This window comes from Cynocephalus volans, chromosome 3 (assembly GCF_027409185.1).
Source record: "Cynocephalus volans isolate mCynVol1 chromosome 3, mCynVol1.pri, whole genome shotgun sequence".
In the NCBI taxonomy this organism is placed as follows: domain Eukaryota; kingdom Metazoa; phylum Chordata; class Mammalia; order Dermoptera; family Cynocephalidae; genus Cynocephalus; species Cynocephalus volans.
Window position 1 is genome coordinate 27,826,603 of NC_084462.1, and position 69,595 is coordinate 27,896,197.

General features: G+C 53.7%; 3 protein-coding genes across 3 annotated transcripts; 2 read left to right on the plus strand and 1 right to left on the minus strand.

Moving 5' to 3' along the window:
• The first annotated feature begins 21,114 nt into the window (after positions 1 to 21,114).
• Positions 21,115 to 22,891, plus strand: CLDN4 (claudin 4). Its single transcript, XM_063091224.1, has one exon. It carries the CDS (start codon positions 21,323 to 21,325, stop codon positions 21,950 to 21,952), a length of 630 nt encoding a protein of 209 aa, XP_062947294.1. The 5' UTR covers positions 21,115 to 21,322; the 3' UTR covers positions 21,953 to 22,891.
• A 1,501-nt stretch (positions 22,892 to 24,392) lies between these two features.
• On the minus strand, positions 24,393 to 28,317 carry METTL27 (methyltransferase like 27). Its single transcript, XM_063091940.1, is given in 7 exon segments — positions 24,393 to 24,605; positions 24,607 to 24,727; positions 26,424 to 26,516; positions 26,837 to 26,972; positions 27,192 to 27,320; positions 27,886 to 28,012; positions 28,294 to 28,317. Coding segments are annotated over 6 exon segments (729 nt in total). The 5' UTR covers positions 28,009 to 28,012; positions 28,294 to 28,317; the 3' UTR covers positions 24,393 to 24,478.
• Positions 28,318 to 39,638: 11,321 nt separating this feature from the next.
• TMEM270 (transmembrane protein 270) lies at positions 39,639 to 42,111 on the plus strand. The gene is made up of 3 exons (XM_063088417.1): positions 39,639 to 39,710; positions 41,235 to 41,669; positions 41,827 to 42,111. The coding sequence occupies exons 1-3, from the start codon at positions 39,639 to 39,641 to the stop codon at positions 42,109 to 42,111; spliced, it is 792 nt and encodes a 263-aa protein (XP_062944487.1).
• Positions 42,112 to 69,595: the final 27,484 nt, after the last annotated feature.

Genomic DNA, 69,595 nt, shown 5'->3' on the forward strand with positions numbered 1-69,595 from the left:
TTTTCTACCTCTGATGATATTACCAAACTAAAATACTCAAATTGGCTTAGGGAATAAATAAGTGCTCAAACAAATTAAGTATTCACAAACTTCTCAGAAAAATAGAAACTGAGCCAAATGTTTTCTTAAGTGTACACGTTCTGATATAGTATAATTTTTGGTAAATAAAAGCTAGTTTTAAAATGGTTAGTGGGCCAAGCCCGTGGTGCACTCGGTAGAGTGCTGCGCTGGCAGCGCGGCGACGCTCCCGCCGCGGGTTCGGATCCTATATAGGACTGACCGGTGCACTCACTGGCTGAGTGCCGGTCACGAAAAAACGACAAAAAAAAAAAAATGGTTAGTAATTGGGCCAGCCCGTGGCTCACTTGGGAGAGTGTGGTGGTGATAACACCAAGTCAAGGGTTAAGATCCCCTTACTGGTCATCTTTTTAAAAAAAATAAAAATAAAAATAAAATGGTTGGTAAAATAAAAATAGGAATGTGTTCAGAATTGTTAGCATTAAATATAATATAGATATACATTTTTGCCTGTGTTTGCTGGTCAGACACATTTGTGTCGTCTCTGCTAGACGTTTAAGGCCACAAAGCTATAAATCTAGCTTAAGAATACACAGTAAAAAATGAATTGCTTAATGGCGGCTGCATGTCAGTCATGGAAGTAAAACAAGACAGACAAAAGAGAGAGAGAGAGAGAGAGAGAGAGAATCATGTTTAACTTTTTAGTTTCTTTGATTTTGTGTTTTGGTTTTTTTTGCCAGTATGGGGATCCAAACCCTTGACCTTGGTGATACAACACTGCACACTAACCAACTGAGCTAACCGGACAGCCTAACTCTGTGATATTTTTGATGCTTTTAAAATAGTGGCTATCTTTGTTTAATGTCTCATGGAATTTTTCATGAACGTTTCAGACATCATTGTTGAGAATGAATGAATTAGGTAAATGTAAGTTAGAATAAGAGTTTATAAGTGAACTTTTCAAAAATAATTATGCTTTATATTATGTCTACTTAAAAATAGTTTCATAACCCAATTAAAAAATGGGCAAAGCAGCTGAATAGACATTTCTCGAAGGAAGATACAGAAATGGCCAACAGACATATGAGAAAATGCTCAACATCACTCAGCATCAGGGAAACGCAAATCAAAACCATGTTGAGATATCATCTCACCCCAGTTAGAATGGCCATGATCAAAAAGACAGAATAACAAATGCTGGCAAGGATGTGGAGAAAGGGGAACCTTCCTACACTGTTGGGGGGACTGTAAATTAGTGCAGACACTATGGAAAACAGTATGGAGGTTCCTCAAACAACTGTAGATAGAACCACCATACAATCCAGCAATCCCACTGCTGGGTATATACCCAAAGGAATGGAAATCATCATGTCATGGGATATCTGCACTCCCATGTTTATCACAGCTCTATTTACAACAGCCACGTGTTGGAAGCAACCTAAATGTCCATTGTCAGATGACTGGATAAGGAAAATGTGGTATGTATACAAAATGGAATACTACTCAGGTATAAAAAAAGAATGAAATTCTGCCATTTGCAGCAACCTGGATGAGCTTGGAGAAAGTATAAGTGAAATAAGCCAGGCACCCAAATAGAAATACTGCACATCCTCATTCATAAGTGGGAGCTAAAAAAATCACAAACAAATAAATAAAAAGAAAGAAAGGAAGAAAGAAACAACAATCACAATAATATGCTGAACTTTCAAAAGGAGAGAACAGAACTGCGGTTATAGAGGTGGGAAAGGGGATTGTGGAGGGGGTGTTAATGAGAAATTGGTAAAGGGTCACAAAGAATGATTATGTGTTGTAATGACGAATAGGCTAATTATCCTGATTTCATCATCACATATTGCACATAGTTGTCGATATTCAACTCTGTACCCCACAAGTATGCATAATCAATTATGTTTCGTTAAAAAAATTTTCAAAACTTTTTGCAACCTTAAAGTTGTGCTAAGTTAAATGAAATAGTAAATATTTATTAAAAATCTCTGATAACACCAAGGTCAAGTGTTTGGATCCCCTTATTAGCCAGGCGCCCCCCCCACCAAAAAAATCTAGACCCAACCATGGAAAAGGAATCTTATTTTGTGTGGCAAAGCTGGCTAAGATTGGATGGGTTTATTCATAAAGCTTTTTTTTTTTTTTTTTTTTTTTTTTTAAAGATGACCGGTAAGGGGATCTTAACCCTTGATTTGGTGTTGTTAGCACCACACTCACCCAGTGAGCTAACCGGCCATCCCTATATGGGATCTGAACCCGGGGCCTTGGTGTTATCAGCACCACACTCTCCCGAGTGAGCCACAGGCCGGCCCCAGTAAGGGGATCTTAACCCTTGATTTGGTGTTGTCAGCACCTCATTCTTCCACGTGAGCTAACCGGCCATCCCTATATAGGGATCCGAACCCGTGGCCTTGGTGTTATCAGCAGCACACTCTCCCAAGTGAGCCATGGGTTGGCCCCTATTTATAAAGTTTTATTAAAAATTAATTTTAGTAGTATTTTGATGCAAAAGTAGGATTTGGTCTTCTCTGTTAAAATAACAAAGTTTTCTTGAAGTACTGGTCAGAGAACGTGAAGGGTTTTTCTTCCCTTTGAAGTAATTTTCCTAGGGAATGAAGATTTTGTGTTTTATCAAGATAATCTCTTGTGCTTGATGTTGTCTTTTTTTAGGTCTTTGATTACTTAATAAAACCGAGTCTTCTCAATATTAAAAGAGCTAAGTTTTTGTTCACAACTACTATGTAACCTTTTGTATTTGTCTTTTGAATCTTTTATTGTCACTTTGATTTGATGGCCATTTTAAGTTGTTGTCATCCACTGACAGTTGTTGTTTTACTTTAATTCTTCTCTAAAAACATTTGCAATCTTCTACAGCTCAAAACTGCTTCTTCATCAAGGAGATTCATAAGAGTCTGACCACTACCCTGGAATGTCGGTTTCTGAGAACTTTAATATCATACCATTGGACTGGGTAAGAATTTCCAGAACTCTAATAAAACCGATGAGTTCATAAAACTACTACTCCAAGATCAAGCAGAACAAGAATTAATTACATGGGACTGAATGAACTCATGAGGATAATTTTTTAATGACTTTTTGTTTGAAGCATTGCTGGTTCTTTAATGTTTTATTTTCCAGATTTAAGGAAATTTTTTTCCTTTTAAACTATCTATAGGTTACAGCAACTTGGTGAAGTTTACTTTTGTGAACAAAAATTGAAACATTTACTTTTTCTCTCTACCTGATCCCTCCAGAATTCAGAAACTATTCATGAGTATTCTCATTTTTATGGGAACATAATTAATTTCATAAGTTCAATAAGAATCTTGTTGTCTATGTAACAAGACACAATTAGAAACACTGGTTATAGTACCAAGGGTTTGACTGGAATGTCATATTTTCAGATATGATCAGACGGCTTTAAGGAACTAAAGTTGACTTTATGGAGCCAATAAAGCTACCCTTGGAAAAACTGGCTTGGTTCCTTGAATACATGGTTCATGGTTGCTTTACAAGCAAGTAAAGAATGTCACTTGCTGATAGACCCAGGGGATCTTTAGAAGAGAGGAATTCATGTAAACTACAGGTACTGCAGGCAAAATTTTTTTGGTTTTTTTTTGGTTTTTTCTTTTTGGTGGCTGGCAGGTATGGAGATCTGAACCATTGACCTTGAGGTTATAACACTGTGCTCTAACCAACTGAACTAACCGGCCAGCCCTGCAGGCAAAGTTTTATAGTGAGTTTTTGGGTTGGATTCCTAACCTCAAGAGGCTTTTAAAAGTTGACTCAGATTCCTTATCAATGAGAGCAGCCTTATAACACCAAGGTCAAAGGTTTGGACACCAGTACTGGCCAGCAGGAAAAAAAAAAAAAAGAAAAGAAAAAGAAAAGTTTCAGCAAAGCAAAATTTAAAAAGCCTATATGGTCAATCACTATTCTTGCTGCGTTTATGTAAATAATCAAGCCAAATTAATGAGACTAAACTTACTTTGCACACAAATCAGTATTACATTGGTTATCTTTGTTAGAAATGGAGGTGACTGGGCTGGCCCCGTGGTGCACTCGGGAGAGTGCGGCGCTTGGGTGCGCAGCGGTTCCTGCCGCGGGTTCGGATCCTATATAGGGATGGCTGGTGCGTTCACTGGCTGAGAGCGGTGCGGACGACACCAAGCCAAGGGTTGCAATCCCCTTACTGGTCACGAAAAAGACAAAAAATAAATAAAAAATAAAAAATAAATGGAGGTGACTGTAGAGAGAAAAATTACATTTCAGAAGAAACCTATAGTGGACCCAATATTAGATTCTAGCCCTGTTTGTTTTCTTTGAGGTTTTATTATCTAATTGCAATCTGAACTGGATCCTGAATTCTTCTAGTTTCCTCCAATATCTAGCTATGACTCTTCAAACTAGTATTTCCAATTTTCTCCTGCCATTCTGGCTTGGAATCACTCAAATTAAAGCTACTTTTTCCTGAAGCCCTGCAAACCGAAACTGGGCAACTTGATATAAACGTCAGAGGAACCACTACAGTAGCTTATGTACGGACAACTTTGACTGCAAACCAGGAAAATCTGTTGGATTGCCATTTCCTGTTCTCAGGCTCAGCACCTAGAAGTCTTCTTGACTGGCTGCTCTGGGGACCCAGAAACTAAGTTCATAGTTAGCTCCAACTGTTCGACCCTTGTGAGGGGAGACAGGCCCTGCCCTGGGACGCCTTTCCCTGAGGGGCAAAGGAGCTGCAGTCCCATGCACAGGTGTAAGCTGCGCTGACAGAAGTGGCCATTGTGGTCAGGTGCTGTGGTTTCCAGAGACTTCTTGGAGAGGTGATTTTCCAGTAGGCTTTTATTACACAGACATCTGGGCTGGGCCGTGTCTGTGAGCAGGTCTCTGTGCTTCTTGGCAGCTGTCCTTTGTGGATAGGACATGGAGGGGCTGTGTGGGCTGTGTGCCTGCGTCTGTCTGTGGAGGGGGTGGGCATGTTTGGCTTGAGGCATGCTTGTGTGAGAAGGTGTGTGTTTCTGGTCCTGGTTCCGGGCGTGGCCTGTTCCTCTTCGTGGGTGACAGTGCGAAGGTGTGAGGTGAGATTGCCCAGGGTGGGGTGGAACTGTTCTCTGTAGGTCTGGCCTGGTTGGCTCCTTCTGGGTAATTCCCAGGCTCTTAGGTGTCACAGAGCAGGGAAGGGAGGAGTGAGTCACTCTCTTCTCCCCACAGCCCTGCCTGGAGAAACTTCTCTCTGTCCCCAGGGCTCAGTTTCGCCGGGAGCCATAAAAAAGCCCTGCCCAAGCTCTGTTCCTTCCGTTTTCAGCCAGGTCTGCTGAAACCGAGCCTGGGGGTAGCCTGGAAGCTGTGCCAAGGGCGCTGCCCAGATGGGGCCCAGCAGATGGGCCCCAGCCCCCACCGGGCCAGGCAGCTGAGCCCGTGTCTCCAGCTTTCCTCGTTTCATCTGTTCTATGTGCTGAGCCCCTCTGTTCACCCCGAACCCCTTTCCCTCCAGGACCTCTCTCCCCTCCCAAACCTCTTCTCCTCTTCCAGACGCCCTCCCCTTCCAGGCCCTCCTTTGCTCCCTGGGCCCCATCGCCTCCTGAACCCCCCTTTTGAATCCCCTTCCACCCCGTGTTGTGCCTTCACGAGGCGCTCTCTCTCCTGGGGGGCTGTGAAAGGGCGGGCGCGGGTGGGAGTGGAGACGCAGGGGCTTAGTGCGGAGGCTAAGAGGGGCCAGGGCTCAGTGTCCGGGGAACAGCCAGCGTGCCGTGGCCTGGCTGGTCTCCGTTCCATCCTGAGCTCGCGGGCCGGGGTTCTGTGAATGAGGGGACGACGCAGGGGGAGGCGGACGGGCTCCGAACAGCTCCCGCCTCTCCCCTCTTTCGCCCCCTCACACGAGCGCACACTCATGCTCCGCCCTCCGGGCCCGGGGGACGGACGCTCCCTCACTCCGGGCTCCGGGCTGCGGGCTCCGGGATCCGGGCTGCGGGCTGCGGGCCCCGGGGGCGGGCTTTTCTCGAGGGAGGGTCGGCCGACGGCTGCAGTGTCGCTCGCCTCCACTGGGGGGCGCCCTACTCCCGGGGCCGCAGCTGTCCCCGCGGGGGTGGGCTCCCCTCTTCACAGCTCACCTTCCAGGGACCTCGCAGCCTGCCCCAGGGTGGCCACCTCCTCGGCCTCTACGTCAGGGTCTCGGCCACACTTGCTGTGCCCTCCGCAGACACCGGAGGGGGCACCACACCCAGCCCTGGGTCCAGGCAGTCACTGAGCCTGCCCCGCCGGACCTGGTGGGGGGAGGATGGACCCACAGCCTCAGCTTTTACTTTGCATCACGATGAACAATTTGTCAAAAGAATTGTAAATCCTACCTACGGTTCATCATTTAAACGGTTAATTTGGGGGTACTTTTGGCAGTCTGTTACAACCCTCCCTCCCCGCCCCTCCACCTGCCATTGGCGCAGGAGCGATTTTCAAAATTTCTCCCAACCCGTGTGGGACACGTCAGAGGCTGCAGTTCCACAAGCAACCAGGCGAGGGCGACTCCAGGGAGCGCCACCGCGGGCCGCGGGGCTGGACCGGCCCTGGGCAGGATGTGGGCACCCATCATTCGCCGGCAACGCTGCCGGGGACTCTGCTTCCTGGCTGGGCGATCCAGCTCCGCCTGGACAGGAGTCGCGGCTGGGGAAGGGGCACTGCCTAGGATAGGAGCCATTTGCCATTCAGGATTAACAGAGTGTGGGGGGCCTGCCTGGCACTTGATAAGCATTTGAGAAGTGCTGATTATTATTATTTTTGAAGCAGCTTTATTGAGATGTAATTCATATATCATACAATTCTCCCATTTCAAGTGCATAATTCAGTGGCTTATACTATATTCACAGAGTTATGCAACCACAGTCAATTTTAGAACACATTCATCACTACAAAGAGAAACCTGTAACCTTCACTCCCACTCCCATAGCACACATCTCTTATGCTCATAAACCACTCATCTACTTTTTTTTTTTAATTTTAAGATGACCGATGAGCGGATCTTAACCTTTGACTTGGTGTTGTCAGCACCACGCTCATCCAGTGAGCTAACCGGCCATCCCTATATAGGATCCGAACCTGTGGCCTTGGTGTTATCAGCACCGCACTCCCCTGAGTGAGCCATGGACCGGCCCCACTCATCTACTTTTTGTCTCTACAAATTTGCCTTTTCCTCACATTTCAAAGAAATGGCAGTACATGGTGTTTTATTTCTGACTTCTTTCACTGAGCATGATGTTTTCAAGGTTCCTTCATGTGGCAGCGTGTATCAGCACTTTGTCCCTTGTGATGGCTGAATACTATTCCATCATATGAATATAGCACATTCTGTTTATCCATTCATCAGCTGATGGACATTTGGGTTGTTTCCACTTTTGGCTATTGTGAGAGTGGTGCTGCTGTGAACATTCAGGTAGTTATTAGTATTAATGTTCCAGCCTTGTCCTCCAAGGTAAGGAGGCCTGAGCTCCCCAGTCCATCCGGAACAGAGAGAAGAGAAAGAGTCGGGAGGGTCGTTTTGTACCAGACTCACCCAAAGTGGGGCTTCAGGCCCCAGAGTTAGATGGGACAGGAAGAGCCATTTCTCCACAAGCAGGGAAGCCCAGATTTCTGGGTACTGCGTCAGATGCTGGCGAGAGACCAGAGAATGGAGGCTTCCGTAGTCACGGGGCTGGGGATGTGGGAGCCAGGAGAGCCCCTGTGTGTGTCTTTTGGGAGGTAGTATCCACGTGATCCAGCCTTTGGGTGGCTCTGGGGCCTGAGCAGGGACAGGCTGGCTTGCAGGGTGGTGGGATGGGCTGGATGAGGAAGCCAGGTCAGAGGAGCTTCGCTGATCATCTGCTGTCTGCTGCTATCCCTAGGCCGGCTCGGTTGCACCTCAGCTCTCCTCAGCTTCTCACCTGGAGGATTCCAGCCTCTCTGGCCCTTACACCTGGGCTTGCCCACTCTCCCCTTCTCCCCGCCCCTCCTGCCTTCCCCATGCCTCAGGTCCTTTGCACATGTGGTTTCTCCACCTGGAAGGAAGCTTCCTCCTACCCACTCACCTGACTGGTCTCTTCTTAATTTTTCTCTCAACTTTTTATTTTGAAAAAATCTAAAACCTACAGAAAAGTTGCAGTAATAGTCCAATGAACATTCAGAGACCCTTCATCCAGATTCAGCAACTGTTAGTGAAACAGAGTAAGGCTAAGCCTGTGAACCAAACCGACTCCATTTTCCCTGCAGAGGACACTTTGTTACTTTTCCACTCCTCAGTCATGAGACCCCTCAGGGCAAATGATTACCCCAAGGGCTGCCCAGACAGAACAGACTGAGATAAGACAGGAGACAGATATTTACTGAGTTGCAAAACCCCTCTCCAAGGCTTGTTTACTGTAATTGTAAAAGTTACAGATTAACCTTAAGACCCCTTTAGGAATTTCCACCCGCACACAAAGCATCAAGGTGACTGCTACAATGACCCTCCTGGGGTGACAATGATGAATACTACTGTCCACTGAGCATGTGCCCATGATGCAACCGGGAAGAACAGAATGGACCACCTCCAGTGACGCTGGCCTGCCACCCCTTAACTCCTTTCCCTATAAAAGACCCTGAACAGCTCCCCTGGGGGGGGAGGGCCAGCCTTACTGTTGCTACCCCCCTTATGCATCAGTCTATCTCCTCTTTTAATAAAGTGTTGCTTGCTTTACTGTTGGGTACATTGTTCATTTCCACGACTTTGGAATCCGAGAGCTTAACTTAATCACTGGCAAAAAATTGCAAAACTTTGGGCACCGGAGAGGACTCTAGCTGCAAGAGACAAGTGGCCACTGGGACTGTTTTGCTCCCATGTCTCTGCTGCTGGTAGATCTCTCCTGGAGTCCCTGGCCCAACTTCTGACAAGGCAATGCTTTATTCTCTTTACCTTTCTCTGATTTTCTGAGCCCTCTTCTGTTTGGTTGGATTGTATCCACTTCTGTATAGGTGCACCCTGGAGAGCTCCTGGCTACGCTTTGTTTTTCTGATTTTAATCTAGTTGATACTTTTCTTCTTTATGCTGAAAACAGTGGGGAGAACTGCTTTTTATCAATTACTGTTAATGGAATAGTTTGGCCCCACCGATTAGGACTAGGCTAAAATGGACCCCACGGCTCCTCCTTTCACTTTGTTTGTTTGCTTGGTTAGACATTTAGTTGAGTACTGGTAATCTGAATAAACCTTCCAATCCTCGCATCAACTGTTGGACTTTCAGGTCATTTGTTTAAGGCGAGAGGGCAAGCTGAGCCTGACCTGTCGGTAACATTAGCATCCTGTCATGCTTGTATTCTCTCTCCTCCTCCCTACACACACGCTTTGATTTTTCCTGAACCACTTGAGGGTTAGACGAATACTCCACGGCAATTGAGTGCTCAGTACTTCAGCATGCATCTCCTAAAAACAGGAAATTCTCCCTCAGAGGTTCTGGAACTTGAGCAGGGCTGAGTACTGAGCCCAGCCTGCTGGCCCCCTCAACACCCTTCACTGCCCCAGCAGGAACCAGGAAGGCTCCCCGGAGGAGGTGGCGCTTGGGCTCGGCTTTCTTGCTTTCTTTCTTTTTAAAATAGACTTTATTTTTAAGAACAGTTTTAGATTTACAGAAAAATTGAGAAGATAGTACAAAGAGTTGCCATATATCCCCCACAATCTCTTTCCTCCTATTAACATCTTACTTAGTATGGCATATTTGATTTAATGAATAAACCAGTGTATGCTGATACATTTTTATTAACCACAGTTCACACTTTATATTGATTGGGCTGGCTGGCCAGCTCAGTTGGTTAGAGCACAACCTTAAAACACCAAGTTCACCGGTTCGGATCCCAAAACAAAAGAAACAAAGACATACTTTATTTATTTATTTATTTATTTAAAAAGATGAGCGGTAAAGGGATCTTAACCCTTGACTTGGTGTTGTCAGCACCACGCTCAACTAGTGAGCTGACCAGCCATCCCTACAGAGGATCTGAACCCGGGGCCTCGGTGTTCTCAGCACCACACTCTCCCAAGTGAGCCACAGTCCGGCACTCAAAGACATACTTTATACTGGATTGGGCTGGCCGGTTGCTGATAACACCAAGATCAAGGGTTCGAATCCCCTTACCGGCCAGCTGCCAAAAAAAAAAAAAAAAATTGATTTCCACAGTTTTTACCTAATGGCCTGTTTCTAACCCAGGATCCCATCCAGGATACCATATTACATTTAGCTGTCATTTGTCCTTGGGCTCCTGTTGGCTGCAAGTTTCTCAGACTTCCCTTGTTTTTGACGATCTTCATGCTCTTGAGGAATACCGGGCAGGTGTGTTGTAACGTGCTCCTCTGTTGGGATCTGTCTGATGTTTTTCTCATAGTTAGACTGGGATTATGGGTTTGGGGGAGGAAGACCATATGTAAAGTGCCATTTTCTTCGCATGACGTCAAAGGTACAGATTATCAACATGATTTATGATGACAGATGGTGACCTTGACCACCTGGCTGAGGCCGTGTGTGTCAGGTTTCTTCACTATAAAATCATGCCCTTCTCTTTGGAAAGAGATTGCTCTGTGCAGCCCACACGTCAGGCGTGGGGGGTCATGCTTCGCCTCGGTAAGGGTGGGCTATCTATGTACATTATTTGAATTTCCGCTTGGGAGATGTATCTCTTCTCCTCCATTTATTTATTTATTCAGGCATTTATTTGTATCAACATCGGCTTTCTTTTTTACTCTTGTTCAGTCATAGTAATAATAATTCAGAAAACCAAATTCAATAGTTAGTCATTGATGAGTGTTCTATGACCCTCACAGGCTGTTCATGGGGGAGTCAGAGAAAAATGAATGGCTGATCCTGCCTAGAGGAACCTGCAGCCTTGTTGGGGGTGGAGCAGCCACGTCTACACACTGTGTGACAAGAGCGCTGAGAGGGGTGATCACGGGCATTTGGAGAGGCCAGACGCAGCGCCTGAACGACCTTGGAGCTGGGCTGGGAGAAGGGGAAGGGGCTTGCGTGCGGCAGAATGATGGAGGGCATGGCGGCGGGTGTGGAGGCTGGGGGCTCTGAGAGTGTGGTGTGTTCAGAGCCTGGAGATCAGGGACGAGAGACTGAGGCCATGGTGTCCAGGCAGCAGAGAGGAAGGCAGGGCCAGGCTAGGGCAGAGGTCAGTGTCCATGCCTGGGGGTCACTTAGGGGCACCCGAGGGGACCTCTGTGGGTGAGGGGGATGGTTGGATGTCACTGTGGCCTGGGTGTGTAGGGGGATTGGCAGGTGGGGCTGAGGAAACCCTGGCTGGTGTTGTGGGAGGTTCTCATCTTACCTGCACTGGGCCCCAACAGACCAGAGGAAAAACCAAAATGGAGTCGCCCCTGCTAAGTTTCACGTCATTTAAGTTGTGATTTGACCTTCCCAGAAGTCAAGAGAAAGCGATAACAGCCAATTTCCCAAACAGGCCAGTTTAAGTCTTTGATAGGTATGTATGATAATGAAGTCCTGCTGCTTTAATCCTTGCACAGAAGAGATGGCCTGCAGTAACCTGATGTTAACTGATCAGCTCTTTTTCTGTCGTTCTGTCTCCTGTCCCCACCTTACAAGGAAAGTAACTTTGAAATGACCAATCTGCTTTTTGTTCTTTGTTTCTACTTCCTTCAGCCTTTTCTGTCTATAAAGCCTTCGCTATTTATTTATTTTTTTTGGTGGCTGGCCATATGGGGATGGGACCCCGGACCTGGGTGTTATCAGCACCATGCTCTAACCAGCTGAGCTCACTCAACCAGCCCTTAAAACCTTTGTCATTTGGAATAAACTTTGGAGTGCTTCTGACTCCTGGGTGGTATTTCCCGGGTCGATATTCACATTTGGCTCCCAGTAAACTTTACACAGTTATTTCTGCTTCCACAGTGTTTGCTCTGTCCTCTTTCCCCGGGTCGAGCAGGTTGGGCCAGGCCTTGTGCTGGGTGCGGCTGGAAGGTAGGGAGGCCTGGGGGAAAAGCTTTCCCCGAGCTAGGCCCTGAGGTAAAGGCCGAGTCCAGGAGGAGCCAGGGTTGGTGCTCCTGAGCGGGTACGGAGAGGAAGGATGCGGGGGAGATTCCACCACTGGGGAGGGAATGACCTGGGAACTGTGGGTCACTCGGGCGTATGGGGTGGCAGAGAAAGCTCCTACTATGTGCTCCTACTATGGCCAGACACTACACTCATAAAACAAAGGTTCCTGCCCTGCTGAAACTGACGTCCTGGCAAGGGAAGACGCACAGCAAGAGTTGATGAATGACTACGTAAATTACGGAGTGTTTAGGTGGCAAATATCTTTTTATTTTATTGAAACATAATTGATAATACATACTTGTGGGGTACACAGATGACTATCAGTACTTGTGTATAATATGTGATGATCAAATCAGGATAATTAGCATATTCATCACTAAATACGTAATCATTCTTCGTGTCCATTAACCAGTTTCTCTCGCTGACCCCCCACCACCTCCCCCTTTCCCACCTTCAGTAACCACAGTTCTGTTCTCTCCTTCTGAATGTTCAGCGTATTACTGTGATTGTTTTTCTTTCTTTCTTTCCTTCCTTCCTTTCTTTCTTCCTTCCTTTCTTTCTTTCTTTTCTTGCCTCCCACTTATGAGTGAGGACATGGGGTATTTCTCTTTCTGTGCCTGGCTTATTTCACTCACAATTTTCTCCAGGCTCATCCATGTTGCTGCAAATGGTGGAAATTAATTCTTTTTTATGGCTGAGTAGTATTCCATTATGTATATACACCACATTTTCCTTATCCAGTTGTCTGACGATGGACATTTATGTTGGTTCCACATCTTGGCTACTGTAAACAGAGCTGCAATAAGTGGTGATATCTTTTAGCTGATGTATGGGCAGGGCTGATTTCTGATCCTGTAGTGTGGCTACAAGGCCACTGAGCCCCAGGCCCTGAAGGGGCCACGTGGACTGGGGCCTGGAAGTGTCTGTGGCAGCCATGGCTTGGCAATGGACCAGGGAGGGACTTCCTGATGTCCTGGGGCCTCGTGTATTCCTGGTCAGAGAGGGAGCTGCAGGAAGGCCTGAGGTGGAGTTCCCTGACAGGCTGCTGAGATGGCAAAGAACAGGAACGAAGTTGCTGGAAAGGAGATGAGGAGACAAGGTGATGGAGGGAGCAGGACTAAAGCCATGTTGGGACCTGTATTAGTCCATTTCTATTGCTTATAACAAAATACATGGAACTGGATACTTTATAAAGAAAACAAAATTTATTGCTTATAGTTTCTGAGGCTGGGAAGTCCAAAGTCCAGGGAACACATCTGGAGGTGGCAGCAGTGACCTAGGTGTCTCACATTGCAAGACAGTGGCAGCAGAGAGAGTAGAGAGAGGCCAACTCTCCTCTTCTTTTATTTTATTTATTTTTTGTCTTTTTCGTGACCGGCATTCAGCCAGTGAGTGCACCGGCCATTCCTATATAGGATCTGAACCCGCGGCTGGAGCGTCGCTGCGCTCCCAGCGCCGCACTCTCCCGAGTGCGCCACGGGGTCGGCCCTCTCCTCTTCTTTGAAAGCCCCCAGAACCATGCCCCTGGCCACCACTCACTATTAATCCACTCACTACTGCACAGTCCTGCAATCCAATCACCTCTTCAAGGCCCCACCTTTAATTACCATAATAGGATTTCTCACCCTCTTAACAGTCACAGTGGGGGCTAAGTTTCTAACACATAAAACTTGGGGGACACAATTCAAGCTTCAATGAGTTTTGGGGGGACATAATTCCATCCGCTACAGGACGTAACACCACATGGGCTCTAAAAGATTTTAAAAGGACACAGTTTTTTTTCTTGGCATGCATTTCTCTGAGTTCCCTCTTTTCCCATGGTTATTAGATATTTTGAACCTTGGTTATGGGGCAAGATGACCGTATTTACATGAATGTAAAGTTGTTTTCCAGCCAGCCTGGAGCTGCAGACTTGCACGTACTACCCAGACCGTGGGAACCAAAGGAAGACATCAATAAAGCTCTGCTGACCCCACCCCTCCGGCAGGACCTGAAACAACACTAAGGACAGGAACAGAAACTGGATGGAGCCCTGGAGAGACCTTGCACTAGGCTGCTTGCGTGGAGCCTCCACAGCTCATCTCTCCCTCCCTCCTGCTTTTCATTTCCCATGTTCCATTCCCTCATCCCCCTCTTTAAAAACCCCTCAGTAAAACTGAGCTTCAAGATGGCTTTAGTCTGGCCAGTCTCCTTCAGGTTTACCAGAGAGACGGGTAAGCCTAACATCTCTCCTCAGGTCACCTGGTATTCCTGAATAAAAGCTGACTTCCATTCCACCATTTGACTTTGGAGTGGTTTGCTTTTGAAAGGGAGCAGGCAGCTACACCTGGGTTAGGTAACAAGATTTTGGCGAGCCTCAGCCAGGAGCTGAATGCCCTGGGGTAACAGATCTTGGCGAGTCAAGCCAGGGTTTTTGTTTGGGGCAGGCAGTGGGCCCTGTAACACTGGGGGACTTGCTGCACACCCATGTGTGTGTCGGGAGGCCCAACCTGGGTGGGGCTGTGTGGATGGAAGAATGCAGAGCGATGCCGGGGGTAGTGACACCAACTGGTGGCAGCTGGTGTGTCCCTGGGCATCTGCACACCCCGGCCCAGCTGGAGAGAAGCACAGGGGTGTGGGAAGGGAGGAGGGACGGAGGACGGCATAATGGGGCACTGCAGGCACGCTCAACACACTTCAAAAGTTCCAGCCTCGTAGGTTAAGCTTGGGTACAAAAAGAGCATTGAAAAATTAAAAAGTTCAAACCTAACCACAAGCGTGGCTGCTCCTGGCCCTGCCCCACCTCCTGCTCCCCAAGGGACAGGGTGGTTAAGAGCAGGCCGGCCTTTTCTTGGATCTGCTGGACAGACTGGGTCAGTAGGTGCACCTGGGAACAGGTCAAGGCTCTGCAGCGGGACTTGCTGGGCCCTGAGGAAGCAAGAGACCAAGATTCACGTGCGTCAGGAGAAGGTGTGGCTGGTGTGCACCCCATCCCTGCTGGGAGACGTGGGAGAGATGGGGGGCTGGTTGTGGAGTGGATCAAAGAGAGGCTGGGTCTGGGGCCCATGCACAAGAGGGAGGGTAATGTGATCTCTGACTCATCTGGGGCTGGGGGGATGGTTTTTATGATCCCAGGACTCCTGGGATTTGTCCCTGCCCTTGTCACCGCTGACTCACTGGCTGCCTACCTACCTGGGAGTCCCCAGGTCTGCCTGCTGGTTTCTCTCAGCCTCTCGGTGTGTCACAGAAGCAGACAGCTTCTCTGTAAAGAGTCGTCATCAGGTGTGTGCCCTGCCCAAGGTGCTGGGTTCCAGCATCCTCCAGCCTTCTAAGAGGAAGCAGGATGGGATGACCCCGGCCCTTGCCCCACCCACTGAGGACAAGGACTGTCCTGGCTCAGGGCCAGGGGGCTGCTCTGGGTGGCCCTGGGTTGGGGACCTCCCCATAAAGCGACCTCCCTGTTCCATGCGGCCCTCATTGCCCACCCAGAACAAGGCCACCGTTCTGACTCTCCCCCTCCAATTAACCTGCCATGCTGGCCCAGTTACCTCCCCACAAATCACAGCTGGCCAGGCCACGCCCTTGTTCAAACTCCTCCCCAGCTCCTCTGTGTCCCCGAGCTGCTGGGCCCTTGCCGTCCTTTCTGATGTGTCCAACTTGCTTTCCAACCCTAGCCCCTTCACCTGCCCAGACTCCTCATGCCCACTTTCCCCCAGATACCCCCACCCTGTTGCTCTCCTTTTGGAGAACTCTCTCTCCTTCGTGGGCCTCTGGTCTACCCCCCACCTGCCACCTCCTCCAGGAAGCCTGCATTGTGCCCCAGGTGGAATTGATCATTCCCTCCCCAGAGTTCACACAGAGCTGGCTTCTCTGTATAGGGAGTTGTCTATTTTAGATTGGGGGGCTTGGAGGGCAGGTGCCGGCCTGATTTGTTGCTAAGCTCCATTCCCCGTGCAGGTGCTCAGAATATCCTTCGTGAAAGAATGAAAGAATAAATAAATGAAGAGTAATGTGTGAGAGGGTGGGGGCAGAGGATGAGCCCCAGAATCAGACATCAGGCTGGGTGGGAATCCCAGTCTTGTCATTCTTCTCGTGGCCCTGGAATGTCACAGCAGCTCCTGGAGCCCTAGTTTACTCATCTCTAAAATGGGACTGATAATTAATGCCCCTGCACTGTTTTGTAGTGAGATAAAATGATTTCCTGTTGTACAAAGGCACCCAGTCTAGTGCCTGACCTGTAGCAGGTGCTGCAAAACTGCTGACTAACTCACTGAGAGGCCAGCGGAGGAGGGGGCTGGTGCAGGAGGCTTCCTTGGCTGGGGACGGTGCAGGGCCGGGCAGGGTTGACAGCTTCATCAGATTAGAGGGTCTTCAGGGATCTCACGGCCTTTAGGTCTCTCCCTCCACCGCCTCTGGAAAGCTGAAGTGAAGACACAATCAGCACAGATGGGACAGCCCTGATGGAGGTCGGGGGGGGGGAGGTCTCACATCTGGGGCCTGGGACGGGCCTCTCTGTGCAGTTGGGGAGTGGTCTGTGAAGTGCTGGACAGCTGGGTTGGATGGTGGGAATGGCCAAGGTCATTGATAAATATGGGAGTTTTTGAAAGTGACAGACAGAAGCTGAAATCAGATGCACTAATTTGGTGGAAAGCAACTGAACGGCTGTCCTCTCAGTTCCATCCTCTCCTGCACACAGCCCTTCCCCTCTAAGCTCACTCACTGAGCCTGCCATCCCCTCACTCGGCCCCTCCCCCATCCCTGCCCCCGGAAGTGCCCTGTGCGCTGGACCCTGGGACTCCAGCCAGGAGGCAGCAGTGTGGCCTTTATTCTCTTCTTTGGAGGCACCCCCCACGTGGCCACCCCCCTCCACCCCCTGAGCCCACGTGGGGCCCGTCTTGGGGGCAGCACCTGCTCGGCCAGTCTGGCCAGGCTGGGCAGCCAGGCCTGTCATTACCCAGCCCAGGCCAAGGTGGGGTGGAAGGCCCAAGGTGAGGGCTCCCCACTCAGCCTGGGGCCATTTCTGAGCTCCATTTCTGAGCTCAGGGGCTTAAAAAGAAACAGGGTCCTAACTTTTTTCTATGGGCTGGGGGGCGGGGGCGGGTATTCATGGGCTGAGCATTTAGCGAATAATTCTTGCAAAAATAAATAGTTCTGGATCAACTTCCAAGCTAAACAAAAAAAATTTTTTGGCTGGCTGGTAAGGGGATCTGAACCCTTGACCTTTGTCTTATCAACACCATGCTCTAATCGACTGAACTAACCAGGCATCCCCAAGCTAAATGAATTTTTGAGCTGAAAGTGAAGCTGCTTCCTTTTTTCTTCAAAAAAGCTGCTTGGTTTTATAAGGATCAAGATGGTTATGTTTGGTGGGGAGGAATAATTTTAGTCAACACCAGCTCACCTGGCTTCAGTCTTCCTGTTCCCAGAGCTGTGGAGTGAAGGCCCTGGAGCTGGACTTGCTCAGCCCCTGAGATGCTTCTGGCCTGGCTCTGGCCCTGGGCTCAGGAGGCAGTGGGATGGCTCAGGGTTAGAAGGAAGACTTCATCTTTGCCCCTCTCCTTGGGATTCCCAGGGAGCTGGTGTATGTGTGTGTGATGTGATCAGGAACTTGGCTGAGCTCCTGGGACTCTGGGGACAGGGGTCGTAGGAGTCGTATCTCCTGCCTGGTGAGAACCAGGCCGGATCTGAGCAGCGACTGCTTTGTGCCAGGAACTTTACTTCCTCTTCTGGGTACTACACTTCTCAGCTCACAAAATGTTTTCACGTCTGTCTTAGATCAGGGTTGTGTGCTAATGGTCTCGTCTTACAAAAGAGGAAGTTGAGGCTCAGAGATGGAACTGGCTTCCCCAAGGTCACAAGGCTGGTAGGATGGTTTACAGATACTAAATTTTCCAGCTTTAGTCCTAACTTTTTGTGTCACAAAGCATTTTGATAACCTCATCTCATTTCACATTAAAACAAGGGGAGGGGGTGTTAATGTCCCCATATTACAAAGGATAACGTGGCTCAGAGATGGTCACAGAGCTGGTTAGATGGTTGGTTTAGGGGGTAGGTGGGGATGGGTGAGCTGAGCTGATTGGGGAGGGGGCTGCCCTTGATAAAAACCAGCACATATGGTAGACTGTATTGGCATGAAATTCAGAGCATATGTTGTGAAAAAGAGAAAGAAAATAAATAACGCCAGCCCTGCACTCCCTGACCCCAATCGAAGTTGGTGAATGGCAGACACATTAAGGTGTCCCAGTAGGACATTGCCTAAGCTTTTGGGAGAGGGCCAGGTGCAGGGCTGGAGGTGAATTTCCTTGTCTTACCCCTTAGGGCTCAGGGAGCCAGAGTGGACCGCAGGAAAGACTCCTGGCTCTGCTGGTGTTTTTCCTGCAGCAGCTGGGTGGGGCTGAGCCAACGTCTCTTGGCAGAAATCAAGCATCAACAAGTATCTCTCCAGCATCACACGTGTGCTGAGCTACTCCTGCTCCCCAGGACACCCCTCCTCCCCTCCTTCACCCCTGGGACCCCCGGCCCCACCTGAGCTCCCTTTTGACCTCCCCTGCCCCCCATCCCCCATCTCCCATCCCCTCCCACTCTCTGTTCCTGATGTGGTTGGCTGGGCTTCTTAGTCACTTCTGTTGGGCCACAGGTGGAAAGCTCTGGGGCTTGCGTGTTCCCCTCCCCCACTCCTGCTTCTCCAAGTGCCAGCTGGCTCTGTCCCAGCAGAGCAAGAGCTGGAAGTGTGTGGGGCGGTCTGGCCTTCTGGCCTACTCGCTTCTGTACTCAGAAAGCTTGCTGCAGGGCTGCCCAGGCTGGGATGACAGATGAGGGGCACCTGAATGAGGAGGCCCCCGTGTTGGAGTGCCCACCTGTCCTGGGCAAGCCCCTCGCCCTCTCTGGGCCTTAGTTTACTAATTTGCACCAAGCAGTAAGAGTCCCTGCCCTGCTTACTGACAAGGACACTGTGATGAGGTCATGGCAGGAAAGCACCTCCCGTCCCTCACGGGCAATCACAAAGGTGGTTATCTCTGTGGTTCATCCCACAGGCCTCGCATGTGGTTCCTTAGAGCCTTGTAAGGAAAGCCCCGGGGAGGTGCGGTGCAGGCAGAAACCGCCCCTGTTTGTGTGAAGTTGTGGGAGGGTGGGTGGAAACCTTCTTTGTTCCAGCATCCAGTGTTTCTCGAAGCACCTACTAAGTGGCAAGCCCTGTGCTGGGCACCAAGGTTGAATACGGCATTCTCTGTCCTCCAGGAGTCCCCAGCCGAGTAGGGGAGAAGATGTGTTTACAGTTAACCACAACACAACTTAACTGCAACTTCCCCATCTGCAATGGTGGTGATCATGCTACACCGTCCCAGCCAGCCCCGTGGTCCATTAGGTGGTCAACAGACCCATCTCAAGCTCCTCCCACGTGCAGAACACACACATACAGCTTCCACCCAAATCATGGCCCAGATCATGATGATTCTCCCACAGGAAGCTCAAGGACCATGCATCTGTCTGGGCCAGAATAGGACACATGGCCACCCCAGGGCACCAGCTGTGGTGCTAGACAATGGTGGGGGCTCAGGGAGGTATTGGAACCCTGGCCCCTGAGGAGCTCCCCCAGCATGGGGGAAAGAGAGACACAAAGTGACCATGTAGAGGGTGGGGGGCTCCCCTGATCCAGCTGTGACGGGCCCCAGCCACCGTTGCTCACCCCCACCATGACACCTTCCTCTAGGTCCCCTCCGGCTCCTCCCCTGAACCCAGCCCTTCCTGATCCTGGGGTCCCTGCCCTGCCTCCACCTCCTGCCTGTTTCCAGAGATGCCTTTCTGGAGGTGGTGACCCCTTTTGGCCTGGCATCCAGTGCCTTGGATCATCTCTGAGCCTCTGAGCACAGATGCCTGACCCTTTCCTTCACTCTAGACCCTGTCCACCAGCCATCTCTTGTCAGACTGGATTCCTTGCTGTTCTGGAAAGAGCTGCATTTCCACACCTTGGCACCTTGCTGTCCCCTCACCCCACTGTCCACCTTTACCTAGTCCTTGCCCTGCTGCCTTGTACAGCTCCCTGCGGACCTGCTCATGGTGATTTCTGTGTTATTTGGTGCTCTCTGTGGCATACCCTGAGAACACAGCACCCCCTAGAGTAGTGCCATATAGTGCCCCGTCACTGTCATGCTCCCCCAGTGCCTAAACTCCACCCCAGCCTGAGTTCTCCCTTCTCTTTGAAGGCCCATGGGACTTCGCCCCTGTCCTGGCTTTATCGGATGGCTCTGTGTGTCTTTACAGAGTAAACACCATTTGCTGGGCTGATGATATCTCCAGGGTCTTTACTCACAGCTTGCTCTCAGTGACCTCCTCCGCCCAGTTTTGGTCAGGCAGGCTCAGCCCAGGCAGGAGCAGAGCCCACTGGCCTAAACTTCCCTGGACAGGGATGGGCCTCTGTCTCGATTTGGCCAGAAGTGCATCACCTCCAAAGCCCCTCCTGTGGTCGCGGGGAGGGACGCTGTGTGCAAGAGACGAGGGAGAGAGGGTGATGGACCCAGGAGGCTTGGCCTCCCAGCTCCTCATCCCCCCAACCTCAACATCAATCTCATCTGGCGAAGGCCAAGATTGCTGGTGAAGCCAAATGCATGGGTGATAATGATAATAACAGCAGCAGTGATACAGGTGATGAAAGTGATAAGGACAAGGAGGAGTTTCTTGTTCATGTTCCCGGGACTTCATCCACCCAAGGCTGGAATGAGGGAGCACCAGGGTGTGGGGACACTGGTCTCATGCACCAAACCTGGCTGGGCCTGGCTGCCTCCTGCCCCATGAACATCCAGGTGCTGTTAGTCAGTGTCTGTCTCCAGGCTGACCTCAGCATGGGCCTGCGGGGAGGGGAGAGGGCAGTTTCCTCTGAGACTGGAGAGTGATTCAGGGGCCCAGGGCTGGGCCTGAGAGTGCCTGTGTTGGCCATGGCTCAGGAATCCAGAGAAACTGGTCACGGGGAGGCCCCAGTGACTGAAAGCCCTCCCTCTGCCCCCGCCCCTCCACCAGAGCCGTATAACTGCTTCAACCTGTAGTCTGAGAGCGCTGTGGCAGCTGTCGGCAGGAAGGAACTGGTCTGGCCACACTTGCTAGGCTCCCGTATCTGATTCTCTGGATCGGATCAGCGTCTGGCTTTGTTTCCTGACTCCCAGGGAAAGACTTCCCCTGCAAGTGCCGTCGAGTCCATCCTCAGAGCTTGGACTCCTACAGCCCGTAGAGCCGGATCCCTACAGTGTTCCAGGTCCCGACTCTAGCAGACACTGAGCGATGGCCTCTATGGGGCTACAGGTGATGGGCATCGCGCTGGCCGTGCTGGGCTGGCTGGGCGCCATGCTGAGCTGTGCGCTGCCCATGTGGCGGGTGACAGCCTTCATCGGCAGCAACATCGTCACATCGCAGACCATCTGGGAGGGCCTGTGGATGAACTGCGTGGTGCAGAGCACCGGCCAGATGCAGTGCAAGGTGTACGACTCGCTGCTGGCGCTGCCGCAGGACCTGCAGGCGGCCCGCGCTCTCATCGTCATCTGCATTATCGTGGCTGCGCTGGGTGTGCTGCTGTCCGTGGTGGGGGGCAAATGCACCAACTGCGTGGAGGACGAGAGTGCCAAGGCCAAGACCATGATCGTGGCGGGTGTGGTGTTCCTGCTGGCTGGCCTGCTGGTGTTGGTGCCCGTGTCCTGGACGGCCAACACCATCATCCGTGACTTCTACAACCCGCTGGTGGCTTCTGGGCAGAAGCGCGAGATGGGTGCCTCCCTCTACGTCGGCTGGGCCGCCTCAGGCCTGCTGCTGCTTGGGGGAGCCCTGCTGTGCTGCAACTGCCCACCCCGCACCGACAAGCCCTACTCGGCCAAGTATTCTGCTGCCCGCTCTGCTGCAGCCAGCAACTATGTGTAAGGCGCGGCTGCTTCGCTCTGTCCCTTTTGTCTTTGTCTTTCCCTGGACTGAGCTCAGCGCTGCCTGTGACCCCAGGACAACTCTGCCATGGGCTGCTGGGGGCTGGGCAAGCCCTCAGCCCCTTCTGCCCACTCAGACTCCTTACCAAGGCCTCTCCTCACTAACGAGGATGGACGGAAAGAGACTCCCGTGCCACACTCCTCCGAATTCTCCGTGGGTAGAGGGGAGGGGGCGGAAGCAGCAGGGTGTGGTGGTGGAGTGGGGAGCTGGCTCCTGCTGGCCAGGACAGCTCAGCCCTGATGTTGGCCTTGGCCTCTGAGTAGGTGCCCAGCCCACACCACTGTTGGCCACTGTCCTTTTTTTGATCCTCCCCACTCCCTCTGCCCGCCTCTTCTGGGGCTCCAGCTCTTCTCTTGCCACTGTCTCCCCCTGTTCTCAGGCACTCCTGGCTCTGCCTAGGCCTTGGTGTGATGGCAGGTGACTTGGGTGGGCCAGTGACTTGCCCTTGGGTTGTGCCTCGTCCATGGAAACCTGTGGCCATGAGGATGTCTCCGGACTCGCCCACCCACCCACCTGCTCATGGAGCAGAGTGGACAGACAGGTTTGGAGGGGAGGGGTGAAGGTGATACAAACTGGTTTGGGTGGTAGTGGAGGAGGGGGCCAGAGAGGCAGTTCAGCTGTCCCCGTGCCTTCCTGCCCCTGCTCTGCTGCCACAGGACTTTCTGTCTCACCCACCTCAACAAAAGGACCCCTGGCTCCCTCTGAATCCTCCAACTCTGCCAAGGACACTGGCTAAACTGGGGAGCGGGGGACAGCCTCACCCCAGGAAGTCCTGGGGTTTTTCCCTGTCTTCTATGTGGTTTCTGTTTTGTAATTTAAGAAGATCTATTCATCGCTGTTATTATTATTATTTTCTACAATAAACGGGACCTGTGCACAGGAAGACTCTGTATTGTCTCTGATTTCAGCCGTGGGTGAGGTGGGCGGGGCAGGCCTAGAGGTCTGGGCAGGGGGTCAGTGAGGGGCAGGACCACTGTTTTGTGGCCAGGGCCTGAGAATTTGAAAACCTGGTGTCAGGGAATTGCAAACAGTTAAAACCAGCCCTGACCTTTGGAATCACCTTGTTTGAGCCCTTTATTTGTTAGATGGGAACCCCTTATACAGCAAACAGTGTGTGCCCAGGACTCTGGTGAAGGGTTGGGGACCCCTGAGGGAGGACAGATGGGAACACCCAGCCCTGCCCCCTTGTCCCCCCCCATCCCAGCTCTGTCTCAGCAGCCAGGTTGGTCTGCTCATCTCCCTGGGTGACCTACAGGTCCCATCTGGCCTTTGCTCAGGCTGTCTCTGCCTTTAGCCTGGAATGTCCTTTCTCCACCTCTGGGAATCCTGCTTGTCCTGAAGGCCCAGCTCTGAGCCTCTCCCTCATGAAACCTTCCCACACCCCTGGATGGAAAACCATCACCATTTCATGTTCACATCCCCAAAGTGCTGATGGTCACCAAAGCCCTTTCACCTGCCCCAGCTCAGGGGCGTCTCCAAGCCATGTGACCTGAGCTCAGCATTCCTATCCCTTTACAGATGAGTAAACTGAGACTGGATGAGGGAAAGTGGGTGGCACAGGCCCAGACCTACAGCTTGAGACCTCTGGCTCAGAAACTGGAGGCTGTCCAGGACAGGGCCTGGGCTCTGCAGCCACTTAGTCTTGGATTTGACCCCTGTTCTGCCACTGTTGAGCAGCAGGAACGAGTTCCGATGTTGTCCAGCCTCAGTTTCCTAACCCGTGACTTAGAGGTGAGAGGGCCCAGCACTCTGGGAGGAGCTGTTGGGGCTCAGAGGTCATTACCTCAAAATATGGTGCTTTGATATGCTGAAATAAAGCAGCAGCCTCAAGGTCTCTCTGATCTTCCCCCTCCTGTCTCTCAATTCTCTGTCACTCTCCAAAGCACAAGATGAAGCTGGTCCCTTATCTGCCTGAAGTCTAAACCCGCCAAAAAAGACAATTACTTCCCTGTGGCCTCCACAATTAAGTTTTCATTAACTTAACTTGTGTCACAAGAAGAGAAACTGAAGTCTGTCAACATCCCTGGACAGACTTTTGTCACAGACCATTGTCTTCTTTTTCAGTCCCATTCACTATTTTGGAGAGAATCATTTCCCAGTCATTGTCTGCTCTGTGGGCCAAATAGACTTTGTCCCAGGTCATTGTATGTTCTCCAAGTCCATTGTACCCCCTAAGAATCATTTACTCCTACACCCCCATCTTCCCTTTCTCTATGAAGAGGGCTCTCTGTCACTTCTTGCTTTTTGAACCCACAGGGACAGCTGTCACTCTTTCCTGGGGTGAGAGAACTGCGGAGCCATGAGTCCTTCTGTCCCTTTTGGGAACTCATTTAATAGGCAGAGCGTACCTGAGGGGCGGGGTTGGTGCAGCGGCCCCATTTTACAGATGAAGCAGGGGCCCAGCAGACGGGCCTGGCTGAGGCCACATGGAGGGTCAGAGGCCAGCCGGGGGCTGGGGACTAGGCCTCAGTCCCTTAACCTGAGCCACCTCCTGCTTTTGGTACAAGTAGACGATACCAGAGATGAAGCCATCCTTGGCAGAGGTGCCGGGCACCACCTCGAGCTCGGAGGTGGCCAGCTCCCAGTGGTCCACAGGCCAGGCCACCAGGCGTTCCCACATCCCGGCCTGCTCCAGCCTGTCCAGGGTGGCCTCCAGTGCTTCCTTGTATTGAAGGTTGGACGGGTTGGTCCTGGTGGTCAGACACACCAGCCCACCTGGGGAGTTGGAGGGGCGGGTGACCTGGGTGAGGGGCAGGAGCGTTGTCCCTCCCTACTCATGTGTTCAAGGTTACAAATCCTTCCAGCTTTGTCCTCAGGCCAGCATTTTCCCATCTCCAGCGATTTGGTGCTCATGGTCCCCTCCCCCAGGAATCCCCTTCTGTCTTCTCTGCTTAACAGCCTCCTATGCACCCCGCAAGGCCCAAGTGTCCTTGACACTCTTGACTTACTCTCGTGGGCTGAGGGGCAGCCTCCTCACCACTCACCCAGCCCCTCTGCTGGAGGATTTGACCATGTCTGGATGCACAGGAAGGAAGCATGTGGGCGCTGGACCTTGGTCAAGTCCCTTCACCTCACTGAGCCTCGGTTTCCCAGCTGGCAGAGAGTGGATGATTATCCTGTCTCATAAGAAGGCTGGTGTGTGTGTGTGTGTGTGTAAAATGCCCAGCATAGTCAGTAAGAGGGCTGGCTGAATGGATGAATGGCCTTGTCCCTTCAGGTCCAGGCACCTACAGTGTGCCCAGTGTATCCTCACATGCACTTGGGAGGAGAGGAGGGGAAGACTCAATGACTGGTCTGGAAAGGCTTCCTGGAGGAAGGGATGAGGGGGAGCTGGGTGCTGCTGGGGGCGGGGGAGCCTGCCACCCAGGGGCATGCAGACAGGGCTGTGGCTGGCATAGTGCCTAGCAGGCACAGGCTGGGCTGGAAGGTCTGGTCCTTGCTGGTTCATGCAGTGGGAATTTCCTGTCCTCCTGAGCCCAGCCTCCTCCTCTCCTGCTGACCCCACAGATGTCCCTGCATCTGTCGGCCTCTGGGGCTCCCTGATGCCAAAGCCTTCCCAGACCTGCCTAGGCTTAGCCATGGCCCTGCTGAGCCTGGAAGCGGGGATGAGCGGGGGAGGAAGCAGTTTCACCTCCCCGACTTCCCTATCCTGTCCTGCAGCCAGCCAGGGCCTCCTGATCCTCATGCTCAGCCTGTCTTTCTGCCTTGTGACTTCGCTTAGGCTGCGCTCCTGTGCGGACTCCTCGTCTGAATTCTCTGGCCCTGTACTATCTGGCTCCTTTCTCGGCTCAGTGGGTTGGTGCCCGGAGGGTAGTCTGTGTCTTCTGCCCAGAGCAGAGGCAGGTGCAGGGCATGTACATTGTAGGAGCTCAGGAAACACAACTGTCTGCATGTCACACAATGTGCAGTTTTTACAAGGGCTTACAACTATCACCTCACCTGAACAGCCCCATTTCACAGATGAGGAAACTGAGACCAGGGAACACAAAGAGACCACTTAAGGGCAGACCATGAGTTAGTGAGGAAGCTGGAAGATGAGGGAACCAAAATGAGCCCTTACTAGGTGCTAGGACTGAAGCAAAGGCCTCAGAGACATGATTTCACTCCATTCTCACTGCCATACTATGGGGAAGGGATCAGAGCAGTTATGCCATCCTGCTTGCAGGCGAGGAAACAGGCCAGAGAGGAGTGGAGGTGCTCTGGTTGCCCATGGGTAAGAGGCAAACTGGCCACCAGTCTGCCCTGCCTGTTTGCCTGGGTCTGTTGATGGCAGCTGAGCCCCAGCCCTGGGCTGGCAGCTGGTGGCTGGAGCACTAGGCTAGGCTCGCTTAGCCTCAGGGATTCTGAGGCCTGTGTCTGTGGTGTGCAGAGGGGAGGGTTTGTGTCGGGGGTTGGCTGGGCTGCTCCTCACCTGGCTTGGTGACCCGCAGGAGCTCAGGTATTGCACTGCAGGGCACCTGGCCATCACTGAGGGCACCCACCATCAGCACTGCATCAAAAGTCCCTGCGGAGGTGGTGGTGAGGGGATGTGGTATGAGGCTTTGTCTATGGTGTACTCTCAGACCACCCTAGAGGACAGTACCCCATGGGGCTTGGGAAGGGACAAGGCCTGCCACCTGTGTCTACAGGACCCAGATCCCATGGAGGATATAGTAGGTATGGTCCAGTCCTAGGCTGAGCTCAGATCACGGAGCAGAGGCCTCAGTGTGGGAAGGGGCTCATGGAGGGCACAGCATGGGGGATGGAGGCTTGGCAACAGAAGGATGCTCCATGAAGGTGGGTAAGGTGGGGGCCTTGGGGGTTTAGGGGTAGGAGGGGAAGTACCTTCGGGGCTGGGCAGAGGCTCCTGGCCCAGGATGCAGAGGCTGAGGCGCTGGTAGAGGCTGCGGTTCCGGGCCTGCTCCAGCATCCCTGGGCTCCCATCCACTCCATGCAGCTGGAGGAAGCCCCGAGCCTGTAGCTGGGGTAGGGGCGAGGGGACTTGGTCACGGTTCACACCCTGCCATTCCTGGTCGGGTCCCTGTACCTTGGGGAAGGCAATGGGCCCTGCAGTGGATGTGGCCTATGGGGTTTGGGGCAGTGAGTCTGAGGCAGGGAGGAGTTCTGGGGTCAGGGGTGGTAGGAAATTTGAGCAAGTTGGGGACTGAGGAGAGGGTAGGGGATCTGGGGGAAGCCTCACCTCGGCAGCCACCAGGCCAGTGCCACAGGCCACGTCCAGGATCAGGGCAGTGTGGGGTGGGCCTGGAAGGGCTTGGGTGAGACAGTCCACTGCAAGGCGGGGGGCATGGTACTGTAGAGCAGCCACGTCCTGGGGATAGACACCAGTGCCGCAGTGTTTGGGGAACCTTCTGTGTGGGGTTGTCTAGGAGTCCAACAGGCTAAGTGATGTGTGTGTTGGGGGCTCCAGCTCTGCTAGGGCTACAATGTAAGGAGACCCAGTCATGAAGTGTTTTCCACTGTCAAGGGGCCAGGACTGGAGTTAGCCCCCAGCCGCGTGCTCGCGCGCGCGTGTGTCTGCGTCTGCATGTGTCTGTGTGTGTGTGTGTGTCTGTGTGTGTCTGTGTCTTGCCTCAGCCTCCCAGGGGCTTTCTCTGATGGTCAAGGCAGCTCTCTCTGCTTAGTCCACAGTGACCCTTCCATGGCACCTGCTCCAGGCAGCCCCTCCATCTGGGCTGCAGTCCCAGGGTGGGGAGGTCTTGGCTGCTGCCAGGGGCTGCAGTGGGTGGGGAGAGGAGAGGCTGGTCCCTGAAGGGGCAGGACTTCATTTTCACAGACACCCTAGGAGGCAAAGCTAAGTACTCCCGCCTTACAGGTAGAAATATTGAGGCTGGAGGAGCAGACGGAAGCACAGGTGAGGACCCCGACGTGTTTACCTGGTCGTAGTCAGGAGCCCAGCGGTCATAGAAGTGGAGCTTGCGGGCCAGGTCCGCGATGCCATGAGAGGCCCCGACCCGCGCCCGCACCTCGAACAGGCTCCTAACCTCCTCCTGAGCCATCCTCCTGTGGGGACACGGCCTCCCTGTCCCCAGGCCCTCCTCAACCTCCCATCCTCCCTCGACCTCCCCCCACCGCTCCCCCGCCCAGCAGAGGAGGCTGTCAGGCCACCACATCACAGGCGGGGACACGGAGCAGGGAGGGAGGACTGGACATCACCCTGGGACTGGAGGCTGTGGGGAGGGGTGTTCCCCGCGACGGGAGGCAGGACCCGCCCTACCCCTCGCCCTGCGACCAGGTGGCATCCAGAGCGGCAGGTCTCTAAGGACGCAGGGGTCAGAACTCACCGCCAGCCTCACGCCGGAACTCGGGGCGGGGTCTGTACGGAGAGCCTGGCCACGCCCCACCACCCTCATGATCGGAAAACACCCAATCAAAGGAAAGCGCTGGCGCCCGGCCCCTGCCACCAGCCAATGAGCTCGAGGCTCTCGGCCCCCCTCCTGCCTGGGAAGACGCCAAGCTCCTCCTCGGATCAGGACTCATGTTCAGAAGCTCGCCAGGGTCTGTGCAGCGCTGTCCCGTAGAACTTTGTGCGATGGTGGAAATGTTCTATAACCCGCGCTGTTCAATAGGCTAGCCACGTGTGGCCACTGAGCACTTGAAATGTGGCTAGTGCAACGATGGAACTGACTTTCGAATTTGATTTTGCTTTAATAATTTAAATAGCCACGCTGGTGGCTGATGGCTACCGTATTGAACAGCGCGGGAGGTCTTACCACTCAAAGTACAAACCACACACTTGCAGCAGCAGTCTCGGCAGCAGCTTGGGTTCCTCCAGGAGAGTCCCTTAGGGGGGCTCGTTAGAAATGCAAATTATCAGTTCTGCCCCAGACCTTCTGAATTAGAATTAGATTGCTGGGGATGGGACCCCAAAATTCTGTGCTTTAACAAACTGTCCAGGTGGTTCTAGGCAGCTAAAGTCTCAGGAGCACTGGCCTAGAGGACCATGTAGTGATCAAGGTTTGGGCAGGCAGAGTTTGGGAGGCTGTCGCTGTCCATGCAGGAGGGGATGGTAGCGTGAACTCGGGTAGAGGTCATGACTGGGGAGTGGGGTGGATGAGTTTCAGAGACTTTTAAGTGTAGAAAGAAGCACAGGGCTTTGATGATTGAGAGAAGGAAGATGTTGGGAATGGTGCCCAGGTTTCTGCCTGAGCCCTTGGGTTGATGGTGGTGCCACTCACAGCAAGGGAAGCCCTGGAGGAGGAGCAAGTTTCAGGGAAAGAGGATATTAACAGTTTTTGGATATGAGTTTGAGGTGTCTGTGACCCGTCTAGGTGAAGAAGTCTAGGAGGAAGATACCCATTAAGACTCTTTGATGCCAGAGTCTTGAGCTCAGAAAAGAGGTCAGGCTGGAGACGGTTCAGGGTCAAGAGTATAATTGTGGTGATTGAGGCAGCTGGTAAAGGTGAGATTGTGCAGGGTGAGAAGAGAGGGACATGAGGAGAGGAGGCAGGATCCAGCTCGAGGACCCCAACACTTCAGGGCAGGTAGAGGAAGAGGAGTGGCTAGGAGTGATGGAGAGAACCCAGAGAAAGGAGGAGGGATGCCAACACCAGTGCTTCAAGAAGATGGGAGATGGCCAACATTGTCCAGTGTTGCTGAGAGGTGGTACAAAATGAAGATTAAGAAGTAGGGCTGGCCGGTTAGCTGATTTGGTTAGAGCGCAGCCTTGTGACACCAAGGTCAAGTGTTCAGATCCCCGTACCAGCCAGCTGCCAAAAAAAAAAAGAAGAAGCACTGGTTTTAAGGATATGGAGGTTTCCCTTGAATGTAGGTGTGGCCATGTGGCTGACTCCTGGCCAATGGAATGTGAGTGGAATTCTCCATTTCCAGACCTGGACCATAGAAAATATAATCCTCTCTGGAGAGGGGCTACAAGACAAAGGCACCAGGAACCCTAAATGCTTTTGAGGAGCAGGACCACCCTTACCAACCTGCGTGGGACTAACATGAGCAAGAAATAAACTTCCATTGTGTTAAGCTGCTGAGACTTCGGGATTTGTCTAATATGACAGCTACCATCATTTACCTCAATTAACACAGTGACGTTGAGGAGAACAGTTTTGAGGAGAGTGGAGGTAGTGGGGGAAACCCAGATTTCAGATGCCATCAGCCAAGACCCAAACCCAGATCTGTCCCAGTCCAAAGGTGTATGATGAGCATGTTGAAAACCCCAGTGTGTTCAGCTGCAAATCACAGAACACCTGCATAGCAGTGGCTTAAACAGAGAGGGATTTACAGGTCTAATATAAGAAGCTGAGACTGGGTAATGTGGCCTGGGGGCCCAATTATGCCATCAGGGACCCAGGCTATTGTCATCCTTCCTCTCTGCATGCAGGCCTTTTGCATGCAGGCCTTTGTCCTCATTCTATCACTTTATCATGGCTGTGACACCTCTGGACAGGAAGAAGGGGAAAGAGCAAAGGCAAGGCCAGCTGAGTTTTTTCCTTTTTAAAAAGCTTTATCGGAAGCTTCACCCTGTGACTTCTGCTTCATCCCGTTGGTCAAACTGAGTCACATGGTCACCCCTGGTTAGTCACTGGACGTGAGTGGGGAGGAGGAGACCATGGAGCAAGATCGTCTCAGCCAGCCGACAGTGTGGGCCCCATCTCTGTGGCCTCATTGCTTAGGGCAATAAATATTTATCATGCACCTGCTGCTTGCCAGGCCCTGGGCAGGGCACTTGAGTCACAGAGATGAATCGGAGATAGCCCCCACCCCATTCTAGTCGGGGAGATGGGGGAGGGTGTTTCTCCCTGCCCAGGCTCTGTTCACTATTTCTTCAATAGAGATGTGCAGGCTTTTTCCTCTAAGCCTCCTCCCACCCAGGGTGTCCGGGATCACTCGTTTGTCTGAGGGGGAGGGAGTCTATGATGCTGAGAGATGTCATGGGCAGTGACCCTTCAAGTGAGGTAGATGGCTCCAAGTAAAGGTTGTCCTGCGAGACCAGCAGAAGGTGGCTCGGGTTGCTCCAGGAGAGGCACTTGGGGGACCACATTCCTGCCCAGGTAGCCCCTCAGTGCCTCCCTGCAGTGGTGTGCCCTTCACTGACCAGAGGCTGCACAGTTTGTGGGCACCAGCACGGCTCCTACAGGGGTGGCCCCTGGGCCCTCGTGGAGGATGGGACTTGCCACAGGGGACACTGGTGGAGGCTGTGGCTTTGGGACACTGTTCTGCCCCACCGACTTCTTTCCCCGCTAACCCAGGAACCTGCTCTAGCCTTGGGGTGGAGGGCTTCCTCTATCAGGATTTTTTTTCCCCTCTAATCCTTCAATCCCCTCAAGTCTTAAGCATTGGAGCCCCAAAGGCTTTTCTATGTCTTTTGCTGAAAATGATCCTCCCCTGGGGCAGTGGATACCCCCCAGTTCAGCAGCTGTCAAAGAGAGTGGAAGGGTTGGGCAAGAGAAACTAGTTTGAGGGCGGGAAGTGGTATTAAAAGCATGAGTTCACCTTTCAAACTTATTATCCCACCACACAGATGTATGATCCAAAGGTCAAGAGCTGCAGGTGGCCTTGAAGGTGAGGTGGGGGTCGTCCTGTGGCCAGAGTGAGTGGATGGAGGTAAAGGCATGTCAGGCTGAGGTGGCAGCATGGGCAAGAATGGGGGGGGGCACAGGGAGTGAGTTTTGGGGGAAAGGCAGGACTTTCAGGGCCAGGAATGTGAGAGTGAGGGTGTGTGCATGTGAGAGGCGGGATCGGTTGGGATGCTTCTGTACGCCAGTGTCAGAAATCCCCGTCCCAGGGGGTTTGAATAGGAGGGGCTCAGGCTAGTTGGTTAGCTCACTTGGTTAGAGCGTGGTGCTGGTAACACCAAAGTCAGGGGTTCAGATCCCAGCACTGGCCAGCCACCAAAAAATAAAAATAAAAAAAAGTCTAGCGGGGCTTGCTGTTTCCTCTTACAGCAGGAAGGCCAGTGGTCAGCAGCAGCAGGCCGGCCAGTGGCCCAGGGATTTCACAAGGACCCAGGCTCCATCCTCTCGTTCTCACACATGCCGTGCTTTTGCACCGCAGGCTCCTTCTGGTCACGCGACAGTGGCACGGCTTAGGCGTCCTCACGTCCTCACATATAAAGCCCCAGGGCAGGCTAGGAACGGGCAGGGGCTTGTCCTTATCTTTTCCTTGAGGAGGAGGATATTTTGCAGAAGCCGCAGCCTGGCATTTCCTGGGGTGGGTGTGGGGTGCCAGCGCTGCCTCCAGGAAGGAGGGGCTCCAGCCCTGCCCCCCTCGGGGCGGGCCAGCCACGTGCTTCCTTGTGCATCTGTGTCCCATGGCAGGCAGTGGCCACCAGACTAGCTGCTGATCTCACAGGACCCAGGCCACGGGGAGCACAGTCCCCAGGCTGTGGACTCGCTTTCTAACCCCGAATGAGCTATGGGGAGTGGTGGCGTCAGGCTTGCATTTAAGCAGATGGCTCCAGCGGGCGGTATGGAGAATGGACTGGGTGCACTGCAGGTTCTGAGGCTGCTGCAATGATTTAGGCAAAAGCCGGAGTCAGGAACAGAGTCAGGCAATCTTGGTGCTGATCTGTTGTGGGGTTGCTGGGGATGAAACAGCAAGGGAAGCTTCCTTTGGGTTTTCCTCCTTTCCTGCCTCCTTGGCTGCCTCCTCCTCCTCTCCTCACCCCACCTCTAAACTTAGGGGGATCCCTGGGCTCAGTCCTGAGCCTCCTTTCTTCTCTAAGTGATCTCATCTAGTCCCATGGTTTTAAATACTATTTATCTGCTGGTGACTCCTAAATTGGTGACTCCTAGCGCTGACTTTCCTCTGAACTCTGGACTTGCCTCTCCAACTGCACCTGGCATCTTCCCCTTGGAGGCCACAGGACTCTCCTGGCAAAAGGCCCAGCCTGACTCGCTGTTTTTCCTGCTCCCAAATCTGCTCTTGCTCGGCCTCCCCGTCTCAGCAAACATCCCCAAACTACCTCGCACCTGGGGGCTCAGCCAGAGCCATTTTTCTCCCATCCTGCATTCTGTACGTCAGCAAGTCCCACAGACTCAAAATATGCCTTCTCTCCTCACTGCCCCTGCCATGCCAGTCCCATCTACCTCCCCTCTGGCCCAGACCCCCACAGTCACCTCCTCATCATCCTCCCTGACTCCTCCTTTGCCTCCATATATAGTCCAATGACCTCATAGCAGCCAGGGGTTTACTCCCCTGTTTAAAACGTAAAATCCAGATTTCTCACCATCCTCCTCTCTCTCCTGTCTCCTTGCTCTGCCAGCCTGGCCGCTGCTCTTCCTGGAGCGTGCCAGGGCTGCCCCAGGGCCTTTGCACTGCTGCTTTCTGGCCTGGATCACTCTTCCTTCAATCTTTGTTTGACTGACTTATTTCAACTTTCAGGCAGCCACCCCCCAGAATGAACAAATGTTAGCATTGTCATTACTGCTTCATAACGTTTGAATGTAGAAAAGGAGCTTCCTTTCCTCTTCCTCTCTCCTTCATCTGCTGTCCTAGGGAACCGGCTGCCGCCTTAATGGGGGGGGGGACCTTCTAGGTCTTGTTTTTATCTTTTTCCACATATATTAGGTGTCCAGAACAACATACACTAATCCATAATGGGTATGAAAAAAATTTATATAAATGCTATCATGCTGTAACTATCACTCCATAACTTTCCTTTTTCACTGAATGTTATGTTTTTAAAATCTTTCCACATTGATGCATATAGATCTCATTCGTTTTGAATTCTGCTTAGTCATCCCTGGAACACATTCACCCAGTTTATTTACTCATTTCCCTATTGGTGGAGGAAAATGTTGCTACAGCTGTTACATATCTCATCGCTCACAAGTGAATGTTTCTGGAAGGAGTGCTTTTCAAATTGGGGTTTGCAACCCGTTGGAGGGTGGGGAAAACAAATCAAGCCAGTCATGAAACAGAATAAGTAGAACATAGATGAGCACATTGCACGTGGTAAGGGTAATTACTGTTTTGTTAATTTCTTGTTTCAGTTTCATATGTGTGTTTAATGGGTGGCCTGTCCAATAACTTTCTTACCGCGGGTGACACTCAGAGACTGAAAACCACCATGGGACTGCTGGGCCAGGGCACGGGCAGTGTCTGAGGCTCTGGTTGTCCCACACACTCATCAAGGCACTGTGTACCGTCCGACGTTTTTGTTTTTGCAAATGAGTGTGAGATAGTATCTCATGCGGTTTTAATTTGCATTCCTCCTGGATTAGTAATGAGAGTGAACATCTCTTCATAACTTTATTGGCTCCTTGAGTTTCCTCTTCTGTGAATTGCCTTTGCCCTTGTGTTCCCTTGGGTCATTTTTTTTTTTTTCTTTGTTTTTTAACTGACAAGTTAAAAACAGTATATATTTATGGTGTACAACACGATGTTTTGACATATGTATGCATGTGAAATGGCTAAGTCAAGCTATCTAACATATGCATTATTTCTCATACTTGTTTATTTGTGGTAAGAACACTTAAAATCTACTCTCTGACCAATTTTCAGGTATACAATATATTGTTATTAACGAGAGTCACCATGATGTGCAACAGATCTCGTCTAACTGAAATTTTGTGTGGGTCATTTGCTTTTGCCTTATTGATTTGCAGGAGTTCCATGGGTATTCTGTAGATTCTGGAAACTGATCCTTGGACTGTTTTGTGGGTTGCCAACATTTCTCCCAGCCATCGCTGCTTTGTAGCTTTGTTCATGGTTCAAATTCAACAACAAAGAGTTTATCTGTGCCTCAGACCAGGGCAGTGGCGCTGGGGAGGTGAGGACTACATGGCTGGTGGCTCCAGGGGGCCATGAAGTGGCTGCGGGACTTCTTTCAACAACACGGTAAAATGGAGAGATGAGGGGGCCCTGGAGGAACATTTTCATTAGGACATGAGAGGCCTTATAGAGAAAAGAGCAAGTAGACAGGCAGTGATTGAAATGAGGTAGGTGTGGAAGAATGAACCTGAGAAAGGTCTAGGAGAGCTGGTCATGCTAAAAGCACTGGTTCTGAACAAACTGATCGATAAATAAATTGGTGAAAATTATGCGTATTTCCCATTGCTGTTTTTCATGTGAATGATTTTTGTACCTCACAGGTATGACTTGGAATCTGTTCCTTGCATTTTATTTAGGGACAAATAATGTTTTTGAACAATAGATGGTTTGACAACTTTATATCCCTTTAAAGAACATTGATAAAATATTTTCATCCATTTTTATGTTAAAAATTTTGAAATAATTTTAAGGTAGCAGTGATCCTTCTTCACATTTGGCAGTGTTTTTGGTTTTGTTTTTTCTTTTTCTTTTTTAAATTTCAAAATCATATTGTGCCCTAAGTGAATTGCCTAAAAGCAGTTTGGTTAAAATGATTATTTCCACATGTTGGTTCATGAGTTAATAAAATTTGTGCACCTCAGGTGATTTCTTTTTACAAGTTTGCATATATATTAAAGCAATTTTGTCCACTTTGTAGCTTATTGTTTTAAAAAGTTCTTGAATTCTTTTTCATCCACTATTAGAGGCACTACTCACAAGCCTCTAATCAGTGTCCAAAAGCACATCACAGACCCTATTTCATGGACTTCTCCCTCTAACTCCCCTAGTAGGTTCTACTAAGTATATCTCAATTTTACAAATAAAGAAACTTGGGGTGGGAGCTTGTCCAGGGTCACAGACTTGTAAATAAATGGCAGAGGTCAGTTCAAACCCAAATCTGTCCAACTGAAACCTTTTCCCTTAGCCAGGATATGGTCCCTCCTATTTTCATGATTTTTAAAATTATAATATTTGCATTTAAGTGGCTTGGATAAAGCCATCTTTAGAAAAAAAATTACAAGTTTCAATAAGTATGAAGACATATCTATCATTTATGTGTGCTTCTGAAAAAAAGAGTAAAGATTAGAAATAAAATGAAGTTTTCACACTGGAATGTGGAATAAAGAGGAAGAATATGGTTCCGATCAATTCTCGGTGGTTTTGCTTCCAGCAACCCAGGCATGACTAGACCTGCACAGGCCGAGCTCGTTGGGGTGACGCGACGTTGACGTTGTTGTCGCAGGGAAACCGGCCTCGCAGGCTGAGGGGACAAAACAAACAATTGGAAACTTGTCACCAACTCGCCCCAAGCGCCCGGTGTCTGCTGCCCCCACGCGGCCGCCCGCCGCCCCGCGCCCGCCGGGGAGCGCGCCCGAGAGCCCCGGGTGCGGCGGCGGGAAGTCGGACGCGGCTGGGGACTGAGCCTCCACCGAGCGGGGCAGGGACCCGGGAATGGCGTCCCCTCGCGTTGTGCAAGGCAGCGGCCACTGATAACTGGGCTCTCGCACCCAGCCCGCCCTGTTACCCTGCAAGGCGTAACAGTGCGCCGGTGGCCTTGAACCTAGTGCGGAGTAGGAAAGAGAAGGGGTGGGTGGAGGGCTCCCAGCTGAAGGATCTCAATTGAGGGCCCCTCCTGTAGCTCCTGCTGCTCGCCCCCCCCCCGTGTCCAACGTGACAGGTAGGGCCATTATTCATTTGTTCCTTAATTCATCACATACATATAGAGCGCCTTCTATGCAGCACTGTTCCAGGCACGGACACGGTAGTGAGCAAGATTCCTGGTCCTTGCCTTCAGAGGTGGCTTGGCAGGAAGGCGAGAAAGGAAGGTGACAGAGTGACATGGGTTTCTGGCTCGTGGGACTGCGTGGTTGGGACTACTCTTCCAAGCTGGCCTAGGGGGAGGTCCAGATTTGGTTTCACACTCCAGGGGAAGCCCCTGACTTCTGTCACTCCATGTCCAGGCTTTGTGGTTCCCTCTGTGTCCCTCCCTTCCTGTGGTCTGGGCAGCCATAGAGCCACAGAGGGGCCTTGCTGAAATTGAGCTTGGAGACCAAGATGAGGGCTCTAATGTGGGTATGTTTTGAGAGGGAGGGCAGGTGACTAGAGCTGAGAGTGAGACCTGGGCCTGGCATCCTAGTGGGGCCACCTTTAGGGGCAGTGGGGCAGCTCTTGCCTTGGCTACATGCCTTGGCTACATGCAGTTCGGTCACAACTCAGCCTTAGTGACAGTGGGATTCTGGGAATGGTGATGCTGGCTGCACGTGGGGGGCCAAGCCAAAGAGGATAGATAGAGGGGAGAAACCAGATGCAAGTTTCAGCCACCACCATCTGACTCCCAGCAATCTTTCCCCCCAGACCTGCTCCTCCTCTCCCCTGCCCCCATCTCGGTGGGCAGCACCCCCATCCACCCTTCACCCAAGCCTTGTGACGGGGACCCCTGCCCTCTGCCTCACTTTTCCTTTTCCTATTCGTTCCTCTGTTGGGACACAATTCTGCATGCCTCGGGAGTGAAGCGTTTGTGATTGTCCTTTGTCCTGGACTTTCTTTTGAAGGATGTCTGTATGTCAAACAACCTTGGAACACAGAGTGACTCCCTGTGGGGCAGAGGACAGGTCTGCTTGCTGCCCATTATAAAATATTCGGGCTCTTCAGCTCAGCATTCTTCTGCTGTCACCCGCCCACTGGGTGTACTGCCAGGCATCATCTGGCCCTCTTCACGCCACCCTGGGGGGTTTGGGACTCAAGGAATGAATGCAAAGTGCTTATATGGTAGTCACTACGATTGCTGTGAGTAATAAATTGTCCTTCATCTCTGACCCAGGAGACTTGTGCCTTCTCCCAGCATCCACGGGACTCTGGCCGGCTAACTTGTTGACATCCTCCAATTCTGTCAGTTCTGTCTTCTACAGATTTCTGGCGTCTGTCCTCTTCTCTTCACTACCGGGACCACAACCCTGGTGCACCTCCCATCATCTCATGCCTGGAAGATTTATTTTTCTGGATTCCTTTCTGGCTCCCTCCCCCAGTCTCCTCCTCTGCCCCCAGCTAGCCTCCTTGTGCAGCCAGAAAGACGGTGCTAAAGCCCACAGCTATCTCCATTAGCCCTGCTGCTTTGGCTCTTAAATGGCTCCTGTCATTTAGAAGAATATTCCATGACACATGCGGACCCTGCTGACCTTACCACCCACCTTCTGTTCAAGGAGGCCTTTCTGAAGCCCCAGTGGCCCCTCAGTGCCAAAGTGTTGCAGAAATAGAGAATGGGGAGGGAGGAGTGAGGGCTGAGGATGGAGTAAGGGACTTTGCACGCTCCACCCTCCAGACTCCAGCTCTTGCCAGTGGGTGAACAGGACTGCCCTGGGAAAAGGTCAGTATTGGCATCCCAGGGACTCCTCAAGGCAGGCTGTCATGTAGAGTTGGACAGGTGTATACTGCAAAAGGGTGCCAGGCCAAGGGGGTGAGTGGGGGCTAAAATTATGCTATGTGCAATGGTGGGGGTGACACCCACCCTTCCAATCTGCACAGAGGGGCCCTCTTTTCACAGAGCCCTGCACTCACAGCACCCTGTCTACCAGAAGGAGTGCTTTTTAAAAAAAATTAAAAGGCATGGAAGCCTGGTCCTGCAGCCTCCTAGGTCTTTCCAACCCCCTTCCCCAGGGCGTTCTCCCCTTCCTCTAATCACTCCTCTTTTGGGGGTCCCTCTCCCATCCTCACTGCGCCCAAACAAGCCCACAGTCTCTTTTTTTCATGGCATCAGAAACACTGTTACCAGTGTTCCCAATTCTCCTAAGTTCCAAGCCTTCGACCCTAATCAACAGCTCTGGCCACTCTCCGATGCTCCAGGCAGCCTGTGGACTCCTGCTTGCCTCTTTGTGGCCCTAGGGGGTGGGAAGGAGCAGTAATGCAGCGGTTTTTCCCCTTTGCCTCAGTCCCTGCCCCTCTCCAGGGCACCCAGAGGCACAATTTCTCTTCTGCCCTCCCGAACCTATTCCCGAACCACCTCACCACTGAGGTGTCACTAAGATCTCAGAGAATGAAGGACACGACGTCATCTCTTTGCTTTGTGGCTGGGGACCAGACTTCAGCAAAATGTAAGAAGAATGAATGAGGGTGATTCTTAGGTGGGAGCCTTCAGGTTTGGGCAGCAGAGGCTTCTGTCTGCCTCCACGCATCGTGTCCCTTGTGGCCCGGGGGTAAAGGTTTGTATTTCCCATGCTTTGAGATTTGCAAGGGTGTGGGAAGATGTAGCCCCCACCTACTCTCAGCCTCAGTTTCCCAACACACTGAGCCTGCTGCAAGCCCCTAATCACGTGCTTGAGGGCTTTCTCCAGCGCTTGCGCTGGGCAGGTTGGAGGTTGGGGGGAGCTAATGTCCAACAGGAAATGGACAGGACATGGAAGATGCATACCTCAGTTTTCATGCTCCTTGGTAGGGTAACCCCAGGTGTGTTCTGTGCCATTTCCCAGGGCTCCCCAAGCCAGACTGAGCCCCAGCTGCCTGAAGTCAAGCCTGCTCACAAACACCCCCAATGTAAGCTTCCTTCTGCCCCGCCCCTCTCTTTCTCTCCTGTGGATGCTTGTGAGGACCTCCTACCAAATAAATGAACTGCCCTTGAATTCTTGTCCTACAGTCTCCTTCAGGGGATTCCAACCCAAAGGAAACTTGCTCCAAGGGGCCAGAACCCCCCCCCGACCATGATGTGGCTGGACTTGGACTGAGTCTCAGAGCAGTGAAGGGGCAGGAGCCAGGTAAAGGGGGGGGGTCTCTTGTGGCAACAGGGTCCCCACGGTAACTTGGCCCTCACCCTGTGGCATCTGTGAGGTCACTCTGCTTCTCCCAGCTGGAGGAGTGGAGGAGGCCAGACATGGAGGCTGTCCCTCCAGTCAGATCCAGTCTCTTGGGGGTTCTGCTGCAGGTGGCGAGGCTCTCAGTGCTGGTGAGTGGGGGCTGTGGGGGCAATGGGACAGGGGCCACACACCCAGTCCTTCATAGCCACCTCAGAGCTGCTGGACCAAGCTCTACCTGTTCTGCTCGGTGAAACTAGGTGACTTTCTGCCTCCAGGAATAATCTGTCAGCCCCCAGAAGCTCCACCCCAAAACCATAGTGCTGGAATTTTCTCTATAGTGGGTCACTCTTGTGGTTTAAGCATTGCCCCCCATTTGTGTTTTTTTTTTGGTGGCTGGCCAGTATGGGGATCCAACCCTTTGGCCTTGGTGTTATTAACACTACGCTCTAACCTACTGAGCTAGCTGGATAGCTCCCATTCTTCTTTTTTAAATAAGCAAATGCCTAAAATCACAACCCCTCAGTGGGCTGAGTTATCAGAAGGGGGCCCCCTGGGTCTGCTACTGTGGCATGGAAAGGGGAGGTAACATGGTGTAGTGGAGACAGACAAACACAACCGGATTTGAAACTCAACTGTTCTACTCTTTAGCTGTGTGACTTTGGGCAAATTGCTTCACCTCTCTGAGCCTCTGTTTCCTCTTCTATAAAACCAATCTTGTAGGATCATGTGGAATACGATAGGTTTCCCTCCTCCTTGGTCTCAGCATCATGATCTGGAGGTTGGTTCCTATTTCCCACCTCCATCTAATTCCTCTCCTCCCCAGGCCCCTTGCTCTTCTGCTTTTCCCAGCAGAGCTCCACCCCCTGAACTCCAGCCCATGAATGGGGCACGAGACACCCTCAGATGGCTGCCTCCCACCTTGGTCCCTTAGAGGCTCCAGGACCCAAGCTCTACTGGTCCTGTGGACATGGGGTGGGGGGACAGGTGGTCCAGATTGGTGGACTGGTGCCACTCAAGGGCTGGGGGCTTTGGGCCTACAATGAAGGCCTTTCAATTCCAGGATTCAGGTAAAGCTTTCTCCTTTACAGCCTCTTTCCCCTGCCCAACCCCACACTGGTGTGCTTTATCTCAGTACATGGGAGACACCGTTGTCCAACCTGTCACCCTGATCAGAAATTTGGAAGTCTTCCTGGGTCCCTCCCGCTCCTTCATCCCTCTCAGTAGGTCTGTCTTGAATTTTGCCACCTCCCCCCATGTCTCTCCCATCTCTCTATCCCTAAGACACTGCCCTTTGTCTTCAGCTGCCCTCATGATGCCAGGAGGCAATTTACAAGACAGCTGACCTAGGTTCAAATCCTGCAGAATTGAAGGGGAGATCACTTCTTATATAAAAATAATAATACTGCATCCTCCTTCAGTCTAGAGTATTGTAAATAATCATTTAAATCCAATGTAAAGAAAACCAAATATTACATGAAATACCTTCTAAAGCTCTCTCCTGAAAAAGGAGTCCTTAAAAGTGAACACAATCACCCTTGTGTGTGGGAAACTGAGGCCTCAAGACGGGGAGGATCTTGGCCATGGTGGCCCAGCAGCCCACCTCTAGAGCAAACATTGGGTTCCTGCCCCCAGGTGGTGATGATGCGTGATGATTATCTCTCCTCCTCCTGCAGGTGGTCGAGAACCGAGTCCACCTCTACAATTTTCTGCTCCTCAAGATCATTCTCTTCAATCACTGGGTGTCTGGGCTGGCCCAGGAGGCCAGGGGCTCCTGCAACAGGCAGGCTCCCCCAGTCCCAGGCATCTCAGCCTGCCCCCTGGGCCAGGCTCTACGGGCGGGGTTGGCCCTGATGCGGGTCCCTGTGTGGCTGGTGTTGCGGGGACCCAGGCTGATGTGGGTAGGTGTGCTGGACTGTGCCCGGGGCTTGGGCCTGGCCCTGCCACGGCGAAGTGCCTGGGAATGGCTGGGCCTGTGTGTGGCCCCCTGGAAGGACCTGCTTCTGTCATGTCTGCACAGCCTAATGCTGTTGGCTTTGCTGCTGCTGCTACTGACCTGGAGGCTATGCCAGAAGGCCCACCATTGCAGCCTGGGCTGGCTGCCCAGGAAGGTGGGTGGGCCAGGGTGTAGGCAGGGCTTTTGAGGGCAGGCCTGGGGCATGGGGCATGGCCAGGGCCAGGCTGGGGGGCCTGCAGCCAGGCAGTGCCATCCTGTGAGCTCCTGGGGCCACCTGCCTTTCCTCTTGCCCAATCCAGGCCCTCCTGGAGAACCGCATGGTGCTGGAGTTCCTGGTGCTGCTGAAACGTCTGTACTGGTGGGTAGAGAGCATGGCCGTGCTCACCTCCTGTCACCTGGCCTATCTCGTCACCTGGACCACCTGCCTCGCCTCCCACCTGCTGCAGGCTGCCTTTGAGCACACGGCCCAGCTGGCCCAGGCCCAGGAGGCTGAATCCCAGGAGTCCTCAGGGCCCTTGTTGGAGTCCCAAATCCCTGAGCCCTTGACCCCCGAGGCTGGGCCAGGCCTGCCAGAACATGGAACCCCTGCAGAATAAATGTGTCCCCATCTGTCTTTCCTGTTCTGCCCTGGTGTAGGGTCTCACTGTCCCTCTTCCCTAATGGGCTGGAGGGATGTTCTGTGTGTGCATGCATGTGTGCAAGCACGTGTGTGTGTGCATGCGTGTGCACATGTGTGCATGTGTGTGTATGTGTGTGTGTGCCTGTGCACGTGTGCCCAGGGCCGCTGCCTCTGGGAAGGAAATCACATTCTGTGAGCACCTTTCATGTGCCAGATATCAACCTTCTCAAACACTTTACACAGAATTTGGTTTAAATCTCCTAGCAACACAGGCATTAGGTTTGATTAGCACCATTTTGCAGATGAGAAATTGAACCCCAGAGCTTTCCCAAGGTCACAGAGTCAGTCAAGGGTGGAGCCAGCATGGGTCTCTAGGCTTTTTGTCCCTGAACCTCTGACTTTGTCTAGGTCTATGCCCCTGGTTGTTAGGACTATTGTTGCTCAGGGTTTTAGACGAGATGGGCAGTTAGAGACTCTGACCTCTGGGGGGTGCCAGGGCCTCATATTTTAGAGATTCAAAAAATTCCTTTGAGAATAGTGACTGGAGTCTGCAACTAGCCTGTCCATGTATTCACACACCTAGCCACTTATCCATTCCCACAAATCCATCCCCCCATCCATCCCTCCATCCCCCACCCGCCCATCTGTTGAAGGACCATCCATCTCCCTGGGAAGAAGGGAAACATCCAACCTCTTAGCCCTCCCCCTTACCTGTGAATAAGGACACAGGGTCCTGCTGCAGGGATGGCTGAGGTGGCTTTGGCAGCTCAGGTGACAGTGGGTCAGATCCCCCAGACACTGTCCTTGGGGAGTTGTCCTGCCGAGAGAAGGGGAAGGAGTGGCCTCCTGAGAGTTAACTGTCACCCTTCACCCACTCCCAAGCCAGAGTGTGGGGAAGGTTCCAGAGAGCTCCTCCCTGCTTTCCCCCTGTTCATTCTGGTTCCCAGGGCAGTTTTTTTTTTTTTTTTTTTTTTTTTGCATGTGACAAATGCCACCCACCTGTGTCCAAGTCAATCTATGTGGATCGTCCTGTCCTATTTTTTTTTTTTTTGGTGGGCCGGTACAGGGATCTGAATGTCCTGTCCTTTCTAACAGCTGCATGGAGGCTGTTCAGCTCACCTCTGGTTCCTGCTATTCCCACAGATGCAGCATGAGAGGTGGAAGCCTTGGGGAGGGAACTGAGGGGCACAGGTTGGGAGGTCCCTACCCTGGGAGCCCCTCTCTGACCTTCCTGCCACATTCCTGGGGGTCTGGGGCTGAGACCTCACATGGCTGCAGTGAGTCTTGGCAGAGGGGACCGGGCTGGGAGGGGCTCCAGGCTGGGGCAAGGGCTGAAGGATAAAGAGGTCACTGACCCTGCCTGCCAGAGGGAGGGCCTAGCTTGGGCCCTAGACCTGGATGGTGGGTGGAGCTGGAAGACCAGCTGGGGCTTGGATCCTGCTGCCCTGAGAGTGCCCACCTCTTACCTGGCCCCCTCAGCCAGGTGGTTCTCAAATTGTTGGCAGCTGTGGTGATGGGAATGCAACTTTGCAAAAGGCCTAGTGTCCATTTTCCATGCCGGGGCTCTGCAGTATGAACGGCCAGTATGGCAGTGCTTTCAGCCAAGTGTCTGCTTGCAGCACCCGCTGGTAAGAGAAGAATGCAGTGGCTTGAAGACAAAGTACAATCTCGCTTGCATTGTTGCCCAAGGGCTGGGAACAGACTGGGAGCTGTTCCTTAGGGCTGGGGTAGCTGAGAAGGCTTCCTGAACGAGGGGGCATTTGAACTGGTCCTGGAAGACAGGAGTGTTCTGGGTTCTGGCCCCAGATCTGACCTTTGCTGTAGTAGCTTTGTCAGGTTCCTGGTCTTTCTGGACCTGGGGCTCTTAGCCACTGTTGCTGATTTTGCCCTGGGCAGGGCCCCAGGTTGGGTCCTGGGATACAGGCCTACACCTGGAGTCTGTCTGTTCTGGAAGCGCCCCGGCTGGGGAACTGGGACCACTCTGAGCAAGAGGAGCCCTGTGGGTGGAGATGGCCCTTCTCATCCTGAGCCCAAGCCCCAAGGAGAAGGCCTGGGCTGGGGGACGTGTGCTTGGATTCAACGGCTTTGCCCCTGCCTCCCTGTGTGACCTTGGATGCAGCTCTTCCTGCTCTGGGCCTCAGTTTCCTGATCTGTGCAATGTGGGGTAGGTGGGATGATCCCTAGTGAGAGTGCTGGCATTTAGACAGCCTCAATGCCCAGGCCTTGCTCCTGAATGCTGCAGGTGGGCGGTAGCCTGGAGAGGAGCCAGGCCTCCCGTACATGCAGCTCTGTCACCAGGGCCCTTGCTCTAGCGGAGATCTGCCTCCCCAAATCCCCCGTTCCTGGGGTGTTGCTGCTCGTGCTTTTGGGACTTGAAATTAAGTCCCCTGGGTCTTCTAAGGACCCTGTTACCCCTCTGAGGCCAGTGCTTGGGAGGAAGAGAGAAAGGCCAGAGTCTGCCCTTAGCTGCCCCACACAACAGTGGGCAGAGCAGAGAGGCCTTGCGGCCAGAGAGCCTTGGGTTTGGATCCTGTGTCCACAACTTTTTGGCTGTGTGACCTTGAGCAAGTTACTCAACTCTGTGAGCCTCAGTTTCCTCACCTGTGAGCAGGTGCCATCATGGCACCCTGGCCCTCCCAGGGACATTGCCTGTCCATGCCAGTACAGTACCCACTGGGGCTGGTGCGGGAGGCTCTCAGGACCCCAGCCCCCTTGCTCCCTCTCCTAGACCTGCCACCTTTCCAGGGGCTGCAGGGACCTGGTTCCGAGGCCCTGGGTGAGGGCAGTCAGTCCATCTGTCTCAGGCCTGCGGGAGGAAAACAAGTGAGGGGTGGGGGGGGGGCTGTGGCAAGGGTGGGGGGAGCTGGCTGGAGGGCGGGCCAGAGCTCCACGCAATCTGTCTGCTATGCAGTCCTGGGCCTGGCCTGTATTTATTTATGCTGAGCGTGTATTTATATCAGCCCCTTTCTCATTAATAGGGCAGGAAATGGCTGGAATTGTTACATACCTGGCGGCCCAGGGGTCCCACTCGGCCAAGACATACAGGGCCCTGGCTGCCCTGCCATGATGGTGAGGGGCCCCCTCCTCAGTCCCCCCATAGGCCCAGGCCTGAGTGTCTGGCCCTTCACCACCCCCCTTCCACCCTGCCCGGCTTGCACTGAGCCTCCCTCCCTCCTTATTGTCAGGCCTCTCCCTGTTCCCTAGCTCCTGACCCCATCTGAGCCCAGTAAAGGCAATGGGGTTAGGGGTTGTCGAGGTGCAGATTGTAGCATGAGAGAGTGCCTGGCAGAGCCCAGGCAGAGCAGTGGGAGTCGGGGAGGGGGGGCGCAGTAAGAGATCCCCTGATTTGGGGCTGGGATCCTGCTGCCCTGGGGTAGGGATCTGGGCAGAGGAGGAAGTGAGAGAGCCTCCTGAGGATGCTCCCCACCAAGCCTAGCCACATGCAAGCTTGGGCAGATTCGTCCACAAAAGAAGCTCCCCCCTCCCCACCATGAGAGGGTTCTCTGTTTACTACCGCCCCCCCATGCTGCCCCAGGCCCCACAGCGGGTGGTGGCTCATCCCTGTCCTGCCTTCCCCCTCACAGCCCTCAGGCCGCTCTCAGGAACAAGCCAGCGCCTCTTCCAGGCCCGGCTCTTGGGCTCCAACCCCAGGTGGGGCTGCCAGAGCTGAGAGGCGAGGCCCCTTCCCCTGAGCGCTCGCCTGACATAACCTATTAGTGTTTCTCGCCTCAGCTCAGCTCCCTACCCGGGCCAGACTGTGTGGCCTGCCTCCCTCTCCTGGGCTGCTTCACCAGGACAGGGTCAGAAGGAGCCCAGGGGTAGCTATGCCTGTTCACCCCTCCCCACGGTGGGGTCCAGGGGCTGTTTCCCACTCAGAGACTTCGCTGGACCTCCTGGCAGCTGCCCTGTGGCAGGCTTGACCTCTGACTTCTGCCTGCTGCAGCGACCGGCCCTCTTGTCTCAGAGTCCACAGCTGGGGCCACTGTGCAGATGTGGAGCTTAGACGATGGGGGTGGGTGGGGTGCTTTCCCATGGTCCTGACCTTTGCCCTCACCCTTGACCTCTCAGCTGTACCTCTTGGGGGGGGGAGGGAGCAGCTGACCTTGGGCAGCTCCTGATACTGAGGAGGGGGCTGCTGGGAGACCTCGGTCCTCTATGTGGGTGGCCCTGTGGCTGGTGGGAGGGGGCCGAGCCTTCCCCAGATGCCATGTCAAGCCCCCGCTCGGGGGTGGGGTGCCTCTCCCTCTTTCCCCTCCTTGCCCTCTGTGACCACCTCGGTTTGGCCGCTGGGTTCCCAGGATTGGACTCCACCTAGCTAGGTGGAGCCAGAGGAGGTTGTGGGATGAGGCCCTTGGGTCCAGACTACATCCTCTGAGATCCTCTGGGCAGGACTGTGTCCCCTGACCCTACCTCGAAGGGCAAAACGGTGCTTCCCACTGCTCAGCAGGGCTGTCCAGGTCACTTAGTCATGTGTGTCTGAGGGAGGGTGGGGAGAGCCCCAAGGTCCCCATCCTGAAGCTGCCTGTGGTTTGAGGGACTCCAGACCCTCTACTCCCATTGGGGTCCTGCTTGTCCCTGGCTTGTGTAACCCTGGGTATGCCCCTAGGCTCTGTCCCTGATCCTCTGATAAGGGTCCCTTTGGGCTGCCAACTTCTGAGTCTGAGTTTTTGTGAACCTTGAACCCCTCTTGGCTCAGGGGCTGGTGGGTTGAGATTGGGGGTGCTGGGGTGGGTATGAGTGGGGAGGTCCCCTGGCCCAGTCTCGGCCTGGGTGCTGTAGCTGGGCCCTGCAGGCACTCCTGCTCACATGGCGCACATCTGGAGCTGTGTTCCACCCCCACCCCAGGCCCGCATCTGGAGGCCAAAGCTGGCTAGCCTGCTAAACACAGTGCATCTGGGCCCAAAGAGCCTGTTCCCAGGTTAACGCAGCCCATCTGGGCCCCTGGCTGCAGCTCCACCCCGTCGTCTCTGAGGCGGCAGAATGCTGGCTGCACATCTGGAAGGCCCCATGCCCAGCGGGGTCTGCAGTCAGGGGTTCCCTGTCCTGAGGTGGGGGTTCTGTGTGTGGAGGGCTCACCCTTCCCTTCTGGATGGCACAGCTCACAGGACTTCTCCAGGGGACTGCCTTGGAATAGCTTAGTTTTGACATAATCTGGACACATCTTCTGTGGTGACAGCTGCCACTCTGCACCAACTCACACAGCAGCCTCTTGGCTTTGCTTGAAAGAGCCTCTGGGACCCCCTGGGGTGCCTGTCCACCCCCTCTTGGGGTGCCTTGGGCACTGCATGGAATCCACTGACTATGGGGGGACTGCTCTGGGTCCCTGTCATGGAGCCTACCTTACACGACCAGCCTGCTGTCACTTCCCAGGAGCCCTTCCTTCTCCCTGCTTTCCTATCAACACCCGTGTTTGGCAAGATGGGGGCTGGATGTCTCCCCAGAAGCCCCAGACTCAGAGAAGAGAGCCTGGGAAAGCAGGTCCCCTGAGAGAACCAGGACTGGCATGCAGGAAAAGATCACCTCGGAGGCAAGGGACTGCCTGGGCACACACACACACGGGAAGGTGGCTGAACTGGTTCCTCTTCAATGGGGTTATAGGCTCTTCCAACCTCACTAAGGACATGTTACTCTAACAAGTGAAAACATGTCGGAGTCTTAAGCCACTGCCATTGTGGTAGTGAGCTCTCCATCACAGAGGGATCCAAGCTGGAAGGGCTGCTCTCTGTCAGGAATATGACAGAGGTTATTCTTGCAAAGAGCCCAAGGCTGTGTTAGACCACGTCCTAGCTCTACACTAAAGCCCTGTAATTCCAAGATTCTAGGATTCTGTGATGCCGTATTTGCAGATTGAGCCTCCTATGATAGGAGGTATGAAGAGCCGTGGGGTAGAGGCCAGATTTCTGGCGTGCAGAGTGGGGGCAGGTGGGAGCAAGGAGGGAAGCAGGGGAGAAGGGTGCTGGGCACTTGGAGAACCGCCGCCAAAGCCTGGGGCTAGGGCCTGTGCCTGCCTGCCCAGACAGCCTCGACTCTGGTGCTGGCCCAGCCTCGAGGCCTGGGCTGTGTTGTGTGCGCAGCGTCTGATGACTCTGCATCCTGTGGTCAAGCTTTATCGGAGCATCACTGGCCCCCACTGAAAGGAATCCTTTATGGCTATAGCCTCCTGCCTGGGGGCCCTGGAGCAGCAGGCAGTTTAAACCACAGAGCTGCATGCCTCCTTCTGTACCTCCTTACCCACGGAAAATTTGAGTCAACAGACACGCAGGACAGAGACACAAATACAGAAACAGCGAGGGCTCGCATTTATTGCATGATTCACTGGGGGCCAGATACTGGCCATTCTGAGGGCTGATTTGTGTTAACCCATTCCAGTCTCCCTGGTGAGGACAACTCATTGTCATCATTAACCCACTTCACAGACGGGGAGCCTGAGGCTTACGGTCCACTTGACTGATGGGTGGCAAGGCTGAGATCCAAACCAGGCAGTCTGGCTCCAAAGTCTGTTTTTCTTTTCTTTCTTTTTTTTATTGTTTATGTATATTCATGGGGCAAAAGTTGACTGTCACCTCCTGTGCCCAAGATGTGATGATCAGATCAATACTATCAGCATGCCCGTTACCAAAAATTGCAATTATTCCCCAGGTCCTCCACCTGACCTCTCCCCAACCTCCCTTCCCCTCCCTGCTTCCACCCCCAGCAACCCTAGGTCTGTTCTCTCCCATCTGCAAGTCCAATGCACCACTGTGGTCTTTCCTTCCTCCCTTCTTTCTCTCTCAGCCCCCACTTATGAGTGAGGACATGCAGTATCAAAACCTGTGTTCTTAACTACCACTCCTCCCTGCCTCTCTGCAAGCTGGGGTGGGGCTGGGGAGACAGAAAGAGCAGAGACAGAGGTGGACATAGCAAGACAGTGGAGGGTCGGCTCCAAGGCTGCAGAGGTGATGCTGTGGACCCCGTCTGGGAAGAGGGGTGGAGCCGGCTGAACTACAAGGGCCCATCCTGTCCTGTCTTCCCCACGCCTTCGATGTCCAGGTGTAAAGAGGCAGTCCCCTGTCTTGTCAAGCCTTCTAAAGTCAAACAGACGAGTTCTGCTGGCCAAGCGTGGAGCTGAGTTCCCCTGGCTGTTCTAGAAGAGGGGGAGTCTGGGGCTGCTGGGGGCCATAAGGTCAGCCTTGGACCCACTCCTCTGGCCTGGTCTCCTGGGCCAACACCTGACTATGAGATGGGGTGCTTCCAGGGTTGGGGCTGGGGGTTTCCACTGGCATGTGTGTTGGGGGAGTGGGTGGGGAGGGCTTTCCTCTGTCTGCTTTTGCTGCCATCTGACCTGCCAAGAAGAGAGAGGGCATTCTGGGGCCTTGGCACCATTGTTGGGCCACTCTGACTGACCTTCCCTGTCCCACAGGTACCTTCTTTTAAAAAAATTTTTAATTTAATTTTTTATTAGTTATGAATATTCATGAGATGCAAAGATGATTGTCACCACTCGTGCCCAAACTATGATGGCCAGATCCATACTGGCAGCATGCCCATTATCACAAATTGCAGTTAGACCCTGTGTCCCCCACCCAATTATCCCTGACCTCCCTCCCCATCTCCCTTTCCCCCACTCCACTTTGTATCCTGAGGTATGTTCTCTCCCTCTGCAAGTCCAACGCACCACACCACAGGTACCTGCTCACAGCCTCTACTGCCTCCCAGAGCCCCCACCCATCTCTAGCACGAACAGGCCAGTTGCTGTGGTGCCAGGCACCAGGGAGAGGACTTATGATGTAACATCCCTCTTACTCCCTGCAAGACCCTTGGCAGGAAGGTCCCATTATCATTCCCATTTTAAAGATGAGGAGACTGAGACCCAGAGACAGTTGATGATTTGTTTACACAGCTGATGAGTGGCTGAGCGCGGATTCAAATCCAGGCCTGTCTGAGCCCCCTCACTGAGCCTCTAATTCCCCCCAAGAGAGCTGGGAGGAGACCTCCCTCTATTCCCTAAACTCTCGGTGCAGGGGCCGGGCCTCCCAGAGCCTCAGCATGATGCCCCGGCTCCCCAGTGGGCCTTGGGGACTGGCCCCGGGCCGAGGGAGCAGAGGCAGCAGGCAGCGGGCTGTGCTTGGAGGACAATGGGAGGGAAGAGAACGGAAATCTGCTCAGAAACCAGTGGGGACGGAGGCCAGGCCAGCAGAGCTTTCCAGACAGGCCGGGCATTGGGGTCTCGGGGGCAGAGGGCAGCAGTGGGGGCCAGGGGATGCTTAGGCCACATTTCCTGTGTGTTTGAGGTGCTCTGGCCTGGCCCTGCGGAGGGAGCCTGAGGCAGAAAGGACAGTTATGGTCCTGTCCTGAGGTCCTGGGGGTTCAGCCTGAGGAGAAAGGGGAGAGTGTCTCGGCAAGGCCTGGATTGACTTGATTCTCCACTGTTGAGTCTGGCGAGGGGAGGAAACTGCTGATTCAGCCCCCAGGCAGGCTTCTAGCACCAGAAGAAGGTGTGGTGGGCTCAGTGGCCCTGCCTGGGGCTGCACAGAGGCCCTGGCTTTACTTCTACCAGCCTGGCTCGTCCACAGTCTCCCCAGGTGGCCCTCCTGTGGCCCCTCCTGGCTCCTCCCCTCTACCCCACCCTCGGGTGTTGTCCTTTGACATCCATTACGGTGTGTAGGTCTCACAAAACACCTGAGTACGGGTGGGGAAGCCCAGGTCAGCCTGAGTCCAGAGTCCTCCTGCTGCGCCTTGTCAAGGTCCCAATGCACATGGCCACCAGAGTGGCTGGGCCATCTGCTCTGTGTCCATCCTTGATCCCCAGGTCCAGGTCTCTCTGGGCCTCAGTGCTCCAGTCAGTAACCTGGGAGGATGTGTCCTGCCTGAGTTCCCAGGGACAGGAGTCTCGTTCTCAAAGTGGCTTTGAACACTCGTGTACCTGCAGCCTGGCTCACTCTGGCTGTCGCTCATGACCCCAACCAACAGGACAGCAGGCTCCAGACCTATGCTGGGCACCCAGGCTGTGCTAAAGTTTCTAGATGTGACTCTTCACTGTCGGATGGGTGGCTCCTGTCAGCCAGTTTAAGGGAAGCGGTGGCTTAGGGCTAACCTCAGCCGGGTGGCCCCCGGCTCCCTCCCCATCCTGACAGCCCCTGGCCTCAATGCAGGCACATTTATTCCCCTTTGGAAGCTGCTGTCCTGTGGTCCCTGCCACTGGGCCTGCAAGGACACCATTAGTGTCCCTTCCCCCTGTCCCAACCTCTGGAGCAGCTATCGCCATTCATGTCTGGGGGAAGGAGATTTTTGGTAATAGGTGCTCAGGGAGGTGGGGGCTGCCCGTAGGGGGCCACCTCCCCTTCTGCTTCCTTCCTGAGCAGAGAGGACAGGGGGCGAAGGGCTTTGGCCATTCTCTCTGCGCACAAACACTTCTGGATGCCTCCTCTGTGCCAGGCCCTGGGCTGGGAAGCAGAAGACCTTGTTTGGGTTGAGTTCCGGTTGTGCTATTGACAGGTTCTGGTGCTCTGGATCACTCGCATCCTGTGTCTTGCCTCAGTTTCCCCCTCTGAGGAATGGGTTGGACTTGAGATGTTGACAGGCCTTTCTCTTGCTTGGCCCCCTCTTGGCCTTACCTCTAGTGCCCACCACCCACCCACATCCCCAAAGCTGCAGGGCCAGGTGACCGTGGCCCCAGGCTGTGCCCATGCCAGTCTCTCCTCAGCTGGGCCCAGCAAGCCCAGCTCTGGCCTCTCACCCAGGCCTGGGTGGGACTCATTACAAATGGTGAGAGGGGTCTCCCTGTCTCACCCTCTCTTCAAGGCCGAGCGGTGGCAGAGAGCTTGTTAGGAAGTAGATTCTCCCAGACAAGCCAGACCAGTCAACAAACAGGCAACCAAAACAACAGGGAAAGATTATGAAACCCAGATCCAGGGAAAGAGGCCACTCTGAGCCCTCTCCAGGACAGGGGGCGGCAAAACTGGGCCAGGCCTGTGGGTCAGAGCCCGCCTGGCCTGGACTATTTTTGTACTGTCTGGGGGTGGGGGCTGATGAAATCCCAGCTGCATTTCACCAAAACACTTTCGCCTGAAGCCCGGGCTCCATGTGGTTCAAATTCACTGTCACTTAACTCATCACTCAGGGCTCCAAGCCGCACCCCTCCCCCTCCAAGAAAAAGACAAAAACACGCAGTCTCTGGCACATGGTGGCAAGGTGGGTGTGAGGGGCTGTGACAGGTAGGCTGGTGGTCCTGACCTTGGCTGCCCCTGCCCCTCTGTCTTCTCACTGTCCTGTCTCAGCCTCAGTGTCCTCAAAGGTGATAAGGGATGGGCCACTGTCTGAGCCCTACTGTGGTTAAGGCAGGGGCCTGGGGTCACTGGCTCTCCCCCTCCACCCGCACTGCTAGGGACAGGAAGTTGTGCCCCGAAGTTCTGTGCACAGGATTCCGGAGGTCACCCCGAGGGAGTGTCACATGCTGACGCGTTTCCAGTCTTGCTTTTTGTTGCTTCTCACACCGTTTGTTGGCTTACATCTCATGTTCTTCACCTCGGGGCTGTGCTGAGTTTGGCCAGCACAAGATCAGAAAGGATGGGCAGGGCTGCTGGGCAGGGAGTCACCAGAGGGCATTTGAGTCTTTATCAAACCTGGAGACAGGGACCTCGGGTTTCACAAACTGTGCACTGACCCTGCGGCTCCTGAGGTAGGGTGGCCACGGCTGCAGCGCATTTGGTGATGGGCCACCAAGCCCATCCCAAACACATGGCATTTCTCAGGGGGACCTTCAGCTGGGGAAACAGCAAGCCCTCTGCCCTCGATTCCATTTGTGTGTCTGGCTCTCTCTTTAGGCTGTGGGTCCCTCTAGGGCAGGGTGGGCTGATCCACCCAGGATCTTCAGTGCCCAACACTGGGCTTGGCATAGGACCCAAGCACAGTAAATTCCTGTTGAATGAATTAATACATTTCTCAAATCAAGTCAAAGTGCTATTTTCATTATCCCTAGGCCAGATTAATCCAGAGCTGCGGCTCTCCAGATAAATACTGACAATCTGGTTTTGGCATATTTCACAGTCGGGTACAGAACTCCATTTCTGAGTTAGCCAGGAAGGCAAGCCCAGATCCCTCCAGAGTTGCGACCCTTGGGCTCCTCTCTTGCCTGCATCAGGGCTGCCTGAGACCTCTTTTGCTCTGGTAACCCCCCTGCTGGGCTGTCCCCTCCAGCCTTGGTCTCTGGTCCCCAGACTGAGGGCGCAGCAGGGTGGAGTCCAGGAGTTTGCTTTCCTGGGCAGGGTCAGGCAGTTCCTGAAGCAGCAGAGTTGTTTGGGTGCAAACATTTCCCTGTATTGTCTGGCTTCAGGAGGCAGCCAAGAGTCTAAGCAGGAGGGAGGGAGCTGTAGTGGGATTTTTCTCCCCTCCACCCCAGAGAGGACAGGAGCCCCCGAGCCCTCAGGTGCGGGTTGGCAGGACATTCCAGGAACTAGGAGAGGACAAAGTTGGGGGGGGGGGTTGTCCAGCTGGGCAGAGTTGGGGAGTCAGACATAGACATGAGTTGCTCTGAGAATTCCAGTCCAGCCAAAGGATGAGGCTGTACCTTCCCCAGGGGATGTCAGAGATGCGCCTCACTCCCTTGCTGGCTGGGTGCACTAGCCCACGCGTGGCTCTCTTCCACGACGCAGCAGATCGCTAACCTCCCCTCTCAGCTACAGAATCTTGCCCCTCCTCTGAGGCTTCTGCTCAATGACACCTTCTCTGGGGACAGTGGCTCTGAAGATGGGGGTCTCCTGGAAGCTGAGAGAGGGAACTCCATGATGAGCCTTTGCGGGTCTCCAGAGTCTTGTGCTCTCTCTGTCTTAGGGACTTTTAACAAGATGCTCCCTCGGCTTCTGCTTTTCCTCCCCAGATCTCTGGAAAGATGGTCTTTGTGTTTTGGATGTGTTTCCCATGTGATGCTCCATAAACTGTTGTTTTGGTATCACAAGGCTGTTCTCTAACCACCTGAGCTGATCAGCCAGCTAAACTGTTGTTTGGGGAAAAGAAAATGTTCTGAATCCAATAAACCTGGGAAACGCTGGATTCCACAAAGTCAGACAGGCTTCTCTCTTGCAGGACTTCTCAGAGCCTTTAATTGTTAAAAGGGACTTTGACCTTCTAAGAAGGGGCCCTGGTGGGCAGTGTTTCCCAAACTTATTTGACACCAGAGTCATTTTCACCCATGGGATCTTTTTCAGGACAGGTGGGACATACTCGGCCACACAGGTTGAGAAGACTCCTTGGGGATTTCTGGATTTGAAACGTCAAGTCATCCAGCAGAGGTGTGGCTGTGGGTGAAGATGCTCCTCTTTTTATGTCAAGTGGAAAATTACCCTTTCAATATTGGATGGACTTGGCCACGTGAGGTTCACTGGTGTTGAACTAGTGTGGAGATCTGGCTCATGATTTGTCCTTGGCCCTGAAGGAAGATGAGCTGGCAGGTGCATAGAACAAGGCGATTAGGACAGACCTTGTCCACCTCTCAACTTGTTCTGGAAACATGAGCCACAATTAGGTCACCTGTGGCCAAGGTCTGGCAAGACCCAGGCAGCTGGGAAAGCTGAGAAGACTTGAGTCATAATGCTAGTCTGAGGTTCTGGAACGGAGAGTCCTAACTTCGGGAGGGATCTGATTCCAAGACCTGATTTTGGGGTAAATTAACAAGACTCAGAACATGCTGGGTTCTCACCCTGCAGCTTCCTGTCCCCTCCCCACAGCTGAAGTCCCTGACCCCACTGGCAGGCTCAGCTCTGTCCCAGACTCTGGGGGCCTGCCTGACTTCAGATTTCTGAAGGAGCCATGTTCGATGTTCAGGTGACTGGCATCCAAACTTGCATCCCAGTTCTAATAACAGAGGCTCCGCATTGTTCCCAGGGCCCCTCTCGTCAGTCCTTCCCCAGTGTAAGAGTGTTACCCTGAATCCCAGCCTTGCGTTGGGGACCCTATTTCCTGCCTAGCTTCCCGGTCTCCGCCTCTTGTCATTACATGCCATTTACCTGCTGGGGCCCCTCCTCCCACCAGCTTCGGCTGGTCCTCTTTGGGTCGGGCCTGGCGTGCTGGATGGGTTCCCTGCAGGTGGAGCAGAATGAGCCTGTTCCATCTCTGAGGGAGGCAGCTGTCAGCCCTCTGTTCCATCCTGCAGCTCTCAACTACCCCTGGGCTGGGACACCACGTGGGTGAGAAGGAACCTTTCCACCCAAGTCTGGGGCCCAGACTAGGCCTTCTTGAAACCCATTCACTCACTGGTTCATTCATCAATTGTAATTTCTATCAACATGTGCTGAGTTGACCATGGTCACATTATAAGTCAGTAGTTCTCAAACTTGAATGTGCATTGGAATCCCCTGGAGGGCTGGGTCTCATCCCCAGAGTTTCTGATCCAGTATGTCTGGTGTGGTCTGATCACTTGCCTTTCGAACAAGTTCCCAGGTGATGCTACTGGTCTGGGGACCACACTCTCAAGAAGGGCTGATCTAAGCCACTATAGGCTATTAACACCCACGTGTGGACTTGCTTCTCAGGGCACTGAAACCAGAAGCTTCCTCCCATAAGTGAGGTCTGGACAGAGTAAGGCCTTTGGAAGGATCTGGACTTCGGGGTGAGGGGAGACATTGCCAAGGGTAGACAGGCCCACAGAGGTGGTTGAGGGCATGGAGGACAAGCTTTGTTCTTTTCCTAGGCTGGGCCAGGCCCCAGAGGTGAGGTTCTGGGACGGGAGGGAGGCAGGCTGGCCTGGGGAAGTCTGGGGCCGCCCTGAGCAGAGCTGGGATTGGGCCGTGGGCCCAGTGCACCTGACCTGCGGGCTGGGAACAATGGCCGGGCCGGGCTGCCTGGCCTGCTGCCGGGGCACATCTCTGTTTTCCTTCCCAGCTCTGATCCTCCCCAGCTCTCCCCGCTTGCTCGCTCGCTCTGTCTCCAGCAGCCCACCCCGTCCACTGGCTGCTGGAGCACATTCCTTCGTGCTGATCTCTTCCCACCGCCGCAAGTGCACATTCTCACAGTGAGGCAGGAAGCAGGGCCAGGGACCAGGGCGATGGGGAAGGGGGGGTTCCAGAGACCAGAGGGCACCTGGGGGGAGGGAAGACTACCCCCTCAGGTTGGGGCTCCCCAAGACCCAGCCAGCCCTGAGGACTTCGACCACTTTCTCCCTGGCCCTGCATCTCCTGCTATTAGGGGAGGCCCAGAGAAACTGGGGGCTCCTCACTGCTAAGCCCCCCAGCCTCAGGCCTTAGTGCTGAGTACAACCACATCGACCGTCCCCTCTGCAGAGCTCTGGGCATGGTCTGCTCCTCAGGGAGGGGCTGGCCCAATGCTGGGCCTTCCTTGGTCCCATCTGGGACAGAACCTCCCCCTGGGTAAGTACCCTCTTCCCTGAAAGACCTATATGCAGGGGGGTGGGAGGGTCCATGTCCCCTCTGGGACAGCGCTGCCCAGCCCTTCTATCATCCACACAGAGGCAGGCAGGCTGTAAGAACCTCACCCCCCAGTTTGATACACCCAGGCCGGCAGGGGCAGTGCTGGCCAGAGTGACACAATATGTCAGTGGCCTGTGTTCTCTCTCCCTCTCTGATACCTAGTGGCCCCCAGCGTTCAGAGGACCCGCGGCCCTGCCTGGCTGCAAAGGGGCTGGGGCTCATGTACTCTGTCCTCAGAGTCTTTCCTGGGCTGCTTGTGCTGGGTCAGGGCTCTGCCTTGGGGTCAGGTTCAATCAGGGCTTAATTTGGGATTGGGATTAGGGTCAGAGCTCAGTCTGTGTTGGGCTCAGGGATCAGACTGTATTTCCAAGCAGGAGCTCAGGTGTGGTGTTGGGCTCAGGGATCAGACTGTATTTCCAAGTAGTAGCTCAGGTGTGGTGTTGGGCTCAGGGCTGTCTGGGGCAGGGGCTGGGTTCAGTCTAGGGGTTGGAGTCAGGGTTGGTTTGGAGTCAGAGTCAAGGCTCAATCGAGTGTTGGGGTCAAGGCTCTGTCTAGGGTTGGGGTTGGGTCAAAATTCAGTCTGGTCCATGTATGCCTAGTACAAAAGTTATCAAACATTTTTGCTAACATACCCATAAAAATTTTTTGAAAGAGTGTATATAACCTTTTTCACATTTTAAAAACCGAGGTATAGGGCCGGCCCGTGGCTCACTCGGGAGAGTGTGGTGCTGAGAACACCAAGGCCCCGGGTTCGGATCCCATATACGGATGGCTGGTTCGCTCACTGGCTGAGTGTGGTGCTCACAACACCAAGTCAAGGGTTAAGATCCCCTTACCGGTCATCTTTTAAAAAAAAAAAAAAAAAAAAAAAAAACCGAGGTATAATGAACATATACTAAAGTGATCCCTTCAGGGGGGAAAAAAAGTTCAGCCTGGGGTGGGAGTCAGGGCTTAGTCTAAGACTGGGTGGAGAGGTGGCTTCAGTCGAATTCCTTCTCCCTGGTGTGAGAATGCGCCCTAATGCCTGTGCTGGGCCTGGGGACGGGACACAGGGTGCGCCAGATAGCACCTCAGCCCTCTCTGGGCCTCAGTTTCCCCATCTGAGAAGCTCAGTGTTTGGGAGTTGGGCTGTGGTCCAGAGACCTGGCCTGGCAGCTTGGACAGCTGGGCCAAGAGGATTGGGGAGGGGAGGGTATTGGGGGGCCACTGCTGGAGCTCTGGCCTGGAGTAAGGTGGTTGGACCAGGCAGGGGAGGAAGGAGGGAAGGCAGGACAGACCTTCCGGGGAGCCCTGGGATAAGAGTCTTAGCTAAGGAGGCGTCTACTGTCCCCTAGTGGCTGACGGTGCGGCTTCCCTAGTCAAAGGGCTTCCCTGGCATGGAGCATCCCGGACCACACGGGGTGAAGCTTTAATGTTAGGGCTCAGGCATGGGGCCGGGTAAAGGGTCATGATTCTGTGCTAGACTCCAGATGCTTGCTTCCAGCTTCTGCCCATTAACTGACACCTGCCCTGCTCATCAGCAGGGTCCCCAAACCACCCTGACACAGGCTTCCTGCAAGGGCAGGCAGGTCAGAAGAATGGACGGTGCTTGGCCTTTGGGCTTTCTCCCACGCTGTCAGCTCAGCCCCTAAACTGGCCTCCTCCTGTCAAAGCCGCAGACAAAAAAGAGAAACCCCAATTGACGTCAGGAGAAGCGCCCACAGGGCCTCTGTCTCTCCCAGAAATTTGGCTCCAGTGCCCAGCGTCGGATGTCTGTGGCTTTTAAAAGGTGAAAATGGCCCATGCCCTGCTTCTGTGTCTCCACCAAAATCTGGCTTGGTGGAAGGTGGGCTCTGGGGTCCTTGGTCATAGAGTTGGATGGGACTGCTGAACCCTGCCCCTCTCCCCAGTCTTCCGCTCACTTGCAGACACCCCCTCCTGTGTTTTCCCTGCTGATCCTCGTAGCCACTGACCCCTGGCCCCCCTGACCTTTCCTTCCTCCCATGTCCTCTCCACTGATGTGTCTCCCACGTCCTTCCCCATGCTGGTGTCCACTGCCCAGTCCCCTGAGTGTTCACGGCTCATGGATCTCTGGGTGCTACCTCCTCCCTGAGTCACAGGACCCCACACCCAGCCTGGAGCCTCGCACGTGGGAAGTGCTCAGGGGCCTTTGCTGGGTCAGGATGAATAAATTCCTTCCTGAATTTCTGTCTCTGCTCATGCTTTATCCCCACTCCAATGCTCACACTTGAGCCGTAGATTTCTGGGAACCATTTTATACCACGAGCCGTGGCCACTGGGAGGGGCAGGGGGTGGTGGGTGAGGCTGCTCCTTGGAAGAGCCTGCCTGTCGGTCATGCCCTCGGTCAGCGTGACCTGGTCCAGCTGGAGGGTGTGATCACCAGGCTCACTCAGGCCAGCGCACGGTCATCAGACTCGTCCTACCTCCCAATGCCTGCCCTGGCCCCCCAAGCACCTCTCCTGCCCTTGAGGATGGATGGGAAGAGACCCAACCTCTGGTTCTTGCCTGTGCCTTCCCAACCTCTGCTGCAGCTCATGGCCACTACCGGTCCTGGGCTCCTCCAACCTGCCTGGACTATACAGTGACCCCTTTTCTGGGCCAGTGTTCCACACACCATGGTCAGTCAGACCATGACCTTGTCCTACTTAATGCCCTTGGTTTGCTCCCATTGATGACAGTGGCCATCTGCGCCCAGGCTTCCTCTGCCCTGTTCACTCATCGCTCCTCCAGCTCCTGTCAGCACTGTCCGTACCTCTAGCCTGTACCTGGCTCCTCCTTGGGCTTCATGTCCCAGTTCAGCTGGCAACAACCTGCCCCCTGCCCCTTCCCAACCCAGAACCCCCACATGGACTTGGGGTCTCCTAAGTGATGGTCAGTGTCTGGGTAGCCCTGAGCTAGTCCTCAGAGCACTGATCCATGAGTGTCTGAGCTGGCAAGAGTCACTGTGTGGTCCAGCAGAAGCTAACATACTTCGTCCCCACTGTATTGATGAGACCACAGGGGCCAGGGGAGGCAGGTAGAGCCCACCCCAGTGCCCTCTGACTCTTCTTCGTGGTTTTCCTTTTGTTGATCTATCACTCTCTGCCTAAGGTCACCTGAGTGGGCTTCACAGAGGACACATCTGTGGGGAGAACACATCTTCCAGGAAGCCATCGTGATTCCCCCCTCCTCCTCTCTGAGCTGTGGCACTGGCTGCTTTCTAGCCGTCTTGGCAACATGCTTTGCACAGTTCCCTGTGAACATCATCGTCGGAGGTCTGACGTTGAACCCCACTTTCACCTCTGATGCCCTACAACCTTGGGCAAGCCCTTGTCTTTTTTTATTTTTATTTTTGAGACTCTGCTGTGGAATTAGGGTTTGGTCAGGGAGGCTGAGCCCAGGGTCTTTGTGGACTCCCACGGCCAACACAAAGTGTAGTTGAAAGAACTCCAGAAGGGGGAGGCGGCGGTCAGGGGTGAGAATCCCTCATCAGCACTCAACAACTGTGGCCTCGGGCAAATTCCACGTTGGGCCCTGGTTTCCTAAAAGTGGGGGAAGCCTGCCAGACCTGGCTTCCTTCAGGGGTTATTAGATGCAATCGTGGCTTTGAAGGTTTTTGCTAAGTGGAACAGCACCGCGCAGGTGGATGTGCAGAATTGGTTGCCCACAGCACCCCCCACAGCACCAGGCCCAGGCAGATGACCATACCTGGTGCTCTGCCAAGGGAACGTGGCAGGTGTCTGGATGCTGCGTCCCCAGGCGACTTGTGCGGGCAGTATTCCCGGCAGCTCACGCTACATTCCCAGCCGGTCCCAACGCTGGGCCGGGACAGCCCCCGCAGGAGGCTGGCCCCCCTGCTGATGAGAGGGGTGGGGGCCACTCGGCACTGGCCCAGCCTGGCCGGCCTCCCACCCCATGTTTTGTTCACAGAGTTTGGAATGTCCTGGGACGTGGAGCTCGGCTCCCTGGGGGGGACACTGGTGCCATCGCCTTGATCTCATCGCTGGACAGGTTTCTCCTTCATTCCAGTTTGGGACTCGGCAGGCTCCCAGCCGTAGCTGCTGCCAGTCCAGTCCGTCTGTGTCTGTCCCAGCGCTGGCAGCCAGGAGCCGTGCAGCTGGGAACCGGAGGGCTTCCCAGGAGAGGCTCCTCCAGCCCGTCTGCGTGGGCCCTGGGCACGCCTCCGAGCTGGATCTCTTCAACACTTTCCCAGCTGCCTCTCTTCACAAACTCCTCGCCTGTGACCCCTGACTCTGAGGTCCAGAGGGCTATTGGAATGATATTCTCAGGACCTGGAGACGTGGGAGGGGGCAGCGCATGCCAGCTGCTCGGATTTGTTCCCCTTAGTGGGACAGGCTATGCACAGGGTGGCACCCCCGCCAGGAGTGTGGGATAGTGGATGTCAGAGATGTAGATGTGCGTGTGCACGCGCATGCAAGTGTGCACATGTGCATGGGTTTTTTCTGGGCTCCTAATTTCAAACATCCCTAGAGTTGGGGGGGTGACATATAAGGTTGATTAATTGCAGGATGAGGTTGGGGGGAAGGGCTAGGAAGGCCAGGGCCCCTATTCAGGAAGGAGTCCATCCCCACCTGGTCAGTATACCTCTGATGCACCTGACTCATTCCACATATGCTAGTCTGGGATGGCTGGGCACCCTGTACCCTGACTTGGTCCCGCATGCCCAGGTTGGGGCCCACCTGACTGGAGAGAGGGAAGGTACAGTTAATCTTGTCAGCAATGTGGAAAGGTATATGTATGTGTGTTCATGGGCACAGCCTGAGACCCCAGTTCTGGAAGGAGATCCATCCTTACCTGGCCAGGGTACACGCCCAGCATCCCTAGCTCACACCGTCTGACACTCTGGATGGCTGGACAATGTGGCCCACCTGGGCCCACATGACTGGGATGTGGGGCCAGGGACACCATGGTACAAAGAGGAATCCTAACTGGGGGATACAGAGCCCTGGACGGCCCCCTGTGGTCTGTCCTCAGCTTGGGCAATCCCTGCCCTGATGTAGGTCAGCACCCACCCCAGGCTTGGGCAAACTCTTCTTTCCACATCATTAATGAGGAGACTAAATAAGTCAGTCCCTCTGGAAGGCCCCCCAGGCCCCCAGGCAGCCTGGCTGGAGCTATTAATATTCCCGTGTTTATGACCCCCTGGCCCTGCTGACGGGCTCCTCTCTTTAGCCGTTGGAATTAATTTTGTGAATCAGAAAGGGGGGAGTGCGGCCCGTTGGAATCCAGGACGATGACATCTCCACCTCCCCCTGTGGCGGGTCCCACTCGCTAATTCTATAAAACAGTCACCGTGTCCAGCCCAGCCTGGGCCGCCTGCCTCATGCCTCTGCTATGCTCTCCCCCCAGAAGGGGGCTGGCCCCAACCCCGATGATTCAGGCCCCCTGACACCTTGCACTGATGTCAGTGGGAACTGAGGCCTCAGGCCCCAGGACATCTGGACTGCTGCCAGGGCCCGCGCCCTGCACGGGGCTTGGCCAGGGCCCGCGCCTCACGTGACCTTCCCGCGGAGGAGCCTGGCGGGATGCGCGGCCAGGCCAGACGGCCTCTCCCTAACGCGGTCCCCTTTCTGAGAGCTGCCCGCCCTGGCGCCGGGCCCTCCCTCGGTCTCCTCGGGTTTCGAGGACTAGTTCTAAAATTAAAATGGGGGAATTCGGGGAATTTGTGAGCCAGTTCCCAGAGAACTATGGCTGCCCTGGGGGCGAGTGTCCCTGCTTTGTCCCACCCTCCCCCAATCCTCATCTCCCTAATTTCCTATAGGGGCAGATCCTCCCTCTCTGGGCAAACTCCGTGGTCCAAGAAGGGCAGGGCAGGATGCCTGCGCTCTGTACACTGGTGTAGGGGCTCTTCCTCTCCACTCCAACCTTGGAGAAATTTCCAAGAGAAGTCTTTCATACAGTGTAGTCTCGGGTCATTTAAAATAGAATTTGCCAATATTTTCTCTCATCTTGTGGATTGTCTTTTCATTTTGATGGTGTCCTTTGAAGTATAAAAGTTTTTAATTTTGATGAAGTCCAATGTATTTATATTTTTCTTTTTGTTGCTTGTGCTTTTGGAGTCATATCTAAAAAAACATTGCCAAATCCAAGGTCATGAAGGATTACTCCTATGTTCTCTTCTAAGAGTTTTACAGTTTTAGCTCTTGCATTTAGGTCTTCAATTCATTTTAAGTTAATTTTTGTTTATGGTGTGAGGTAGGGGTCCACATTCTTTTACATGTGCGTATCCAGTTGTCCCAACATCATCTGTTGGAAAGACTATTCTTTCTCCATTGAATGGTCCTGGTACCTTTGACAAAAATCAGTTGACCATAAATATAGTGATTTATTTCTCGTTTCTCTTCCATTGATCTATATGTCTATCCCTCTGCCAACAACACACTGTCTTATTACTGTAGCTTTGTGGTAAGCTTTGAGATCAGGAAGTGTAGATCCTCTGGCTTTGTTCTTTTTCAAGATTGTTTTGGCTATTTGAGGTCCCTTAAAATTCCATATAATTTTTAGGGTGGGCTTTTCTGTTTTTGGAAGAAACACCATTAGGATTTTGATAGGAATTGCATTAAATCTGTTTTTGGTAGTACTGTCATTGGTTTGGGGTAGAATTGTCATCTTAACAATACTGTCTTTCAATCCATGAACATGGGATGTTTTTCCATTTAAAGATGCTGTTTGACTTATTATGGGGTGACGTCCTGATAAACCCATTGTAAGTTGAGAATATTGTAAATAAAAAATGCATTTAATACACTTATCCTACCAAATATCATAACTTAGCCTAGCCTACCTTCAACATCCTCAGGACACTTACATTAGCTGACAGTGGGGCAAAATCGTCTAACACAAAGACTATTTTATAATAGTGTGTCGAATACCTCATGTAATTTATTGAATATTGGACTGAAAGTTAAACACAGAATGGCCATATGGGTCCTCGAAGTACGGCTTCTACTGAATGTGTATCAGTTTTGCACCATCATAAAGTTAAAAATGCTTGAGTTGAACCATCATCAGTCAGTATTTATATCTTTAATCTCTTTCAATGATGTTTTGAAGTTTTTGGTGTACAAGTCTTGCACATCTTTTGTTAATTTTTTTCCTACGTATTTGACTCTTTCTGATGCTACCATAAGAGGAATTATTTTCTTAGTTTCTGTTTTGGATTGAGTCATTTGAAACGGCTTCAACATAAGCATCATTTACAACCCAGCTTGTCAAGACCTCACTTAGGTAAGAGATTCACCTGTGACACTTAGCTCAGGTCAGTCTCTATCTGGGGACTTCTCCATGACCCCTTTACCTGCCCTGGCCACTGCTTGGGTCCTGGCCTCTCAGGAGACATTTCAATTCTTCCTCTTAGGTCTCCCTGCCTCCAGCGTCTCTCTGCCTGGGCTGGCCTCCTCCTGCTGCCCAGATAACTCTTCTAAATCTGATTGTGTCACTTCCCTGCCTAAAGCTTCCCATGGTTCCACATCTTATCCATGAGAAAACTGTGAACTGTCTAGCCTTGCATTTAAGACCCTTCCTCTCCATTAAAGACTCGAGTTGCCAGGTCTGTGCTGAGGACTCCTGTGGGCCCTCTCCACTGAGATGTTCCAGCTATTGCAAAGCCAGGTTGGAGGGAGGTTCAGAGACTGCCATGGACCAGCTCCCCCTCCACTGCCTCATCTTCACCCACAGCATCTCCTCCTCCCACTTCCCTGTGTGAATCCCGCTGTCTTCCCAGATGCACCCCTACCATCTCACCTCTGCACACTCCATTATCAAATCCTGCAGATTTTACCTCTAAAGCCCCTCTTATGCCTGTCCCCTCTTCTTCACCTACTGCCACTTAGTTTAGGCTCTCTCCTGGCCTGATTGCAGGCCACCAGAGTGATCTTTCTATGACATTAATCCTCCCTACTTTAAACCTCTTCATAACCCCCTGTGGTCTACAGGGGCAGGTCCTGGATGCTGAGGTTCTGACCTTGCCCTTCCTGTCCTCTCCTCGGGCCTGGGCCTGCACCTGCACCCTCTGTGAGGACCCCTGCACAACCCTGATCTCCATGCCTGTGACAGCCCCCTTGGCTGGGTCTCCCTGACAAACCTGCTACTTGTACCAGACTTGCCTCCAAAGCCCCCTCTTTCCAATGGCGTCCCCACCCTCCAGGTGGAGTGACCCCCCTCCTTCCAGATGTCAGCCATGGTAGCTGGGACAGTCTGTCTGTGCCCCTCCTCAAGCTGGGACCACAGAACCTGGCAGGACCACAGAATCTGGAACAGAGCAGCTCTCAGCCATCATTTGCTGAACACCGAGTGGGCAGGCCTGGTGGTTGGGGAGGAATGGAGCCAAGCGAGGCTTTGGACAAAGGCTGGGTTCAGTGCTTCACGGTCACGTTCATGTTTGAGTTCTGTGGTGACCTGAGGTGCAGCCCCCATCCCCACCTCCATAGGAAGGAGGTGCTGTACCTGTGTGTCCCTGACAACTCCCTTCAGATTCACCTGTCGGTCATCCCTCCACCCCTTGCGGCTGGGACCTCATCACCTCCACCCCTCTCCTGTCCCACCCCATACTCCTTCCGAGTGACTGAGCCATGCTGGGGAGCACCCCCCATCTCTCCCACCCACCTCTGGGCTCCCTCCCACCTCTCTGACCCTTCCTCCCCAGCTCCTTCCAGGACCAGTTCAGCTCTCCAAGTCCTCTGCCTGTCTCCCTAGTCTCCCCACACCGGCTCCAGCTGATCTTTCTGAAGCACTGAAAGCAGAACTTAGCACCATGTGCAACAATCAGTCTCCCCGCTTGACCAGGGGCTCCTCAAGGGCCGATGCTCAGTTGGCTTTTCTGAGTCCTCAGAAGCTAGCACAGGCCTGGCCCAAGGAGCTGCTTGATAAATGTTTTAAAATTAAATTTGGAAAATGACTTACCTTTTGCTTTTCTCTCCCCAGAGGTGAGATGTCCTTTGAGGGACACAAGAGTAGCCTCCCGTAGGGGCGTCTATGATTGGATTGTTGTGGGGGGCAGGGGTCTTTGTATTATCAGTAGAGCAGGTCCTAGGACCTTCTGGGCAGGGGGAGAGAGGTGACAGAAACCTCTCCTCCTCTGGACAACAGCGTTATTGATACAATGGCAGGAGACCCCACATCCTATGTCCCATCCTTTCTTCTGGGCTGGGATTCCAACCCTAGCATCCAGAGTCCCTCAGCACCTGAGTCTAGGGCACAGCCTGGCTTGGCTCCTGCAACACATACACCCTTGGACCCTGGCAGCTTCTGGGCTTGGAGGAAGCCACTCATTGGGGTCTGAACTCCGCATTCTGAGGTCCTCACACTCGGTTCCCATCTCCGCCCCATTGTGCCTCCTGCCAGCACCTAATCGCTTCCATCTGCCCCACTGACTCATGGGGCTGTCAAGGTTCTAAAAATTTCCAAATTCCTCCCCACCCTATCCTTCCAGCCTATTTCTCCAGCTCTGGCCCCCCACTGGCACCCCTAGGTACCCACTGGCTGCTCCTTCTCATGTGGGCCACATGGAGTAGAGAAGTGGGTGGTGGAGAGGGGCTTCTTTGAGCGGCTGAGCAGGAGGGGCCTCCAGACCCCTCTACCCTCAGGGCAGGCCTTGACAGCAGCACAGAACGTGAAAGCTGGAAAACTGGGGTCAAAGGAGCCATTGAGACAACCCATCCACTTTACGGATGGGGAAACTGAGGTTCACAGCCAATAGCAGAGTGGGGTGGAGAATCCAGCCTCGGGCTCTGGCACAGAGCTCTGCTCTGGGGTCTCTCTGCCTTCCGCCCCAGCTCTTCCTTTGGGCCATGGGAAAGTCAGCTTCAGCCCTGGCCCGCCCTTCCCCAGGGACCAGGGCCACTTGGTGACCGGGAGGGGTCTCTCTGTGCCCCCCACACCCTGGCCTCTCCCCAGCTGGCCTGCTCTTCCCTGCTTCCCCCAGGACATCCTGAAGAAGTGTTTGTACCTAAACAGTATTTCCAGGGCAACTCGCATTCCTGGGGGGTGGGTGTAAGGGGGGTGGGAGAGGAACTCATTCAGCTGTGACAGGTCTGTGACCCACGGCCCCTCTGGGTTTATGGGGCTTGGGGCCTGGGATCCGGTCTCACTCTTCATCTCTAATACAGCTTGAGGATGGCCGAGTGAACCACCCGGCCCCCCTTTTATAGCACATCTGCCATGCATCAAAGTGTGTGGATGGGTGGGGGGGTGGTAGAGGCCAGGGGGTTCCTTGGCCTGAGGAGGCAGAGCAGCTCCAGGGCCCCCCTCTTCCTTCTCTTGCTCCTCAGGGAGAATGTCCATGCCAGGACCCCCTCCCCAGTTGTCGCTCCCCCGCCTATGAGCCTCTGTCTACTCCTGTTACTTCCAGGATGAAGTTCTATTCCCTGGCAACTCTCAGCAGGCTTTGGATGGCAGCACTCGCCCACCTCTGCACCTTGCCCTTCTCCCTGCCACACCAGCCACACAGCTGCCCAAAGACAGCCCCGCCCCACCCCACGGCCAGTCCCCTTTACCTGGCCTCCTGCTCCTTCAAGCCTAGCTTGAGAGTCATGCTTCTTCCTCCAGGAAGTCTTCCTTGGGCTGCCAGAGAGAGCTGACCACTGCCCCTGTGAGGCTAGCTCATGCGTGGAGTTGATCCACAGTAACTCCCTGCCACCCCAGAGCAACTCCAGGGATGGGACCCCGTGTCCCTGCCCCACGGCAGGAGAGCCTGAACAGGGATTGGAGTCTGCATGCCAGCCTACTTAGACTACCCTGGACTTTGTGGAGATGTCCCCAGAGAAGGCCCAGACATTCTGGCCTGGAGTTCACAGAGGCCCTGGATGGAGAGAGAGAAGGCAGGGAGATCAGGCCCAGGCAGGAAGCAGGTCAGTGGGCACAGCCTAGGGTGGGTGACACATGGGAGCTGTGTGGCAGAGAGAGTGTGACCAGGGAGAGGCAGAAGGGAGGGAGGGCCTGGGTCCCCTGCCTGGTGTTCCCATGCTGACTCTATCTCTGAGCCCCACCCATCTAGTGAGCCCCTTCCCTCTTAAGTCCCACCCCCCCCAGCTGAACCCCCAGGGCTGGCTTTGCCATGCACAAGCTCAGCAGAGCAGCTCCAGGTCCTGGTGCTGTGGCCTTTTCCCAGGATCTGGCTTGGAGCCAAGCATTTTCTGGGGAGACCTCCAGCCGGCTCCCCACCCGTGGCATGCTGGGAATGCAGCCTTGTACACACAGGCCCCCTTCACAGCGGGAGAGGAGCTGGGGTCGGCGGACTTTTAAGGACTGAATAAGGAACGAGCTCCATCCCTGGGCTCTGACCTGGCCCAGCTGTCCTCTGGACCTGGCCCAGTCACAGCAGCGGGGCTTGGCTGGTGCCCTGGTGGGGAGGGGTCTCAGTGCTTGGATCGGGAATGGAACTGGGGTTGGAAGCATACTGGTCTGGCTGGGCTTCGCTTCCTCCCCTCATCCCCGCTCGGTGGGGCTCAGGACTGAAGACCCCCCACCCCTCTCTAGCAGGGGCTCCGGGCCAGGAACTTGGGGCCTGCTGGTTTGGTCTGCCCACCCTGAGCTGGGGTTTCCAGGTGCTTCCCAGAGGGGCCTGGAGATTACCAACTGTTAGGCATCAGGCAGGCTACTTAATCTCTCCTAGCCTCCATCTTCTCTGGTAGATGGCAGAGCTGGGGTTTAAACCCAGTCCTCTGTCTCCCAGGCTGGGGACAGTGGATGAGGCAGAGATAGAGGAATATAACCCCTACCTGTCCCGGGCTGGCAATGGGTCCCAGGCTCTCCCTGGGGAGGGGTCTAGCCAGGGGCTCGGACAAGCTTGGGGAGAGAATGGACCCGTGAGGAAGTCCAGAGGGGCCGGGGATTCTAGATCCTGCTCAGGGGAGGTGCAGCTACCTTCCCCACGGCCACCAAGGCCGGTTCCCCCCAAGGCCAGCCAACTCGCTCCCCGCTCCTCCACCTGGCGCTCCCCGTAGCCAGCCAAGGGGGAAAAGCACACCCTGGGGTTTGTACCAACTGTGTGTTGGCCGGGGGTCTTCACCAACCTGTCACACAGACTACAGCACCTGACACAGGTGCTACTGTCCCTGTTTTTCAGATGAGGAAAACCGGCCTCTGAAAGGTGGAGCGATGCAGGGTGCTCAGGATTTACATTTGGGCAAAGCCAGAGCCCTTTCCTCTGGACCCACTCAGCCTTGGACACCCAGGTCCGGGTGATAGCTGCTGTGGGGATGGTGTGTTTTCCAGGGAGGGGCGGAGCTGCTTGCACAGATGCTAAACTGCTGCCCTGTGCAAACCAGGCCCCTCCCTGCCCCTCCCCCGGCCCCTGCTTCAAAGTCATCTCCCCAGGAGGCTGCCCTTCACCATTAGTCCAGCCCAGGCCCCTGCCCCGAGCCAGGGAACTGTTTACACCTGTCCTGGAGACAGCAGATCCCTTTGGGGACCAGGTGAGCTAGCAGGTGGGTGGCAAACTAGCATCCCCTTCTTCTTTCTTCTTTGGGCTGCCCGGTCCCCAATCTCATCATCTTCTCTTGTCACCCCTGAGGGAGAAACAGGCCTTGCCCTGGGGATTCTGATCTGAGGGTAGGGGGCACGGCCCCGGCGGGGGATGTGGGGACCTGGAGTGCGTGTGGAGAGAGACTGGAGGCTGCTGAGCTCCTCTGCTCCTTGGCTGTTCAGGAGCAGGCCTGGATAAGCCTGAGGTCTGGGCAGTAGGAAGGGGGTGGGCCAGGCTTTCCCAAGAGGGAGGCATGGAGGGAGGAAGGGGCTCATGGAGGGAGACGGGGTCGGGGGCTGCGGCGGGCGGCCTCACTTGCCCCGGGCTTCTGGCCCTTCTCTGTTCCCTGGACACGGAGCAGGTGGCAGCCTTCCTCCTATCCCCCACCCCAGCCCTGCTGTCTGGGTCTCAGACGTGGCTTCGGTTTATGGGGCAACATTCCCTCCCTGGCCAGCTTGGCGGCCACTTCAGACACGCTCGTGCCTGGATGCCCCCTTCCTTGCTGAGGATGAGGACGGAGAACACAGTCTGCCTCCCCCAGCCCCAGCCACCCCCGCCTGCTAATCCTGAGCAAACAGCGAGGCCAAGAATGTGGTGCA

Bases quoted from the DNA above. Each gene is read 5' to 3' on its own strand.
- TMEM270 (XM_063088417.1), top strand. From the start codon at position 39,639: ATGGAGGCTGTCCCTCCAGTCAGATCCAGTCTCTTGGGGGTTCTGCTG. The intron at 39,711-41,234 runs GTGAGTGGGGGC...CTCCTCCTGCAG, and splicing joins TGGCGAGGCTCTCAGTGCTG to GTGGTCGAGAACCGAGTCCA. The intron at 41,670-41,826 runs GTGGGTGGGCCA...GCCCTCCTGGAG, and splicing joins TGGGCTGGCTGCCCAGGAAG to AACCGCATGGTGCTGGAGTT.
- CLDN4 (XM_063091224.1), top strand. From the start codon at position 21,323: ATGGCCTCTATGGGGCTACAGGTGATGGGCATCGCGCTGGCCGTGCTG.